The sequence below is a fragment of the Quercus lobata genome, chromosome 6 (genome assembly GCF_001633185.2).
Source record: "Quercus lobata isolate SW786 chromosome 6, ValleyOak3.0 Primary Assembly, whole genome shotgun sequence".
Lineage (NCBI taxonomy): Eukaryota > Viridiplantae > Streptophyta > Magnoliopsida > Fagales > Fagaceae > Quercus > Quercus lobata.
Genome location: NC_044909.1, coordinates 20528554 through 20600642, shown reverse-complemented (window position 1 = coordinate 20600642; position 72089 = coordinate 20528554). Strand labels below are relative to the sequence as shown.

At 38.5% G+C, this 72089-nt stretch overlaps 2 protein-coding genes across 9 annotated transcripts; one reads left to right on the top strand and one right to left on the bottom strand.

Moving 5' to 3' along the window:
- Positions 1 to 15319: 15319 nt before the first annotated feature.
- LOC115994345 (tuberculostearic acid methyltransferase UfaA1-like) lies at positions 15320 to 56489 on the bottom strand. 8 transcript variants are annotated; one of them, XM_031118442.1, is made up of 16 exons: positions 56167 to 56489; positions 55910 to 56058; positions 48497 to 48599; positions 48219 to 48314; positions 48045 to 48100; positions 47812 to 47935; positions 45762 to 45824; positions 45619 to 45678; positions 45361 to 45522; positions 44042 to 44115; positions 34317 to 34410; positions 34037 to 34173; positions 33886 to 33966; positions 17876 to 17944; positions 17216 to 17321; positions 15320 to 15588 (listed from the first exon to the last, which is right to left on the bottom strand). In XM_031118442.1, exons 1-16 carry the CDS (start codon positions 56167 to 56169, stop codon positions 15481 to 15483), a joined length of 1485 nt encoding a protein of 494 aa, XP_030974302.1. In that variant the 5' UTR covers positions 56170 to 56489; the 3' UTR covers positions 15320 to 15480. The 8 variants fall into 8 exon arrangements, 6 of the variants coding, with proteins under 6 accessions (XP_030974302.1, XP_030974303.1, XP_030974304.1 ...); XM_031118443.1 differs by lacking the exon at positions 17876 to 17944; XR_004093199.1 differs by lacking the exon at positions 15320 to 15588 and having other exon boundaries at positions 17268 to 17321; positions 17800 to 17944; positions 56167 to 56488.
- On the top strand, positions 38584 to 43847 carry LOC115993762 (probable fatty acid methyltransferase). Its single transcript, XM_031117736.1, has 9 exons — positions 38584 to 38860; positions 39043 to 39138; positions 39257 to 39312; positions 39422 to 39545; positions 41533 to 41595; positions 41679 to 41738; positions 41835 to 41996; positions 43237 to 43310; positions 43826 to 43847. The coding sequence occupies exons 1-9, from the start codon at positions 38816 to 38818 to the stop codon at positions 43845 to 43847; spliced, it is 702 nt and encodes a 233-aa protein (XP_030973596.1). The 5' UTR covers positions 38584 to 38815.
- Positions 56490 to 72089: the final 15600 nt, after the last annotated feature.

Sequence of the window (72089 nt, the reverse complement as noted above, 5' to 3'; positions counted from 1 at the left end):
TATGGGGAAACTAGTCACTCCAAAGGCCTAAGTGTTGGACAGAACCAAGGTCTTGCATGGTCCTTGGACTCAAACCTATGAGGAAACTAGACACTCTAACGGCTAAGTGCTAGACAGAACTAAGGTCTTGCATTGTCCTCAGACTTAAACCTATGAGGAAACTAAACACTCTAAGAGCCTAAGTGCTAGACAGAACCAAGGTCTTGCATAGTCCTCAGACTCAAACCTATGGGGAAACTAGACACTCTAACAGCCAAGTGCTAGACAGAACCAAGGTCTTGCATGGTCCTCGGACTCAAACCTATGGGGAAACTAGACACTCTAACAGCCAAGTGCTAGATAGAACCAGGGTCTTACATGGTCCTCGGACTCAAACCTATGGGGAAACTAGTCACTCCAAAGGCCTAAGTGTTGGACAGAACCAAGGTCTTGCATGGTCCTCGGACTCAAACCTATGGGGAAACTAAACACTCTAATAGTCAAGTGGTAGACAGAACCAAGGTCTTGTATGGTCATCGGACTCAAACCTATAGGGAAACTAAATACACCAAGAGCCCAAGTGCCAGATAGAACCAAGGTCTTGCATGGTCCTCGGACTCAAACCTATGGGGAAACTAAACACACCAAGAACCTAAGTGCCAGACAGAAATAAGGTCTTGCATGGTCCTTGGACTCAAATCTACGGGAAACTAGCAACTTCAGGAAAGGCCTAAGCCCTGGGCGGAATGAAGGTCTTGTATGGTCCTCAGCCCCCCGGCCTTATGGGAACTAACACACAATGGTGCCTTTCTAAGTGTTTAGACCAGGTACAGTCATGCTCCGGTCCTCGGACCAGACACCTTAAACAAGTTAAAGTTACGAATATCATCGAAAAAGAACCCTAGTACCCAATGACCCCCTCGGACAGTCTATTTTAGATTACCCTTCCTCACGCAGTCACCCCGTTCGCAATACAGAACGTGTAGCCGTTATCCCAGTTAGTCTTATATAGTTAACCGATTTAAAGTCAGCATTGTTGTGCCCGTGGGTTTTGATAAGTTCAAAGTAATAACTCCTTACCGACAAGAGCATCGGTTCTAAGTACGGTTCGAAAGAAAAGACACCAGCACATTCATTCACAAAATAATTATTGTAGAAAAGAAAGGATACATAAAATGCGATAAAATCATCTTTTATTAGATAAAGAGATAGTACAACATACATAAAAGGGCTTAGACAAGCCTATGTCATAAGCTAACTATAAAAAAAAAGGGGGGGGGGGGAATACATGGGAACGATAGATCCTTCAATTTTGCTCTAGCAGCGACTAAGCAAGCCTGGATGGCACCAGTGATGGAAGAGAGGAAGAAGTGAGGATGCCAAATCCCCATACTTGCTCTGGCAGCAATCGAGCAAGTGTCGTTCTAGCAGCAATCGAGCAAACACGGATGGTACTGGTGATGGGAAGTCCAAGCCTCACGTGCATAACACACAGCATTGGATGGAAGTCTAGATGCTGTCGCACCAAAAATCTGATGCGACCTCCACTTGCTTCGGATTTTGGCTGAAGGAAGAAGAGGCTCCTTTCTTGCCTTATCGAGGAGAAGAAATGTCTTGAGCCTTTGTCTCCCTTGCCCTGACCGGGCCATTCTAAATCTCGAAGATACCCAAGGCCTTTGAAGAGGGTGTGGCTTCTTCAACCTCACCCTAGCCTTGACCATTTCACCTCCTAAAGCTCAGTCACACTAGTAATGAGAACTTTGGGTACAATTGGAGAGTTAGGAATCTGAAAAGCTCAAAGGGTTTACAAATAAATGGAATGACCTCCGACCGTGCTTCTTATCTAGGAGGCAAACCTGGTGGCAATCAATTCACCAAAATCTCCAAAAAGGAATTACGGGCGAAATAAATCTCGCTTAACTTCCAAAGTGATTTTCAACCGTTGAATTTACGTCACCTCGTGAAGGGACCCTCATTAAAGCACGTCCCGTATACCGAAGCGACAGGGACGTGGCTTGGGTAGATTAAAAGAATGTCTCACAGCTGGAAATGCGCCTTAGGCAAACGAGGAGGCTTTGGCCTTTAGTGGAGGGCCTGACGTGGCAAGCCAGGACAGAGGCCCGATATCACCAAAACCCTCCTCTCTGCCTGAGGAGCCGGACAGTAGGATTTTGAGGCGCTATTGTGGGTGGTAAAAGACCAGTAGGCCCACGTCGATGTCTATATTGGGCCAAAGGCCAAGCCCAAGGGAAAAATCCCTCCTCGGTTGCGGGGAGGAAAAACCCTTCCTCGGCCACGGGGAGAGCCCTCCTCGGCACAGTGTAGTCGAGGATGGAGGAGGTAACCTGTCACCGGTAGTGACACTCTCTATCATCCCACGGAGCGGGAAAAGTACTAAAGCAGAAAAGGACAACGAAAGTGTTTAAAGGAAAGGCTGCCATTATTGCATTCAGTGCCTTGTGCCTGACATGACCATACTTTTCTGTCCTTACAACCACTTCCAATAACTGAAGGGAAGGGTTGATGGGACAAGTACCTACCCTAGGGACCCCATTCAGGAGGAAGAAAACTGCTATAAAAGGGGAGTAAAGAGAAAGGAAGAGGGCGGGGCGAAGACCCCCTAACACACAAGAGGGACCAGAGAGGGCTCCCGGAGCTGTACTGAGGACCAATTCTCCCAGATGAACTCAGTCTATCTCATCCTATCGAGTAAAACACCATGATAACTATTGTCCATACACCAAAGCCTAGCTCTTTGGCCCACTCTCTACAAATTCATTGTACCGAGCTCGCAGGTCTAAAGTCCCACGCATCCTGGGCTGGACCAGAAAAATCGAACCTTACAAAAGTCTAACAACTTGTTTAAATCAAATAAAACCACAAATTTTAACAAAAAAAACCATTTTAAACCCACATGTCTATGTATCATACGATTCACCGATACGATACGATTCATACGATACGCACCTATGTATCGGACGATTCATGAGCACTTACGATACAAAACTCTTTGTACACAATACAATTCATATCATATGATACGTATCGCGTATCGTACGATACAGACAACTATGATTAGCCGCTGCAAGAGCTGCATTATCTTAAGTAGATTTGGCAGCCTCCGGCTTTGTCCATCCAACTTCGACAGCATCCCACACACTCTCATCAATGGAGCACAAGAATGCATGCATACGCACTTTCCAAAACGCATAATTCCCATCAAAGAAGGGAGGTGCATTTAAGGATTGAGATCTATCCATCCTAGGGGTCAAGGATCACACTAAGGATATAGAAATATGTCAAAGTGTACCCGCTCTGATACCTATTGAATGTTTACTTGGTTTGTAAAACACTAGTGAATGTTTAGACTTCTGATTTCAAAAATACCAACACAAACTTATATTCAAACAATGTATGTGCGGAATGATAAATATAAGCTATACCTAAACAATCAAACTACTCTAAGCCATAACTTAATCACCACGCAACAATAATTAAATGCAAAGAGTAAAGAATAGAGAGAAGCAAATGCAAGATAACACTGACACGTGTTATCGAAGAGGAAACTGAAGAACTTGGCGAAAAACCTCTCCGCCACCCTCCAAGTGGTGAGTTGATCCACTAGAAAATTAGTTGAGATACATGAATAGCAATAGAACCTCCAAGCCTAATATACTCGATGCACCTAAGCCTTCCAAGCTTCTTGCTCTAACATGGTTAAGCCTAACTTTGTCTTCTCTAGCTTCCTGGATCCTGCAATAAGCCCATTGTATCAACCAAATGAATTGGTCTTCTCTGAATTACTTCCCAAGCACCAAATAACCTTCTCACTAATATGAATATGGTGAGGTAAGGATTTGGCAAAAGCTCCTTTCAAGGGTATGTCAATGGAGATAGTGAGAGTAGAGGAATATGGAGAATCAAAAGTATAAGAGTGTGGATGAATCAATCTTGTTGTTCTCTAGGGTTTATCTCTCAAAATTATCTCTGAAAACTCTCTGCATTTTGTGGGTATAAGGATATTTATTGTAGGGTATGAGAAGGAATGTGAAAAGACATTTTTCTGCAAAACAGGGGGCTTTGGCGAGTGACTCGCGACTGGGATAAGTCGCGAGTTCCAGTCGCCAACTAACCAGAAAGGCCAGACTGTACTTTTTGTCCTATACTGATCTGGCTATCATGACCCTTCAACTTCTTGCATGCTTCACACGTGTGACACTTCTGGCGAGTCACCACTCGCAAGTCAGTCGCGAGTTCCAGTTGCGAGAATGCTCTTGAATGCACACACTTGATCAATTCTTCACTCTCTCTCACACACAACCCTTATATTATTCCCACCTAAATACAGGGTTTCTAATTGCTGAATTACAAGTAAATTTGGCACGGAATAAAGTCAACACATGGTTGAATAAATTCAACCTTACAACATCCAATTAAAAAATATCGAGTGGTGTAACATTGCTTAGAGTTACAACATGTGTAACTCTAAGCAATGTTACACCTAGAAGTATCAAAATGTATAATAGTGCAAAATTTTGTTTGAAATTTTGAATCAATGCAATTCTTATTAGTACCCAAAATACTAATAAAACTAAACCACTAATTGATCATTTTAAGGTCATTTTTTCCCCCCTTGAGTTTCTCCTAATCCTTTAAGTAGTTATAAGTCCATAACATTCATAGAAATAAAATATAAGTATAAAATAAAGCTAGAATAAATTGCAAGAATAAATAATATTAATAGAAATTAAATATAACAAAATAATTGTTAGCAACCATAAAATAAATTAAATCTAAATTCAACCAAATTTGATTACTATAGTGAAAAAAATAAATTTAAGATCACTTTTGTACCTCTCAAATATATAGAAATTTAACTTAATAAGAAAACCATAAACCATAATCATAAGATTAGTTAATAAATATTGAACTACAATAGAAATGAAAAGGTAAAACAAAAATTATGTTCCTCTCAAAATTCACACAGCTTCATATTATAAAAACCTTTTGTTAAGGAAGATATTTGATGATGCACAAAATCGTCAATGAGTTGATCGTCTACATGTGTGGCGAGTGAGGAACCTGAAGAACAAAAAGAACAAAGAAACTACAGAGAGCACCGGTGGGGTGTCGGCCAAAGACCTTCCAAAGGTTAAGTCAGTGATCAAGGAATCTCCAATAACTCAAAAGTATAAGAGCTTGGAAATCTCACATACCCTTGAGAAGAGGAAGCTTGGTGTATATATAGTGGTGTAGAGTTGACTGCGATCCCATGAGCATAGGGTTTTTCCTTGTAAGGAAGATACGAAGTGAATATTCTGAGATCTTAGGACTTTATTTCCCATGTTTGGAGAATATGAACATGTAGAAGGATCTTTGAACGTGGTGTGTAAGTGCTTTTCACATAGGGATGCATGAGTGAAGAACAAGTAAATAGTGTGGGGCTAAGTGTAATCTATCATCATTCTTGTGCAACCCGACGGGTGCTTTCTCATATGATGGGTACATAAGTGGGGGACTTGGCCAATGTCGTGTAGTAATCAAACCCGAAGAAGACTTCCAACCTAAAGGATAAAGAGGGACAGAAGGGCAACTCAAACTTGAAGGGTAAAAGAGTTAGAAAATTCCTAGGCCAAAATATCCCTAATCAATATTTTTCTTTTCTTAGGATATGCTTTGTTAAGGAAGAGTTTAAATGAAGTGACATTGAAGAGAATGTGAGAGTACTTAAAGATAATAAGTTTTTGGGTGATTGGAAGGTAAAAGCTATAAAGTATTTTGATAAAAACTCAACTAAAGAAGCTAGTAAAAGTATGGGTGGCCGACATGTGGGGAGGGAGATAAGGAAAACTAATGGGTAAAAGATGAAAACATGAAAAAACTAAGAGGCAGAGACAAGTTGGGGGGAAATCTGTGCTGGGGTGGCCGGCTCATGATAAGACTAAATTGGGCATTAACTTTACCTACTTTGTAGCATTTAAAACAAATTTTGTGGGGCACACATAGTTCTGTCCCTGCCTAGAGCGCTGCTTAGGGCTCTCACAAAGGGAGTGGGCCCCACACATGGGTCCCACATGGGGTCCACCCACTTTGTGAGAACCCTAAGAAGTGCTCTGGGACCTTATTCCCCCCTTTTGGGGGCCTTTCTCTATTAGGGGGCCCTAGGCCACCATGGCCTAGGATCGGCCCTGATTCAACTAAGACGATTGACTTAGTTATCTGATTTTATTTATGATTTAGTTTATAAATTACATTAACTTATTTTATAAAGGTACAACTTTTTGAAGATTTATTTATAAAAATAAATTTATTTAGATAAGATTTGATGTCTACTCTATGATGAATGTTTTTATCATCCTGTTAAGATACTAATGGATTCCTTGTTTATGTAGGAAAGATTTGAACTTAGGTCATTTTTTTTGGCCAAAATGGGCATTTGCCCCTTTTGCAAAAATTTTCTAACAAAATGCCTCATGTCTGAAACTATTTAGAGAAATGCCCTTATTTTGAAACTTGATTTTCCAAAAATCGAGTTTCAATTTAAAACTCGATTTTTGGACAATTGAGTTATAGTGAACTAAAAATTTAAAAAAAAAAAAAAAAATCTGGAGCTCGAGTTCAGTTCCTTGAAAAAATTCAAGTGGAACTTGAGTTCCATGAACTCGAGTACTTTGCATGGAACTCAAGTTCCATAAAATTTTTTTTTTCTAAGTCCATGTTTGCTATAACTCAATTTTCCAAAAATCGAGTTTTACTTTTGAAACACTATTTTCTAAAAATCAAGTTTTAAAATAGGGGCATATCCCTAAATAGTTTCAGACATGGGACATTTTGCTAGAAAGTTTGTGAGAAAGGGGTAAAAACCCATTTTGGCCCCTTTTTTTTTACAACAAGAGAATTTACTAATTGAATAAATTGGAATCAACTAAACTCTCATTTTCTCTTAGGTACAAATTATTCTAACCAAGATCATTTTAATCTTACCAAAACAATTCTAGTGCCCTCGCATTCCCTATATGTGCAAGGAGGATGTTGTCAAAACCAAATCGCCTCTAGAAATTTGAAGCCATATAAAGCAAAAAGAGCTCTCCTTACCATTTTTTCTATAGTATTTTATTCTTAGATAATAAACAAGTGAAATAAAGTAAAGAAAGATGCCATATGAATGTTCAAATAATGTGTAAAACACCTTGAACGTTTAGACCCCCAAATTACAAATTACCAATTCAAGCTTATTATCAAACAATGTATGTGCAGAATATGACAATAAGCTAAAACAGAATTAATAAAACAGTCTAAACCAAATAAAATCACAATCACAACAGAAATTAAATGGAAAAAAATTAAGGGAAGAGAGATGCAAACACAAAGACAACATAGCGATGTGTTATCGAAGAGGAAACTGAAGTCCTCGGCATAAAACCTCTCTGCCGCCCTCCAAGTGATCAATAATCCACTAAAAAATGAAGTTGGGATACATGAACAGTAGAAGACCCTCCAAGCCTAATCTACCCAATGTACCTAAGCCCTCCAAACTTCTTGCTCCAACGAGGTTACGCTTAACCTTTGTCTTCTCTACTTTACCGGATTCCGCTATAGCCCATAGCATCAACCAATATCAATTGGTCCCTTCCTAACTGCTTCCCAAGCACTAAATAACCTTCTCACTGATATGGGTATGGTGAGACAAGAATTTGACTAAATGTACCTCTCAAGGATGTATCAATGGTGAGGGTGAGAGAAGATGAATTTGGAGAATCAAAAGATGAAGATTGTGGATGAGTTAATCTTCTTCTTTTTTTTTTTTTTTTTTTTTTTTTTTTTTTTTTTTTTTTTTTTTCTTGGGTTTCTCTCTCAAAATTCTTTCTAGAAGTTCTCTACAATACGTGGGTATAAGGGGTATTTATACTGGTGAGAGTTTGGAATGCGAAAGGTCAGTTTTTCCCAAACAGAGTGGTTTGACGACTTGACCTCGTGGCTTGACTGAGTCGTGAGTCTGAGTCACGAGCTAATTACCTGACCAGACTGGAAGTTTTGTCTTGTAGTGCTCCACCTGGCGTGACTCTTCAGCTTCTTTGTATGCTTCACACGTGTGTCTCCTTTGGCGACTTGCCAGTCGCGAGCTAGTCGCGAGATCCAGTCGCGAGGTCTTGCTGAGTTCACACTCTTAAACTTTTCTTCACATTCTCTCACACATTACCCTTACATGATTCCCACTTAAATATAGGGTTTCTAAATGCTGAATTATAAGCAAATTGACACGGAATAAAGCCAACAAAATGGTTGATTAAATTCAACCTTACAATCTCCCCCTTTGGCTATTTCGTGACAAAACCCTAAAACAAATTCTAGACTTAACATGTGAGTTGGGAACAGTTGAACAAAACTCACTCACACCTAACTCTAGAATCTGTGTAGCTCTTGAACCATAAAAACAAGTATCTCCTGAAAAACAACCACACAATATGATCATTGTATGCAGAAAACTTGTAATGCATATGGAGTAAGCACAATGCGATCAAGCAATATAGATTAAAGCAATAAAGCATGGTTTGATAAAAAATGAACAATCACTATAAATAGTGACCACAATGCTCATTCACAGAAGGAATGAACATCCGGACATGCAAGCTAATAAGCTTAATGCAAAGTATCATTTGCATGTTCAACACTCAACCGATACAAAAACTCAAAGTAATTGCATTAAGGATAAAAAATCCAACAAGGGCACAAGAGTGATGTATTTAAAGAAAATGCATAACATTTAACAACAAGTACTAGGCTACAAAGCATGGGTACAAAACAAAAGAAACTGGATATCATCTTATATATATAAACTAAAATACTGTAAACTAGACAAGCCAATCATAGGTTAGTCTATCCAAAAGTATGTATGTGAGTATGTATCAGCTTCCTCCTTTTAAGCAAACAACTTCCCTTGTCACTATGCACACTTCCTTTCTTGTGTTGCTCTCCCCCTTACTATATGCTCTCCCCTTTTTTGGCATGAATAGCTAAAGGCTCTCCTCTAGTTTTTGCTGAATAGCATCTAGTTGTGTCTCAATGGTCATGAAACACATTTGGACTTGATTGTTAGTGGAGTAGAGAACCTTTTCAAATCAGGCAATACGCATGTGCAAATTCTTAAACAAGACACCCAACCTGTCATCTTGATGGCTGGATTGTTTATGTTGAGTGCTAATCGTCTGTAGCTTAAGAGGAATGGGAGAAGTAGTCTCGGTATGCATAGGTGTAGCTGAGCCATGATCGGCTGAAGTGGCATGAAGGAAAGGTTCACTCTTAGGTGCTTTGGAAGAGTGACTTTTGCTGGCTTGAAGGGAAATCATGGATAGTGGTCGAAGATGTGTCAGTATTTTTCCATCTGTTGGGGGGAAGAACACCTTCAAGAACCATGATCTTCATGAGAAGACTACAAAAAGGAAGACATGTTCGGGTCGCCGTTCGAGTTGCTGTTTTCCCAATGGTCTGAAAAATGTGAGCACAAATATCAATCGGAACTCCGGTGATGAGATCATATAGAAATTGCGCTCTTCCAAGGTTGATGAATGCAATGTTCGAGAGTGGATAAAGGTTGAAGAACATGATCAATTTGAGAGTCGTCAATTCAGGTGCAAACTTTGCAGTGTCTATGGATATGCCTTTGCTTGAAACGTCATGATCAAGCCCGATAACTTGAAGAATGTCTTGTATCTGAAGCTGTCTATCATCATATGGAGTGAGGTCTACATTTGCCGGTCTAGTGATGCGAAGAACCTTTGCAATGTAGTCTAGATTGATGGAGAAATCTTTTCCTCGTACCCAACACTTCAACTCAACTTCGGTATGTCTAGCATTTGAATAGAATTCGTTAACCAATTCATCAATTAGGTCCTTGAAGTTCTTAAATAGATCAGCCCAATCTTTTTCTTCTAATATCCTAGGGATAAATGTTGTTCCCAAGGTATCAAATTTGACTACTCGTTGCACCACAGTAGGAGCACCTTCAAAGATGCTTGAGTAAGTCTGTGAATTAAGAGGAGTTCTGAATCTCTCATTGTTTAAAGCTTAAGACGAACGTCAAGTCCGTTTTGAAACAAGGGATGATGGAGCATCAATTACAAGCTCTTTTTCTCGAGAGGAATGACGAGACATCTGCAAAATAACATACACATAGTAAAGAACCAAGTGCAAAATCACAAGACACAAACATAAACTTGATTAGTTCCAAGTTAATCCATGAAATAAATACACATTGATATTAAGAAAGAGATATCACTCAACCACAGTGCAAGAACCAAATCAATAGTATATTGGCATAAGCAACTCTTATGCATGTGGTGTGCAAATGTGATGAATGTGTAGGGACAACTAAGTACAATGTTATCTATGAACACCACAGATACACAAGTAACTGTCATTGTGACATTTAACTATAAGCATGAAATGCACTGCACAGCACAGACATGATACACAAAAAAAAAAAAAAAAAAAAAATCAACCATGAAAGCATGTGTAACAATCATCATATTATCACAATCAACAAAACCCATTCAATCAAACTCAACAAAATGACCCCAACCCATATTTGAACACACATATCACAAAACTCAACAACAACTCAAAAATCCAAGAAATCAAGGCTATAATCATGAAATACTTAGAGAAAATACGAAAACCCATACCTTTTCTTGAAGATTGAAGTTGAGAAGATGATAAAAATGTTGGATTTTTGAGTGAAACATGGTGAGTATGTGAGAGAGTTGAATGAACAAGACAATGAACAGTAAAAAATGTTCGAGGGAAAACTAAAAAGTTTTAAAAACTGTCCTTGAAGCACAAAACACGCGTTTTTCGCGACTGAACCAAGTCGGGAATAAGTCGCCAAACACCTTAGAGACAAATTTTTTGAAAAATTTTTCTAAGTGTTTTTCGCGACTGGAAGGTCCACCCGCGAGGAAGTCACGAAGGGAGCTGCGAAAGTTTATGTATAACCCTCATGACTGGAGCTTCCACTTGTGAACAAGCCGCCAAACCGAGTCGCGACAACTCTAAAAACCTAGATTTTTGAAAAAATTTCTAAGTATTTTTCGATACTGGGACATTGACCCACCAGTGAGTTATGAAAACCTTTTGTGTAAGCTCGTGACTGGGGCATGCGACTGGCTTGACCTGCGATCAAGTCGCTAGAACAGGGCAACACAGTTTTTGAAATTTTTGATATTTTTGCAAAAACAAAAGACTTTCCAGAAACAATTAAACACTCAAAAATCTTTTTGTGTTTGATCAACAAAAATTGAGTATGTGAAGCACATTTAATCAAGTACAATCACACAAATGAATATGGCATTCATTGACCAAAACACGTGTGATGTGTGTGGGTACCAAAATTGAGATAGTCCTTAGTCTAATGTGAAGTTTCAATGATCAATTCAACCAAGTCATACACAATTAGCATGAGGAAAAGTGACCAATCTCAATTATAGAAATATGTATATATGACCTCCCACATAAACTTGATTACATAATATTGAAACTTTTCATTTGGCTCCATTCACATCATAACATTTGATCTTTTTGAATCAATACATCTCATTTTGAGATCGATGCCTGAAATTTTAATATTTCAATTTGATGAGCAAGCCTTTGGCTTTTTGGGCATCATACATTTTATTTTAAGTCGTTTTCCCTTTTTCCTAGTTAAATACTAGTATGTGCGACGGCTTTTGCAGCTCATTATCTCTTTTCATTTGGAGATTTACATTTGTTGAGCTCTTTAAGCAAAAACAATAAAATAAAAAATTGGGAAAATATATAGGCACAAATCTATGCATGTCTCAAGATCAACAAAACCATTGACTAATCATCCATGACAAGTTTGAAGATCTATTTACAACAATCACATAGATGTCAAGATTTCTCTCACAATGATATGAGTGCATAGAAGAACAAGTTACGCTTGTAAATGAACAAGGCCATTTGTACGAAGGTACAAGAAAAAATATGCTTGTGACAAAACACAATAATGTTGATCAAACTTTTTGGATTTTCTACTTTTTATGTGTTTTTGGATTTTTGACATAAAAGCAAGAAAAGATTGATCAAAAGCAACAATGTGAAAACATTTAAAACAAATGCAAACAAACAAACACAAACTTTTAAATCAAGCTAGCGTCACAACAAAAAGCACACAACCAAGCAAAGTCACAAAACATAGGAAGTATTAATGCATGAATATGTTGTAATGCTTATGCATGAGTACCCTTCTTCATCCACACGTCACATGTGTTTGGGGTGATATCTCTATAGGATTGGGTACGAGTGTTGTGGCTTTCAAACCTTCTACTAAAGCTTGCCAAATAGGTGGTGAATGCATCAATCATCTTCATCACATCCATCACTCTGGAATCATCATCTTCACCTCTTGATTGCTCAACAGCCCAATTCCTTTTGTCATTTCTTGGTCCTCTTGACCTCTGATCACTTGCATTCTTCAATGCTCTAAGCTTATGACAATTTGGCTTGGTGTGTCCTTGAAGTCTACAATGGTGGCAGAAATGTTTTGTTCTCGGACCTTTTTGTGATTTTAGAAGTGATTTCCTTTTGGCTTCAGACCTGACCACTGATTGTTTACGAGGCTTATTCAACACCCGTTGGTCAGCCACATTTCTATTCTTCTCCACCTTTACTTTCTCAACAGTAGTGGCAACTACTATCGGTTCTTTGGCTTTTACAAACTTTACTTGGAGATATTGATAGCTGAACTACTCTCTCCAGTATATCCTAATCCGGTTCTGTCAGAGAAAGGTTTTTGATGAGAAAGTACTTCATCAAGCTTCTTGGAGGAAACTCGCTCTACTTTAGTATTGACTTGAACCACTTCAAGCTTAAGAAATTTTATCTTTGAGTAGGCTTCGATCAGTTCTCCATTCATCGCACGAGAAGACTTCTATAATCCTTCTCTACCCTCTTCATCTTTTTAATTGCTGCCTTAGCCACTTTTGCATATTCACCGGTCTTCTCAAGGAGGGAATTGTAGGTCTCTTGCAATTCCTCTGTTCCTTCATCTTCCTCATCATCGGATTCCTCAACTATCCCAATTAACTCCAATTCAGTGTGCTCACCAAGCTTTTCCACTAGCACACCCAAATCATCTGAAGATTCCATAGGAGCAATGGTCATGAATGCAAAGAAGTTTCCCTCTCTATCACAACTTTCCTCTGAATTTGAATTTGAGGAGTCGGTGTCACTAAGAGTGGTGCCATACATAATTTTGCCCTTCACTCTTAAATAATTAGGACACTCTTTCTTGAGATGTCCTTGTCCATTGCACTTGAAGCACTTGACTTCTTGAGAGGATTAAGAGTCCTTCCCATCTTTCCTCTTAAAATCATTTTTCTCCTTTCCAAAATTTGGGAATTTTCCCTTCTCAGCAAACTTTCCATTTTTTTTTTTTTTTTAACTTCAAGAACTTTCGGAAATTCTTCACAAGTTATGCCACATCTTTATCGAAAACATCCTCATCCGATGAGTCGTGAGCATTTATCCTCTCATTAATTGTCTTAAGAGCAAGGGATTTGCTCTTCCTTTGTGATGGCAAAGACAACTCATAAGTTTGAAGTGAGCCAATTAGTTCTTGAACTTTGATATCATCAAGGTCCTTGCTCTCTTTAATTGCTGTAACCTTTGCACGGAAGCTCTTCGGCGATGATCGAAGGATTTTCCTCACTATCTTTGAGTCCTCCGTCTTCTCACCCAAGTTGAACTTGCCAATAACCTCTTCATTCAGCTTGTCATAGAATGAGTCGAATGACTCATCTTCACTCATTTTCAGCTTTTCAAACCGAGTGGTTAGCATCTGCAACTTAGTGTCTTTCACCTTCTTTGTTCCTTCATACGTGGTCTCCAATATTTGCCATGCCTTCTTGGCAATTGTGACGTGAGATATCCTGTGAAACTCGTTTGGAGAAACACCACAAAAAATTGCATTCAAAACTTTACTGTTAGTGTTAGTTGCCACAAGGGCTGCCTTATCCCATGTGGATTTAGTAGCTTTGGCCTAGTCCATCCAACATCCACCACATCCCAAACGGTTTCATCAATTGAACATAAAAATGCCCTCATTCGGAATTTCCAAAAGGCATAGTTGCTTCCATCAAAATATGGTGGAGCATTTAAAGATTAAGACCAGTCCATCTTAAATGGGGTCAAGGATCGCACTAAGGTAATTAAACCACAACTAGTGCACCCATTTTGATACCAATTGAATGTTCAAATAGTATGTAAAACACCTTGAACATTTAGACCCGCAAATTACAAATTACCAATTCAAGCTTATTATCAAACAATGTATGTGCGGAATATGACAATAAGCTAAAACAGAATTGATAAAACAATCTAAACCAAATAAAATTACAACCACAACAGAAATTAAATGGCAAAGATTAAGGGAAGAGAAAAGCAAACACAAAGACAACAAAGTGATGTATTATCGAATAGGAAACCGAAGTCCTCGGCATAAAACCTCTCTGCCGCCCTCCAAGCGGTCAATAATCCACTAGAGAATGAAGTTGGGATACATGAACAGTAAAAGACCCTCTAAGCCTAATCTACCCAGTGTACCTAAGCTCTCCAAGCTTCTTGCTCCAACAAGGTTACGTCGAACCTTTGTCTTCTTTAACTTACCGGATTCCGCTATAGCCCACAGCATCAACCAATATCAATTGGTCCCTTCCTAACTGCTTCACAAGCACTAAATAACGTTGTCACAAATATGGGTATGGTGAGAAAATGATTTGGCTAAATGTACCTCTCAAGGATGTATCAATGGGGAGGGTGAGAGTAGAGGAATTTGGAGAATCAAAGGATGAAGATTGTGGATGAGTCAATCTTGTTTTTCTCTAGGGTTTCTCTCTCAAAATTCTCTCTAGAAGCTCTCGACAATACTTAGGTATAAGGGGTATTTATACTGGTGTGTGTTTGGAATGCGAAAGGTCAGTTTTTCCCAAACAGAGTTTTCTGGCGATTTGACCTCGCGACTTGACTGAGTTGCGAATTTGAGTTGCGAGCTAACAGCCTGGCCAGACTGGAAGTTTTGTCCTATAGTGCTCTAGCTGGCGTGACTCTTCAGCTTCTCTACATGCTTCACACGTGTGCCTCTGGCGACTTGCCAGCCACGAGCCAGTCGCGAGATCCAGTCACGAGGCCCTGCTGAGTGCACACTTTTGAGCTTTTCTTCATACTCTCTCACACACTACCTTTACATGATTCCCACCTAAATATAGGGTTTCTAAATGCTAAATTACAAGCAAATTGGCACGGAATAAAGCCAACAAAATGGTTGATTAAATTCAACCTTACACCATATAATTTAAGTACAATCTCAAACCATTCTTAAGTATTTGACCCATGATTAAGTAAACATTGGAGAAGCAATCAATGAAATTAAAGTATTCTAATGAAAGCTAGAACATGAAAATGAACTACTTATAGGTTGGTTGGGCATTAATATGAAGGATTAATCTCTCTTTTGGGAATTGAATCAAGATTCTGATGGAAACTTTGATGTGGATTGTTGAGTGCAGCAACATTTCCAGGGCGTGAGAATACAACCTACATTGTAGATAGTAGCCAAATATTTTTGAGTTCTATGTCCAAGTATGTGCTACAGAGTATAATTTCAAGATAGATCAGCAAGTTTAAGAGTCGATGATATAGCAATTTGCTTTAGTGGGAGATGTGTCAGTTCATGAGTAATATAATTACCAATGGTAAGCGTCAATATAATTTTACAATTGTTAACAACTTAAACTCTTAAATAAAATTGTACCTAATGAAGATATGTGGTACTTTTTAATGACAAAATCTTCAAATCTAGTCTCTATCATTGAGATATCAAAAAAAAAAAAAAAAAAAATGTTAACAATCATGGGAAGATTCATAAAATGTCGGAGTCAATTTAGAATTCCATTTTGACGAATACAAATCTTATATTCCATTTTTTATGTTTCACTTTATACTCTATTAATAATAACTTGCCATATATTCTTTTTTACTTTCCTTATAAAATAATTGAAATTTAAAATGAAAAACATTAGACACATGGCATACCATAATCGGTGGAACATAAAGTGAAACACAAAACGTGGGGCATGAGATTTGTATTCCATTGTGAATTATTATTATGTTCAAGTTTATCAATAATCTTAGTTAATTGCAGATATACCATCCTACAATTAAAAGTTATAAAATAATCAATTGTATATATTTTGAAAAAAAAAAAAAAAAAGCTGTAGAAAGTGTTAAAAGTATGACAACATCTAAAAAGGTTTTCTATGAATCTTGATAGATTTTAAAAAAATTGTATAACATCCAATCAAAAAAGTAATTTATTTTTTCAAATTTATGTTTATGTGAGTTTATTTACATAAAATTAAGATCAACAGAATTGGTTTTGTGGGAGAGGAAGTATTTTTTTATTTTTTCCTTTTTAAGGGGAGGAGGCTAGGGCTAAATAAAGGAGGGTTTCTTGGGTGAGGTTTTTTTTTTTTTTTTTGGGGGGGGGGGGGGTGGGGGGCGGGGGTTGTCTCTCTCGAACCTCAGCTCAACCTATTATTATGGTGTCAGTAGTGGTGAGAGGAGTGAGGGGAGAGGGGGAGAGGTGGTGGTAGCAGTATATACAAGTGGGTGTTGGAGACGGTGCTATTGTTAGCAATGCAAAAGAGGGGATATGATAGTGGTGGTGGGAGAATGTCGGGGAGGAGGATATAGGTGTTGGGAAATTAGGTAAAAATTGATGGAAACACAAAACACTTGAAGTAGGCATAGAAGCACAAATTAACTTTTTAATGGGAGGTAGGTGGCAATGATGGCGGTGTGGAGTAAGTTGAGGGAAGTGATGGTGTTTGTGATGTGGTGGAGAAGGAGAGGGGGATGAGAAGGAGGCACATGCTTGGTTTAGAAAATAGTTAAGGCATAAAATATGAACCATTTTTTACAATCTTAATATAATTTCTTGTTGATCACGAAAATTAATTCTATCAACCATTTTAGCTTGTATCAAATATATTAACAAAAAAAAGTATGAAACATATTTTCTCAACAAATAATTTCGTAATGGGTACTTAATGGTAAAAGAAATAGCGGTCGTAGTGACATTTGATATGAATTTTTTAGCAACATCTTACATGAGTTTATATGTTCTTTTGTAGCATAATATTACTCTAGGTAAGAAATATACCTGATAATCTCCAAGTGTACGTGACTTAAAACCGGCTGCACAATAATCAAAGTAATATTCCCATGTCCGTATGAACTTTTCATCAAATCCAAGAGCAAGGATTTTGCTAAACATAAACATTAAAGCCCCGACATCAAAATGCCAAACTTTGTAATTAGCTTGATATCATAATCAGTTTCGAAATGTAGAATAATCATAATTTGCCAGACAATAGTTTCAATTACACATTCTCATAAAAAACTTGTTCTTTCTCATCTCTTCTATTCTACTATAAAGTAACAAAAACTTATACATGTCCTAGTCTTCATCAACCTGTAACGAAAATAAATTTTGAAATATATGTTACAAAAACTTGGTTATTAATTTATGTCTAACATTCATGGCAAGTTTCAAGGGTATCCAATTAAATGTTTAGTAAATCCTATAAACAACTAAAATTACTAGAGGAGCATCTTGCACATTCAAATTTGCATCGACATTTTTTTACTTTGTAGAAACTAATTGACAATGCGCTCTATGATGGCTTTGTTTCTTTAACCAATAAAAAATTCTAAGCAATTTTCAGTGGAGGGCTAATGCAGCACCTGCTGGGTTCGTTGCACCTAAAGGGTCTAGCCCACTTGCTTGTCACATTAGTCAAAGTTCAATTAATGTGCTTACTTCCTCAAGCTTCCAAAGTCAGCATGCCATTCCTTGGGCAGTGACTTAGGCGTGTGGGACACGTTGAAACTGCAAAGAAGAAAAGAAAGAAAACAGAAGCCATTCAGCCATGAGCAGTGAGCTGAAGCACAGAGAGCTGAAGTAAGAGAGCCATTCGGCCATTGTGAGAGATGTTAGAGATATATTATCCATTAGTATAGGCTCAAGTCTAATTCTATTTTGCGTGTAAGTCAAGTCTCTTACTTGTACTAGAAGTCTATTAGTTTAGGGTTTAGTCTACTATATATACACATGTTATGATTCATTGTAATACATGATTTATACTACACTATAATATATTATTGATGTAGCCCTTTAGGGTTTCCTCTAACCCTCGTGTATTTTTGTGTTTTATACTTTATACTTTTTCTTCCGCATCCATGCTAGCATATTCAATAAGGTATATCAATGCTATTATTTAATATGGTATCAGAGCCACCTTCATGTGGCCATGGTTTTCTGTCCTTACAGTATATTTAAGAGCAATCTTTGTCTTCCTCGGTGTTTTTTCGCTGCATTCATCTTCTTTGGCTTCCTACTGCTGCCGTCAAAACTCTCTGGTATAGTCAAACCACCGTTAGAAGTCGCATCAACACTGCAAGACCATTGCCTTCCTCAAACTATCGTTACAGAGCCAAACTTCATTTAAGGGATCTTCTCAACCTTATCAAATCTCAAGATTTCATCAAGTTTCCATCTTGAGTTTGAGATGGGGTGTTAGAGATATATTATCCATTAGTATAGGCCTAAGCCTAATTCTATTTTGTGTGCAAGCCAAGTCTCCTACTTGTACTAGAAGTCTATTAGTTTAGGGTTTAGTCTACTATATATACACATGTTATGATTCATTGTAATACAGGATTTATACTACACTATAATATATTATTGATGTAGTCCTTTAAGGTTTTCTCTAACTTTTGTGTGTTTTTGTATTTTATACTTTATGCTTTCGCTTCCGCATCCATACTAGTATATTTAACAAGGTGTATCAATGCTATTATTTAACAAGAGAAACACAAGAGGAGGTGCAGTCCGTGTGAAGAAATAGAGAGAAATATAGTGAGAGTGTGAGAGAGTGAAAAAGAAAAAGGAGACATTTTTCTTTGCTCAAATTATACACAAGGAAGATAAATTGGTGGAGTTCTCATGGAGTTTTTGAATACTACAACCATGGAGAGTTGGAGTATTCAGAGGAAGATTTTGCTACTGGCTTTGTGGTGAGATTGTATTTACTCATTGAGATTGTTGTATATCCAATTTATTGTGGGCTCAATTTTAGTATAAATTTGATATTTGTAATCTCTATTTCATAGTAGATATTTTTCGAAGCTGTCCCGTAGTTTTTCCCTTTACACAAGAAGGTTTTCCATGTAAGATTTGATGTTCTTGTGTGATTGTGTTTATGTGGTACTTGTTGGAATTTTTTTTGTTTCCATAATATTGCTATTGCTTGGTAGTTATATATTTTAATTCACACATAGACATAGAGGAGATTAGGATTTTTCCCCCAACAGCACCATGGTAACAATAATGGGTGTTGTTAAAAATATTAAGATCCCAAATCTCTTATATATCATAGTCCAAATTGATACAATTAGGATGTATTTTGTATTGCACATAATTTAGGCCAAAATTATTTACAGGACTTTCGATCTTCTCTAAAACGTCAAATATGAAATATCTACGTTGGATTGATTGGAATAAATTAAAACAGGTTTACTTTTATATATTCCAAAAGGATAAATTGTTGAGGGAAAAGATATATGATAACTCAACTTTCTTCTTATGGACCGACCACGACAAAATTCATTAGGGCCAAGAATTCCTTCCACAGTAATTTTGGAAACGAAGTGATTCCAAATAAACATCATTGTATGTCCTACATGTTTCACAATGTCATGTAAAATGGTGATAACCTACCCTACATTTTTAAGGATTTTGTTAGGTCTATAATTATAGGTTGGAAAACCATGAACAAAAGTTGGTCTAGAATGAGTTTTTGAAAGCTATTTGATGTACAAAACTTATGCTGGAATAGCTCAATACAACTGAAGTGTTTGGAGTCTCAAAACTTGGTTCAACACTTATTCGATTGATGGAGAATTGCGGGTCTATAATTCAAATCAGGCCATCAAGTAGTCCAAACTTTAGTATTTCGTGACCTAATTGCTAGAGTATAAATAAAGGACGACCAAATGGATTTTTGGAGAACTGCATATTGTGTGCCTAGGGTTTTTGTAATTGAGTTCTCTTACACCATGAACTGAAGAATAATATTTCAGGGTTGGTGATGAAGGTGAAGTTATTTGCACACATTCCATGTAGTTGTTGCCATGAAGAATGTTCCAAAGGATTCTTGAAGTTACAAACATGGTGTTCATGTGAACAAAGTCCACAGTAAAAAGTCCAAGGATTTGAAGTTACGTATGATCATATCAATAAGTACTACTTGGAGTAGTTGTAGAGTTAATGTTAATTCTACTGTAAAACTTCCCTTCTATTTAGTGGATTTGTTTTCTTGAGGAATGTTGGTTGTAAACCGTAGAAGAGTTTTTATGAGTCTTCTTTTTATAACCATATTGCCTATGTCATTTATTTTCCTTTGTGATTATATTTGTGATTTTGGTGTGTGCTTTGATTAACCATGGACTTATCTTGCAAGCATAATTGATTAATCAATCAAACTTGGCATAAAATTGGTTAACTTGCATTAATCGGGTTCTAAATTCCCAATAGAGATTTTATTGTAACATACATAGTGTAAGTCAAGAGTCTTATAATTCAGTGATATTTTCTCATTCTATGTAAGAATAGTAGCCTCCCCCACTAACTACAAATAGAAAGAGGAGGGGCTAAACCCCAGATAGTGTCCTCATGAATTTCACAAAAGATTGACATGGGTGCAACTAGGGGTAGAAAGATTGGACACAACCTCTGAACTCGATGCGACATGACATGAAATTAGTAGGTTATGGGTTAAGGCTTAATGGGTCCGTGTCATATTCGGGTTGACACGACTGATCCGTTTAATAAATAGGTTGGGTTAGTGTCCAACCCATGGGTCCCGTTTGACTCGTTTGATCCGTTTAATTAAATGATATATTACCAATATACCCTTTAAACCCTAGGTATATGAACTTATTAGTTGTTGTGATTTATTTTCTTTGACATATTGTGATTGACTATTTGTGATATTGAGATATGCTTTAGTTTTGAATGATTATTTGTGATGCAGTAACTCATTAGTTCAGAAAGTTATATAAAAAATATATATATTTTTTTGTTTTTCATAATTCATATCAATTTTGTTAATATTAAAAAAAAAAAATTTGTTTGTTTGTTTTTTTTGTTTTTTTTGATAAATCTTGATAAATAGGTTGACATGATTGACCCATTTAATAAATGGGTTGTGGTAGGGCTGAGGCATCTTGACTAGTTTAATAAACATGTCAAGTTAGTTTTAACTCAAATGGTCGGATATTCATAAGTTGACATGACTTGAATCTAATACACGAACACAAATTGCTATCCCTACTCATAAGAAGGTTGGTCTTGCGCTTGAGGGGCCCACATTAGGAGGCCTACTCAATAGAGTAGGAGATAACTTTTTAATTAAATACTAAAACAGGCAACAATTATCTAGTGGGAGCAGCGGACCTAATGGACCTCACATCTACGAGGAAGTATGCAGCTGCTCCATATGATACCACCTCCCAAACAAGCTAGCATTTAACCATCTTCAACTAAATTTTTGTCAAGAAATTCCTTTTAAATATGATACATTTTCACAATTTGAATATTTATTAAAATTGAATTTTATAATTATTAACTATTTTACTTGATGAGAAACTAAATTAAATTTCCAAAGTAGGAAAAAAAATTGCAATTTATCTTCAACTAATTTTTAGCCAAGAAATTCCTTTTAGATATGATACATTTTCACAATTTGGATATTTATTAAAATTGAAGTTTATAATTGTAAGGACTGAAATTGGATTGGACCCAAAATAAGATTGGGCTCAAACCCAAGCGGCCCAAACAATAAATTTGTAGAGCGTGGATGAAAGAACTAGATCTATTCCAGAAGAAAAACGATTAAATTTGGTATTTTAAGATTGTTAGACACAAGTAGGATTAGAAAATCTATCCTCGGCATAACTCGATGAGTTTATATTATATTGTCTTGTTAAACAATAAAATTATACAAGAGTGCACAGTCTCGTTCTAAAAAATCCTTGATTTTTTCCAATCCCCCCTTTTAGTACATCTTCCCATGTTATATACTACAATATTGGTGTCATCCTTACCACACACGTGTAGGTTAGATTCGAGGAACTCCTTCCTGTCCCATCCAGCACCTCCCAGAACCATCAACCAATAGCTGTAAGGCTGCTTGATCACTGTTCAGGCATCACTTCCACATTAATGCGGCCAGAGAGTTGGTTGAGAGGCATTTAATGTGGAGATAGCAGCTTTTGAAGATATTTGTTTACCTTTCTTTTCTTACCCTTGGTCTAATGTCCAACCCTTAGTTGTGATGTAACTTCAAAAAAGGTCCATGATGATATGGCAGCCTTACTGACCTCGAACACTTGTTACCAAGATGGCTTTTATCCTCAAACATTCGTTGGACTTATCTTTTATTATTTCTACTCTTCTCTTTACTTCGTTCCCCTTATAATTTCATCCGAACATCCTCGGATGGTCCAATGTCCTCAGATTGGGCCATAGGCCCAATTAGTACAGCCTTAACAGTACCTCCTAACTAAATGGCCCCCACAATAGCCTCTTAAAATCTTGTTTTTCGACTCCTCGAGAGGAAAGGATGATTTTGACGTTCTCAGCCCATCTTGTTTATGGTCCTATTCCGTATTCCTGACTTTCTATATGTCTTTTTACCTGCTCAAGGCACGCTCCTGACGCTTCGGCGTCCAGAGCGTGCCAGCATTAAATTTTGGCGATGCTCCTATCTCCCACGTTCAACGGTAAAATGTAAATCGAACGGTGGAGGGTTTTTCTTGTTTTACGAGCGGGAACTTTCTCGCTTGTAACTTTTGTGCCACTATAAATAGCTTTTCAAATTAATTCTTTTCCTTACTTTCTGCAATCACACAGTCCTAGAGCTCATACACTGAATCTGTCTCTCTCTTTCATCTTCCTGTGTGTCTACAAATACTAGAAACTTGTCCGAGGACCCCTTTTCAAACTTGTAAGTCTTCTTAAATCCCTTAGCTTTCATTTTAAACTTGTTAACTTTTCTTCGAAACCTTTTAGGAAAATGGGTAAGTTCAAATGTTTGGTCGAGTCTAAGGAAGGTGTGAGGAGTTTTAGGGCTAAGTATAGGATCCCACCAACAGTAGGTATGAGGTATGCTGCCTAGGGGGAATGGGTCGACACTAGGAAAACAGGAAAGGTGGTCATTCTCATGATTGCCTTCATAGAGGGTGGGATGACCATTCTCATGGGTACTATTACTAGGAATTACCTTAGATTTTTTAGGTTATCTCTCACACAGTGTGCCCCAAATATGTTTAGGGTCTTGGGGAGTATAGAAGTTTTAAACAAGAGAATGAACCTAAACTTGACCCACCACGATGTGAATTGGGTGTACAATTTGCACAATTTGAAGGGGCAGGGATATTATCTCAAGTCGAGGCATCCGAAGTAAGGCTAATCCAGTGCCTCCCCACTTCAAACAAAAATTTAAAGGAGGATTTCCTTATCTTTTCTAGGGAATGGCACGATGGCCTACCCTATCCAATGGAGGAGGGAGAACCAGGTGGGGGTATAGCCGTAGATTCATGAATTTTGGTTTACATTTCTTTTTCGTGTCTTAATCTTGTTTCTAATGAAACCTCATTCTAATTCAATGATTTTGCAGACAAGCGTGCTACCAAACCCAAGCTCAGCTTAGTTAACAAAGCAAGCTTGGATAGGATCTTGCAAGCCAAGGTGTATGTGAACGAAGCTGACGGTCAACTCCGAGTACCTCATTTGATCCTTGGATACACACCCCTCTCGTTCGCCTTCCAAGCCCCTAAGTATGCAATCAAAGCTCGCGACCCTCGGCTCACCGTATCAGTGTTGCCTACCAAGGGTTTGTTGTTCCAGAGGGCATTCCACTCCCTAAAGACACTTCTCGCACCCAACAACTTTTTGTTGCCACTCCTTCAGTAGGAGCATCCTCATCCCAGCTCGCTCTCGAGGAAGAAGAAAGAAATCCAGAGGAGGTTGTAGATTTGTCAGATTCGTCGGACGAATTCAAGGTTTTCAAGCAGATTCTACCCCCCGAGAACGTTTTTGACGAAATGGGTGTCCAGAGGAAGCCCCAGAGGAGTTTAATGGAGCTGATAGAAAATCAACCTAGAAAAGGTGCCTTAAGGAAATCCACACAGTCTCAGATTCCCCCTCCTCTTCCCAAATCTTCTCCTCCTGCTCCTCAACCACCTCAACCTATTAGACCTGAACTTGCTGATCCCAAAATGAAAAGGGAATAGAAAGGGAAAGAAGTGATTGAGACTGGGAGATCTCGTCCGATTCGTGAAAAAGAGGCTCAATGAGCTGCGAAGCAGCAAAAGGTCAGCCACGCATCACAACGGGGCTTGGAGAGGTCAGACACTCAGCCTCCAGAGCCATAAGCCTGGCTTTCGGCACCCATGCACGACGGGGAGCCCCTGAGGGATGATGCATCACTTAGGGACTTCAACGGAGGTATTGGGTGCCACGTTGCCTTAGCCGTGGAGGAGGCCTTGCTGCTTCCAAAAGACATGTCCGAGCTGTGGAGCATGAGGAAGAATGAGGTTTTTCTTAATTGTAAAAGATATCTGGGCAAGGTATAATGTTAACCCCCCCCCCCTTTTTTTACTTATAATTATTATTTATAGACATATACTTTCTGTTGGTTATGGTATTAATCCTTTTCTTTTAGGCTGTCCAAGCCACTTTCAGGCTTGAGGAAATTACCAATAACTACTACCAGCAGTTGGAAGATGAGAGGAAAAGATGAACAGCAGCTGTGCAAACACTTACCATTGCTGAAAATAGCAATGCTGACCTAAAGAAAAAGCTGGTCAAGGAGCAACAAGCTCGCCGCAGTGCTGACTTGGCCTTGGATTGAGGCCGAGAAGGCTAGGGACGAGGCCGAGCAGAAGGGTTACGATCTTGGAGTAGTTGAGACCGTAGAAACCCTTAGGGTAGAGGTCCCAGCTGTGTGTTGCATTTACTGCGCCCAAACTTAGGATGAAGCCCTTAACTGAGCTGGGGTTAAGGCTTCTTCTGAGTTGAGGAAACCAGAAAATGTGTTTTACCCTTCTACAATACGAGCCTCGAACCTTCCTTCTGCTCAAGATGAGGTGGCTTCTGCAGTTGTTGATCCAAATAAAGAAGCATAGCATTAGGATCCTCCTCTTCCCAGCCAGCAAGGGCCAACAAAAGAACCCGATGCTTCCTAAGAAGTACCGGTTGACAAGGTTGCAGTTGTTCCGGAGGTAGGAGCAGCTTCCCAGGGCTTTCAGCAAGACTTGGCTTCAACTGTCATGCCCGCTGAGGGAGCCTCCAAAGATAAAGAAGGAACAATTACCTCAGAGGCAGATAACCCAGCAAACAAAACTTCCAAGCTTCAGATCAAGTTGAAGAAATGAGCCTTGCCTTGTAATATAATTATGACTTTTGTAAGGGATTTTGTACCTTTTTTTTAGACATATTTTAATGAAGTATGCATTTTTAACCTCTTGAGTTCGTTTGAGTTATTATTCATTTCATTTTTATTTTATCTGTTTTGTTACTTTAGTTTTGAGTAGTTTTCATCTTGACTGCCCTTTGTTTGTACAAAAGAAAAAAGACATAGTTTACACATGCATTTAATTGGCAGTTAAAATGGATGATAACCATTGAATCTGTAACATTACATAGACATATTTTGAATACATATATATCTATTCTAACAAGTTTAACTTTAAGTAAACATCCAAACGTTTGATTAAATAAAGTTAAATTCGGAGCACCTCAGTATGCTCTAAATGATGCTCATAGGCTTATTGAGGTTTATATCTTTACTAGGTGATCACAAATCCTGTGATCCGAGAATGGAAATTAAGAGTTTACTCCCTTTAAGTGCTCAAGTTCGTGTTGAACTAGCATTTTAATAGTACGAGGGTCTATTAATTTCTATTGAACCTGTTTAGTACTTCAATAGATTTCATAGGGTATTAATTTCCACTAAGTTTGTGGTCCGAGGAACCTGACATAATTTAGTTTCTATTTAATACTTCAATAGATGTCATAGGCTATTAATTTCCACTAAGTTTGTGGTCCGAGGAACCTGGCATAACTTAGTTTCTGTTTAATACTTCAATAGATGTCATAGGATATTAATTTCCACTAAGTTTGTGGTCCGAGGAACCTGATATAACTTAGTTTCTGTTTAATACTTCAATAGATGTCATAGGCTATTAATTTCCACTAAGTTTGTGGTCCGAGGAACCTGGCATAACTTAGTTTCTGTTTAATACTTCAATAGATGTCATAGGATATTAATTTCCACTAAGTTTAGGATGACATTTCAATAGATGTCATAGGCCACTATTAGGATGACATAACTTAGTTTCTGTTTAATACTTCAATAGATGTCTAAGTTTGTGGTCCGAGGAACCTGGCATAACTTAGTTTCTGTTTAATACTTCAATAGATGTCATAGGATATTAATTTCCACTAAGTTTTTGGCCCGAGGAACCTGACATAACTTAGTTTCTGTTTAATACTTCAATAGATGTCATAGGGTATTAATTTCCACTAAGTTTGTGGTCCGAGGAACCTGACATAACTTAGTTTCTGCTTAATACTTCAATAGATGAGTAAACACATGACATATGATTGGAACAAATTAAAGGGAAACTAAACAGGACTATTTTTATTAATAATAATACATTTTTAGATTGTTTACATTCCAAGGGTGGAGTACAGCTTTTTCATCTAGATCTTCCAAATAGTAGGCACCTATTCCTACCACTGAAGTGATCTGGTATGGTCCTTCCCAATTAGGCCCCAATTTTCCCCAAGTTGGATTATGGTGGTTCCCAGAACTTTCCTCAGTACTAGATCTCCTACAGCCAACAGCATCAGCTTTACATTGGTATCATAACCTTGCTTGAGCTTATGTTGGTAGTAAGCTAGTTGGGCCATTGCATTCTCCCTTCGCTCTTCGATCAAATCCAGACTCCTTTTCAACAACCCATCATTACCGCCCGGGGTAAATGCACTAGTTCTCAACGTTGGGAAACTAGTTTCTAGAGGGATTACGGCCTCGGCTCCATATGTCATTGAGAAGGGGTCTCTCCTGTTGATCGTCGAGGTGTTGTTCGATACGTCCAAAGGACATGTGGTTACTCCTCCACCCATTTTCCATTTGCGTCGTCCAACCTCTTTTTAAGTCCATTCACTATAACCTTGTTGACAGCTTCAGCTTGCCCATTCCTTTGAGGATAGGCCGGAGTGGAATATCTATTCTTTATCCCCAGGTCAGAACAGTATTGCCTGAAGGCTTTGCTGTCGAATTGAAGGCCGTTATCCGAGATAAGAGTGTGGGGAACCCTAAATTGAGTAACGATATTCTTCCAGATAAACTGTTTAACATCTACATCTCTGATATTAGCCAACGGTTCAGTTTCGACCCATTTAGTGAAATAAACCGTGCTGACCAGCAGATACTTTTTGTTTCCTAGTGCTTTAGGAAAAAGACTTACAATATCTAAACCCCATTGAACAAAGGGCCAAGGGCTGGAAAGAGGATTAAGAACTCCTCCAGACTAGTGGATGTTTGGAGCAAATCTCTGACATTGGTCACATTTTCTAACATACTCTGGCGCTTCTTTCTACATATTTGGCCACCAGTATCCTTAAGTAATAGCTCGGTGAGATAGGGATCTTCCCCCCGTGTAACTTTCGCAAATTCCTTCATGTAGTTCCTCTAGGAGTGATTTTGATGTCTTAGGATGTGCACAAAGCAGATTTGGCCTAGAAAAAAACGTTTATACAACTTTCTGTCCTCGGACAACCAAAACCGAGGAGCTTTTCTTCGTATTTTCTCAGCTTCTGGTTTCTCCTCAGGTAATATATCTCTTTCGAGGAATAATAGTATAGGGTCCATCTAGCTTAGCCCCAAATTAACTTGATGGATCTGGAGCAAATCTTTCCTCATTGGGGTGGGAATGCACAAATCCTCGACAATTATCACTCGGGGCAAATTTCGTGCCGAGGAAGTGGCAAGGGTAGCCAATGAATCTGCGTGGGTATTTTCACCTCTGGGAATATGTGATAAGTCAAAGGATTCAAATTTTGTTTGCATACGCCTAACTTGACCCAAATATTCTTGCATCCTCGTATCTCAGGCTTCCAGTTCCCCTTTTACTTGACCTATGATCAGTCTTGAGTCTGAGAACATTTCCACTGCCTTTCCACCCATTTTCTGTACCATTGCCATTCCCATCAGCAAAGCTTCATATTCCAATTTGTTGTTTGTAGCCGAGAATCCCAACCTTAAGGACTTTTCAATAATGATTTTTTCAGGGGATATCAGAACTAGCCCCACTCCTGCTCCCCGCTTGTTTGCTGCTCCATCCACATATACTTTCTAGGATGGGGAGTCTTGTGTGGAGATTAGGTCAATCGATTTTTCATCCATACCATGTCGCTTCATCTTTGCTTCCTCTGGAAGCTCAGCGAACTCGGCTACTAGATCGGCGAGGACTTGACCTTTCACAGAGGTATGAAGCATATACTTGATGTCGAAAGCCCCTAGGATCATGCCCTATTTAGCAATCCTCCCAGTATAACCTGCACTCCGAAGTATGGACTTGAGCGGTAACTGAGTTAGAACTACTACGGTGTGCGCCTTGAATTAATGTGGGAGTTTTCGTGTAGCATGCACTACTGCGAAGATGGCCTTTTCCAGTGATAAGTACCGCACCTCGGCTTCATGAAGTGATTTATTTACGTAATAGACTGGTCTTTGGACGCCACTGTCTTCTCATATCAAAACAAAACTTACTGCATGAGAGGCCATCGCCAAGTAAGCAAACAGGACCTCGTCCACTTTAGGATTGGACATGATAGGCGCCCGAGATAGGTATTCTTTCAGCTACTGAAATGCTACAGCACATTCCTCGGTCCATTCAAATCCTTTCCATTTATGCAGTAAAAGGAAAAAGGGTCTACACCTATCAGCTGACCTAGAGATAAATCGGTTCAAAGCAACGGTCAACCCTGTCAGTTTCTGCACCTCCTTCGGATTTTGAGGTGCTTGTAAGCCATTAATGGCCTTAATTTGATCTGGGTTCACCTCAATTCCCCTGTGAATCACCATGTATCCCAAGAACTTTCCAGAGCCTACACCAAATGAACATTTTGAAGCATTCAGACGTAGCTTGTGCTTTCATAGAATTCCAAAAATGCTCGTAAGATCTCCCACATACTCGGACACCACTTTGCTCTTCACAACCATATCATCGATATAAACCTCAATGTTCCTGCCCAGTTGTGGTTCGAACATTTTAGTCATCATCCGTTGATAAGTAGACCTTGCATTTTTCAAGCCAAAAGACATCACTTTATAGTGATAGTTTCCAATAGGAGTGACAAAAGCTGTCCTCTCTTGATCGTCCAATGCTAACAGTATTTGGTGATATCCTTGGAAGGCATCCAAAAAGCTCATCCGAGGATGACCTACTGTTGCATCCACCAACTGGTCTATCCTAGGCATAGGGAAAGGGTCCTTGGGACAGGCTTTATTGAGATCCGTGAAATTCACGCACACACGCCATTTTCCAGTCTTCTTTTTTACCACCACCGTGTTGGCTAACCATTGTGGATAAAAAACTTCCTTGATAGCCCCTGCCTGCTTGAACTTAGCCACCTCATTTCTAACAGCCTCGGCATGCTCTTTTGACGGACGCCGAGGTGGCTGTCTCTTTGGAGTGATGGAGGGATTAACATTTAGATGATAATAGATGAAACTTGGGTCTATATCCGGGGCTTCATACGCACTTCATGCGAACACATCAACATTTTCTCTGAGGAATTCAACAAATTGCTCTCTCTCATGCAGAGGCAATTTAGCCCCAATCTGAGAGAACTTCTCCGGATCATCACCAACGATTACCTTTTTCAAATCTTCGCATCTCGCCTCGTCGGCCAGTCCGTTGTAGGGTAACGCCGGGGTTTCTAATTGCTATAAGCCATTATCAGCGGTGGCCGAGGTCTCTACCTCAAGCTGATGTTGGATAGCCGCTACCAGGCATTGCCAGGCTGCAGTTTGACTTCCTACTATCTCTAAAACCTGGTCTCCGGATGGATACTTCACCTTCTGGTGTAGAGTAAAGGAGACGGCCCCCAGGGTATGAAGCCAAGGTCTGCCCATAATAGTTGTGTAGGGAGAGAAAATGTCTACGACGACGAAGTCCACTTCCACCACATCCGTACCGGTCTACACAGGTAATCTGGTTTGACCTTTTGGGACGACCATTCTGCCCTCAAAACTCACTAGAGGAGAATTGTAGGCCATCAAGTTCTTAGGTTTCAAATTTAGCCCCCTATACAAGTCAAGGTACATTATGTCAGTAGCACTGCCCTGTCAATCATCACTCTTTTCACATCGTACCCACCAATTCTCAGCATGACCACAAGAGCATCATTATGGGACTGTATGGTTCCAACTTTGTCCTCATCTAAAAAACCCAACACTAACGGGATGCCCATTTTGGCTCTCTTAGGCATTAAGCTAGACTCTTCGGTTGGAGAACGGGACACTGACATTACCCTTGAAGGACAAGATCCAGTCCTCTCCGGGGCAGCAAAAATAACGTTTATTGTGTCAAGGGGAGTCTTGAAGAAGCATCTCCCTGAAGTTTTGAGCCCGCTTGGCTTAATTGACCACTGGAATGATGCAAGAGTTGCTTCAACTTCCCTTCTTAGACTAACTGGTCTAAATGGTCCCATAAATTTCTGCAATCCTCAATTGTGTGTCCATGATCCTGATGAAAGTGGCAATAAAGGTTCTAGTTGTGTCTCATAGGATCTCCTCCCATTTTGTTTGGCTATTTGAAGAACGACTCATTCTTAATCTTCTCTAGTACTTATTGCACTGGCTCTCGAAACACAGCGTTAATCGCCAGGGTGTTGGTAGATCCTAACTACCCAACAAAGTTTTTCCGAGGTCGGTTATTATTGTACCGGTCCGACCTGAAATCCCTCCTCTCCTGAGGGATCACCTTAACCTTTCCTTTTCCATGTAGTTGGTCTTCTTCTACTCTTCTGTACTTGTCAATCTGATCCATCAATTGGCGTATGCTAGTAACAGGTTTACCAGTTAGAGATTTCCTCAAATCATGCTCAGTTGGAAGACCAGCCTTGAAAGTGCTAATGGCCACATCATCATACTCTCCTTCTATTTCATTAAACATTTCCCAATATCTATCCGAATAAGTCTTCAGAGTCTCACCCTCCCGCATGGACATAGACAATAAGGATCCCAAAGGCCGAGGAACCCTGCTGTAATTAATAAGCGAGCACTAAAAGCCCGGGTGAGTTTCTTGAAGGAGTCTATAGAATTCACCCTCAAACCGTTGAACCACCTCATCGCCACCGGGCCCAAGCTAGATGGAAAGATCTTACACATCAAGGCCTTATCTTTGGAGTGAACAACCATCCTTTGACTGAAATGGCTAACATGTTCTACCGGGTCTGTCCGACCATTATAAATAGTGAATGTTGGTTGATGAAATCGCTGAGGAAGGCTCGCATCTTCTATGCTCCGTGTGATAGGTGATTTAGAAACTTGACTCAGCACCTTGTTAATGGCATCGTTCCCTAAGCCTTTGCAAGGTGAGCTTTTGTACCTACGTCTATGGTGGTGCTTCTCTTTATAGGAAAAGGTCTCGCTGGACGAAGTTCTGGATCTCCATCTATAACTAGTACCATCCGTCTCCTTAGAGGACGGTTCGGAGCTGGGCGGTGAACGTCTTTGCCGAGCATGAAACAACTCCCTCTTTAACTCGTCGATTTCACGTTGCATGTCTCTATCATTCTTTGCATGGGAAACATGACATTTCCCCTGAGATTGACCTTTACTGGTATGAGTTGTGTGCATACTTCCCTCACGGCCTCCTTTCCGTTCAAGGCTCCTACGCGGATTGCTATGCTGAGAGCCCCTTGATTCTACTTGAAGTAGATTAGCATCTACCTGGTGTGGTCTTGCCTCCTCCATCGTGAATGTTGCAATCGAATCTCCTTTAGGCTAGATTAAGCTCTTCCCACATACGACGCCAATTGTAAGGACTGAAATTGGATTGGACCTAAAATAGGATTGGGCTCAAACCCAAGCGGCCCAAACAATAAATTTGTAGAGCATGGATGAAAGGCGAGCTTTTGTACCTACGTCTATGGTGGTGCTTCTCTTCATAGGAAAAGGTCTCGCTGGACGAAGTTCTGGATCTCCGTCTATAACTAGCACCATCCGTCTCCTTAGAGGACGGTTCGGAGCTGGGCGGTGAACGTCTTTGCCGAGCATGAAACAACTCCCTCTTTAACTCGTCGATTTCACGTTGCATGTCTCTATCATTCTTTGCATGGGAAACATGACATTTCCCCTGAGATTGACCTTTACTGGTATGAGTTGTGTGCATACTTCCCTCACGGCCTCCTTTCCGTTCAAGGCTCCTACGCGGATTGCTATGCTGAGAGCCCCTTGATTCTACTTGAAGTAGATTAGCATCTACCTGGTGTGGTCTTGCCTCCTCCATCGTGAACGTTGCAACCGAATCTTCTTTAGACTAGATTAAGCTCTTCCCACAGACGACGCCAATTGTAAGGACTGAAATTGGATTGGACCTAAAATAGGATTGGGCTCAAACCCAAGCAGCCCAAACAATAAATTTGTAGAGCATGGATGAAAGAACTAGATCTATTCCAGAAGAAAACGATTAAATTTGGAAATTTAAGACTGTTAGACACAAGTAGGATTAGAAAATCTGTCCTCGGAATAACTCGAGGAGTTTATATTATATTGTCTTGTTGAACAATAAAATTATACAAGAGTGCACAGTCTCGTTCTCAAAAATCCTTGATTTTTTCCGATCCCCCCTTTTAGTACATCTTCCCATGTTATATACTACAATATTGGTGTCATCCTTACCACATACGTGTAGGTTAGATTCGAGGAACTCCTTTCTGTCCCATTCAGCACCTCCCAGAACCATCAACCAGTAGTTGTAAGGTTGCTTGATCACTCTTCAGGTATCACTTCCACATTAATGCGACCAGAGAGTTGGTTGAGAGACATTTAATTCGGAGGTAACAGCTTTTGAAGATATTTGTTTACCTTTCTTTTTTTACCCCTGATCCAATGTCCAACCCTTAGTTGTGATGTAACTTCAAAGAAGGTCCATGATGATATGGCAGCCTTACTGACCTCGGACACTTGTTACCGAGATAGCTTTTATCCTCGGACATTCGTTGGACTTATCTCTTATTATCTCTACTCTTCTCTTTACTTTGTTCCCCTTATAATTTCATTCGAACATCCTCGGATGGTCCAATGTCCTCGGATTGGGCCATAGGCCTAATTAGTACAGCCTTAACAGTACCTCCTAACTAAATGACCCCCACAATCATTATTAACTATTTTACTTGATGAGAAACTATATCAAATTTCCAAAGAAGAAAAAAAAATTGCAAAATTATTCATTTTGAACAGTTAAATTATGAGACATAAAAAGAAGAAGAGAAATTTTTTAATTTCGTAATGATGGTTCTACTCAAACTTAGTGATATAACGAATGGTTCTACTCAAATTTTAAGTTACAAAGTACGTTCATGTTTTATCCGATTCAAAATTTCAAAAAATGCTGTAAGGCATAAAAATGGAAAATGAAAAAAAAAAAAAAAAATGTAAATAGACATACCTAATTTATTTTTCTTACCTCTTGTTGTCCATTAAATTTTTTCTCCAACATCTGAGTGTTTGGTAGTAATGAATTCCTATGTTCTCCACGTGCTCAACGCTGCACTTACAAAACTTTGAATTAATTTTCAAGAGAAATAAATAGTAAAACCAATCAATGAATTTAATACCAGAGTCTGGATGCGTTAGCCATGGCTGATATTATCCTGCTCAGTGAAGGTAGGCATCCACCGGGAAATATATATTCCTTTATAAAATCCGAACTTCGCCTGTACTCGTCGTAACGTTCGTCTGGTATTGATATGAACTACGAAGAGGCAACCACAAACCAGCTTCAATGGTTAGAAGTATATTTAAATTAAACGCATAGAAGAGTTATAAAGACCAATACATTATAATAAAACTGGGAAAAAGATATATATATATATAGGACATCATTTGTTTAATTACCTGCAGAACAAAAAGCCCGTCTTCTGCTAATAATGATTCACAGCAACCAAAAAACTTTTCCATATATTCATGGCCGACATGCTCTATCATCTCACTGAAAAATGCTATCAAAATATCATTTTTTTTTCTTCTAATGACTAAGGCCAGAATATGTTGAAGTTGACTCGTATGGATGTAGCATAGTAGGGTAAGTGGAGTGGAACGTCACCAACGGATATAATATATAAACATTAATTTCGATTACCCCAATTTCTCATATAATCGATTAATTGCTTCTTACTCTTGTGGAAGTAGGTATATTACTGAACAACGATAAAATCTTTATGTTGTTTTTCTTTCTTTAATCTTACTTAAACCGATCATATTCATTATGGACTATTTAAAAGAGTTAGTGGCAAAGGGGTTAGCTTTTAGACCACTGAACAAACAGTATTTTTTAAGACCAATTTATTAATTAGGTCAATTATGCAAGCCTTAGGTTAAACAAACAATCAGGCATATCATGCATAATGGAAAAGTAAAAGATACAAGATATAATGACCTAAGAAACTTTATAAAACAACTTGTTCCAAAAGAAAAACCTAGAGACACCAATCCTAAAGAGACCAATCCACTATCAGATAGAGATTTATAGTTAGAATATTAATTCATAGTAAATCTAGTTAAAGTTAACAAACTTAACTTTAAATCCCACAGACTTCTCTAATATAAATTTGTTCCAACATAAATTTCCAGTTCACGCTTTAGAACTTGATTCTACCAGTACTAAGAGTATGTGTGTAATCTCTGTTAGAAGCTTGAAGGAGTACAAGGTACAGGACATCAGATAAAGAAGTTTACCCTTCTAGCCGGCTAGCTTTTTAGCTACTCTGTCCTCAACTTCAGCGAACACTTGTGACTTAGATTTCCCAATAATGGAGGGCAGCCCCAAATACCTGTTATGTCAGGAGTCTTGCATTGGACCAAGAATGTTGAGAGTGCTTTCCTTGAATTCTTGAGGGGTGTTCAGGCTAAAGAAAACTGAAGATTTGTCAATGTTGATTTTCTGCCCAGAAGCCTCTTTGTATTTGTTGAGAATAGTAACAAGTGTATGACATTCTTGCTCCTTTGCTTTGTAAAACAATAGGCTATCATCGGTGAAGAATAGATGAGTAATTAGAGGGCAGCCTCTACAAATGGAAATTCCATTAATTTGTTGATTCTTGGCAGCTTCATGAATAAGGGCTGAAAAATCTTCGGCACAAAGAAGGAAAAGGCAAGGAGAGAGCGAGTCCCCCTGTCTAATGCCCCTTGAAGGAGAAATGTTCCCACAAGCTTCCCCATTTATAAGCACTGAATAAGAAACAGAAGAGACACAATTCATAATGAGATCAATCCATTTTTCTACAAAGCCCAATTTCTCCATCACACCTTTAATAAAACTCCATTCTACCCTATCAAAGGCCTTGCTCATGTCCAATTTAATAGACATGTAATTTCCTTTTCCTTCACTTTTATGGTTGAGATAATGCATAAACTCGAAGGCAACAAGGACATTATCTGTGATTAGGCAGTTAGGGGTAAATGCAATTTGGTTTTCGGATATGATGTTTGGTATAATGGCCTTAAACCTATTGGCTAGGACCTTAGAAACGATTTTATAAGTGGTGTTAAAGAGACTAATGGGGCGGAATTCTGTCATTCTGGCTGGCTGGTTGGCTTTTGGGATGACAGAGATGTTGGTTTTATTTATCTCAGTCATGGGAAGATTTGAATTCAGCACCTTTAAAACCATGTTTGTAATACTAGGTCCAACAATATCCCAATATTTATGAAAAAAGATCACGGACATACCGTCGGGCCCGGGTGCTTTAGTGGGGTGGAGTTGTTGCAATGCCTTCAAGACTTCCTCTCTTGTGAAAGGTTTGGTGAGTTTAGTGTTCATTTCATCTGTGACACGCCTAGGAATTGCATTAGTTAAAAGGTTTGGTGAGTTCAGTGTTCATTTCATCTGTGACACGCCTAGGAATTGCATTAGTGACTTCATTGATTCCGGTGGGAAAGGATGTAGTGTAGATTTTCTCAAAATTGGATATTGCAGTGGCTGTAATACTTTCCTTGCTTTCACACCAGACACCATCCTCATTCCAAAGCCCAAAGATGGAATTCTTTTTCCTCCTTTCCGAAGCACGGGAAGGGAAAAATTTCGTATTTCTGTCCCCTTCCTTATACCAATGGATTTTGCTACGCTACCGCTAGATGGTCTCCTCACTATCCAGAAGGTCATTTATTTCATTTCTAAGTTGATTAATTTCTGCCCCTCTATTGCCTTGCTAATCAACAGTTGTAATGGAGTTAAGAGCTCTTCTTTTCTCCGCAATTTTTTTTGGAATGTTGCCTACTACATTATGATTCCAGCTTGCTAGCGCACTTGCACATCGTTGGAGATTAGAAGCCACCCCCTCAGGAGTGACAAAGAGAGTGCCTGAGTGCCATGCAGTCTCAATCACTTCACGACAATCCTCCCTTTTAACCCACATGGCCTCAAAGTGGAAGCGATGTTTACTTTTACAGGTTGGAGGAGGTGAGTCAGTGATTGCAAGAATACAATGGTCAGATGTGGAATTGACCAAATGGTGAACTGTTGGGTCCTTGAAATGTCCAAGCCATTCATTAGTAACAAAAGCTCTTTCAAGGCGAAGCGAAATCCTATTACTCCCTTCCTTCATATTACACCAAGTATAATCTGGGCCACAGTATCCTAGGTCCTTGAAGCCACAGTGATTTACAATTTGACGGAAACCATCCATCTGATTTTGGGAATGATGGGCACCACCTACTTTTTCAGACATTGAAAGAATTTCATTAAAATCACCACAGCAAAACCAAGGCAAATTAAATTGGCTATTAAGATATGAGAGGAGTTTCCAAGATTCTTCCCTGAGGTGGGTCTCTGGGTATCCATAAAACCCGGTAAATCTCCAAACAATACCATTGTCAGCCTCTGTGATTATTGCATCAATGTGATGGTTGGAGTAGCTCATAATTTCCAATTTTGTGTCACTAGACCAAAGTAGTGCAAGACCTCCACTTCGGCCCCTACTCGAAACACACAAACCATTTGAAAAACCAAGCTTGAATTTTATTCTATCCATACGCCTGCTCTTAGATTTAGTTTCCGAGAGGAAAACTAATTTGGGATTCCAGCGTCGCACATAATCGCAGAGTGCATAAACTGTCCGGGAGTTCCCAATTCCCCGGCAGTTCCATCATAAGGAATTCATCACAGGGAAGGAAGTTTCATTCTCTTCTGAGAAGTCAAGTCTATTAATTTTTAAGCCCGAAAGTCCCACTAAATTTTGGATGTCTGAGTTAATAGCTTGGTATTCCTTGAGCTCTAGCTATCCCTAAAGCTCTTATAATGAGAGCAAACAGCCCTTCTAAAACAGCAACCCACAACACAACCAATCCACTTGAAAATCAAATACCCACAGAACACAAAGCACGGAGGTCAAGAAACAGAGTTTTATCGAGGTAATGTGCAAAACAGCAATGCAAAAGAATTGTATATAGTTAGTTAGGCAACGTTTGTAACAATAAAGGAAAGTAGCATCTCGAGTTTCAGAAACTCGAGATCCATATTATAAAAAGCCCACATAGATCTCGAGTCTTTAAGACTCGAGTTTTATGCGAAAAACATTTCACCTATAGTGGCGTTTTTAAGCCTTTCAGTGACGTTTTAAAGCCCTATAGCGGCGTTTTCCTGGAAATTTTTTTTTCATAAGTACAGATTTATGGAGTCCTATAGTGGCGTTTTTAAGCCCTATAGTGACGTTTTATAGACCTACAGCGGTGTTTTTATTCAATTTATGGAAATCGAGTCTTTATAGATGACAATGATAACACCACCCACAAATCATCTAATTGACCCACTTGGGGGTAGAGCAATGACCCACGCCGGCCAAGAAAATGCCCACTGATAGGGTAGAGAAAGCCCACAATGGTAAGGGAAAACCCACTACTGGGTGGAACACCCAGGCTGCGCGTGACCCACTGCAAGGAGAAGTCCAGCCCACCAAGGAGGTAGAGAAGGCCACACTCCGGAGTAGAGCTCGCGAACGCGGCAGAAAACACTCAGGCGTACGATAGCAGAGGCCTTTCTAACGTGCACCGAGAGAGAACACTCCTACGAGGGAGAGAAAAGAAGATACGAGGAACGATTCTTATATCTATTCTCTCCGCTAGTTTTCTGACTTAACTAATAGAGCCTCCTTAGCCTCCCCATTTTTGGCTCCTTGGATGGCTTGAGATCTTCTTCTTTAACATGTGATTTGTTCGGTCGAAATTATGGTTGTAGCTGGGGTCCCATCGTGTCCCCTAAATTTTATCCACTCACAATTTCACACAAACTATACTTAAATTGCATCAATAAGATTGTTATACTATGCTTGTGGTATTGCAGTTTATTGGAGGAAGGGGACACAATATTGACCTTTGAAGGAGACAAGAGAAAGTGTTCTATGAAAATAGTTCTTAAAGTTCATAATCCCCAGTTTTATTGGAAGGTACTCTTAATCTATGTTGGAATCATTTTTATATGGATCACTTGCAACATACTATAACTATTTTTAAAATTAGCAAGAATTTTTTTTCAAAGTTAATTAATAGGTTGCGAATTATATTGTTATTTTATTATACCGCGGAATTTTCTCAACACCATTGATGAGCGCTAGATTGTTTTGATCAGATTATGACACGGGCTGATTTAGGCCTTGCTGATGCATATATTGATGGGGATATTTCTTTCACCGATGAAAATGAAGGTCTTCTAAACCTCTTTTTGGTAGGATTGATTAAAGTTTGAGTTAATTCCAAAACGGCACTGCTCTGAACCTAATACGTACAAAGCATGTTTATGGTATGTACCTCCTTAGAATTTACCTTGCTGATATGTTTTGCAGATTCTTATTGCCAGCAGAGAGTCAAAGTCCTCTATCTTGAAATTGAATAAGAGAAGGTATGTATTCCAACTGCCAGACTTTGCTTGAAGCTTGGATAATCATATTATAATTAATTATTTCCTTTTTTTGCTCAACTTTAACTTATTTATTTATTTATTACTTTAGGGGTTGGTGGACACCATTGATATTTACGGCTGCTATAGGATCTGCAAGCTATTTTTTGAAGCATTTTTCAAGGCAAAATACTCTTACACAGGCACGCAGGAACATCTCTCGTCATTATGAGCTGGTATAAGACTATGGCCTTTCAATTCCTTGTTTTTATTTGAGATCTTTTTTTTTTCAATTTGAGGAGGTGGTTTTCAAAAAAGAAAAAAAGAAAAGAAAAAAAAAAAAGGAGATATTATGGATGCCGCAACGTTGGATTAGGTGCTATTATGTGCCTTTGTTTTGCGTGAGGTGTGACATTGGCTTGGTTTTTAGTTTGAGTTACTGAGAAATCTCTTTGAGAGTGATATGCAGAAATTTTAGTGTAAAGAAGATTTACCCTTTGTTTCAGATGCAGCCCTAGTTTTGGTATTTGTGAAGGAAAGTTATTTGGGTGTATTAGAGTTTGGATTGTGTGAGAATGCATCTACACCATCTTTGTACTCTTCAAAGATAAATTCTTCATGCTCCCTCTATGTGTTTGTGCCTCTATTCTTCTCGGTTGTTTTTACTTAATTCCTACTTTTTATTTGGAGTTCTTTCTAAAACACGTAATATTTTTCGACCTAGTCTTGATATTTGGGTTGCTTTTACAACAAACTCGTATTAGAGGAAAGGTTCACTACCTAGTTGTTTGCAGTTGTTCTCTTGGGTGACTGTGCTTATTGGTTCATGGATCTAATTATTGGGAATAAAAATTTTCAGGTAAGTCCTCTACAAAACTTTTGGAAGTTAGGACAATGTTTCTATATCAAATAATACCGGTGTACTATTTCAAAATTAACGCTTATATATATATATATATATATATATATATATAATAACTATCTTCATTAACATTTAAACAAATAAATTTAGTAGTCTTTTAGTAATAATTTGGGACAATCAATACAATTTGTTAGATCATTAGCCCAAGCCCAAAAACCTTTTTCTTTTTTACTTTTTAAATTCCTTATTATTTCAAATTGACCAAATTTCTTAACTCTGATCTCTCTACTTAACTTTCTTACCTACTCTCTCTCTCTCTTTCTCACACACACAACGCATGCAACACAGACACGATTTTCATTTCAAATTAGAAAATGCTAAAACCACAACTTTTGTCACAACTTGCTCATGTGACAAGTTGTGAGTGGTGGGTCCACAACTCCACCACTCATGACTTGCCATGTGAGCAAGTTTTGGCAAAAGTTATGGAAGCATTACTCTTTCAAATTTCTCAACAACACTGCCCATAAATATGCTCTGCTCACTACTTCTCCTTCCACCTTATGGCCTAGTTGTCATCACCCTTCTCCTTTCTTCTTCTTTTTTTCTTTTTTCTTTTTTGGTAAAAAAATCTTGCAGAAGAAATCCAATCCAAAACAAATGTTTTGCTCGAAATAGCCCAAACTAGTTTGTCTTCGAAAATAGTATCTAACTCTTGTATTAAGATATGTATAACTTTGCATTGCTTGTTCGTTCTATCAAATTTCTCTACTTCAAATTTGTTATTAAAAATCATAGTCTCAAGTCTCTTGACTACCAAAGGTTTTAGAGGACTTTGCCGAAGGTATTGTATAGAACTCGCTTGACACCTTTGTACAGCAAAATTCCAAAGAGAACAATCCAAAGGTAAAGGTAGTGAACCTTGATTCTAATACCAATTTGTTGTGAGAAAGTGCATCCAGATAAAACTTACACAAGATCGATTGTGAAAATATTTAGAATGATCTCAAAAAATATAAGAGAAGTGAAGAAAGCCCAAAAGAAAAATATACAACCACACAAGAGTGAGAGAAAGAACACCAAAAGTTTACATAATTTAGCCTTTGACCTATGTCCTGAAAATTTCACTAACAAATATGAATAGATGAAAAATGGTGTAGAATGTAGAGGCGTGTGGCTTTGTGAGTTCAATTCACGTGCTGACATTTGAGACTATGTTTAGAATGATAATCTTCTTCGTTGAATGATAGTATACAAACCTAATTAGTGACATAAGTGATAGAATGATAGTATTCAAACATGATTAGTGACATAATTGATGTCAAGCATAAGCTTATTATTCGATTTGTTTGTGTTTCTAGAGTAATGAACTTTTTGCTCTGTTCCTGGACGAAACAATGACATACTCCACCGCTGTATTTAAGGTCAGGATCAAAATTAACCTTTTCACCTTCCTTTTTAAGCTTTAGCTTTAACTTAAATTAAACTTTATGACTATATTTCTTAGAAGGAAGATGAGGACTTAAAGGTTGCGCAGCTGAGAAAAATGTCTACTTTAATTGGAAAGGTGAGAAATTAATACTGGATTATGTCAAATTTTTAAAGATTTTCCTGCCCTTACCTAATCCTTTTTTTTTTTCTTTCTTTCTTTCAATTAACTTAGGCAAGAATTAATGAGAGGCATGAAGTTCTTGATATTGGGTGTGGCTGGGGAAGCTTTGCTATTGAAGTTGTCAATCGAACTGGATGCAAATACACTGGCATCACTTTGTCTAATGAGCAACTAAAACTTGCGGAAAAGAAAGTGAAAGATGCTGGCCTTCAGGTACTAATTTGATGAATGGCATTCACCATAAATGCATATATCATTAATATCAATACATATGGAATAAATTGGATGGTAAATTTTTTTTTTTTTTTCTGATTGAACATAGTATCATTTCAGTTGGTGTTATTGAGTAGTTAATAGCATATAGGGACGTCATCACTTAATCCAAAAGGCTTTAAGTCTTTGATTTTTGGTCAATTATGTTATAATAACCACTCACTCTTCTTATTATTATTCAATGTGGGGCTTTACTTATATATGTATACTCAATAATCTCCCGGCCTCTTACATGCGAGTCTATGCTTCCTCGTAGGCTTCAAGACCTCTTTGGGGTCATGAAAAAATCCTAATTGCATCCCCTTGCCTTATGGGTTTTTTCTTCATCAATGTGTCATTCATGGGCCTTACACCATCCATGTGAACCACGTGTCAACCTCTCACATTTATCAATGTGAACTCGGCTTGCACTTCCAAGTCTATGGGAACCTCATGCCATAGCTTTATCTAGCACCATTAGCAATATTCATTTGTTGGGTTTTTTTCCAAGATCATTTGTGTGACCTTCATGGGTTTGCTTTGTACGATAAAGTGTTCCCGCTTCAACGACGAAAGGGACGTTGATGACCTTGTCACCTCATCCAATTGAATAGTTAATATAACCTATAGAGATACCACTTGATCCAAGATGCTTAAGTCTTCGGGTCTAGGTCCAACTATATTATATTCTTTACTCACTCCTTTTATAATTATTCAATGTAAAACTTCACTCACACATGTATACCTAACAATTTCATCAATTTGCCTTTGTTATATGATAATAAATCTATTTTATGGTAAAAATATGATAATTAATAAATCTAAATATAAATGTAGTACTGCATCATTTAAAAAGAGTCATCACGCTTTATTTGGTGGAATTAAATTTTAATGATGTTGAACGATATATGTAATCTTAAATTCATGAAAACTAAAACTAAATCAAGGACCATTTTTTGTGATAAAAGAATAGAAACAAGATCGTTGTTTTGTTATGGTCACATTGACATACTTAACAAGCACATAGCAAAGAATTTGGAAGTCTGTTTTGCCTTGTTTAGGTTTACAATTTGCATATAATAATTGGTTCTTTTCCAAGCAAGAAACATCTGCTTAAGTATGGCACATCTTATGAAATTTTTCTTTTTCTTACGGTCAATTCACTTCAAAATTAACCTTAATTTATCAACTTTGCTCTCAGGACCGCATTAAGTTTCTTCTTTGTGATTACCGCCAATTGCCAGATTCCTACAAATATGACAGAATTATATCCTGGTGAGTTCCTTTTGTTAGGTTCTATATATGTATCTGTTAATTGGCAAACACATAAACACAAACTTGCCTAGATATAAGAACAAGGAAGCAATTGTTTAAAGTAATCTGTTTTCAGCAGTTTCAATCGGTCAAAACTGTTATTCAATCAATCGAAGTTCACATTTGCAGAATTTGTTTCGCAGCCCAATAGCCCATCAAACGTTTTGCATTTCAATCCTACTTCACAAAGTATAAAAAGAAAACACAAATACACGTTTTTCTAGACTTGTGATCTACTCTTTTAGATCTGATGTCCTGTACCTTGTACTCCTTCAAGCTTCTAACAGAGATTACACACATACTCTTAGTACTGGTAGAATCAAGTTCTAAAGCGTGAACTGGAAATTTATGTTGGAACAAATTTATATTAGAGAAGCTTGAAGGAGTACAAGGTACAGGACATCAGATCTAAAAGAGTAGATCACAAGTCTAGAAAAACGTGTATTTGTGTTTTCTTTTTATACTTTGTGAAGTAGGATTGAACTGCAAAACGTTTGATGGGCTATTGGGCTGCGAAACAAATTCTGCAAATGTGAACTTCGATTGATTGAATAACAGTTTTGACCGATTGAAACTGCTGAAAACAGATTACTTTAAACAATAGCTTCCTTGTTCTTATATCTAGGCAAGTTTGTGTTTATGTGTTTGCCAATTAATAGATACATATATAGAACCTAACAAAAGGAACTCACCAGGATATAATTCTGTCATATTTGTAGGAATCTGGCAATTGGCGGTAATCACAAAGAAGAAACTTAATGCGGTCCTGAGAGCAAAGTTGATAAATTAAGGTTAATTTTGAAGTGAATTGACCGTAAGAAAAAGAAAAATTTCATAAGATATGCCATACTTAAGCAGATGTTTCTTGCTTGGAAAAGAACCAATTATTATATGCAAATTGTAAACCTAAACAAGGCAAAACAGACTTCCAAATTCTTTGCTATGTGCTTGTTAAGTATGTCAATGTGACCATAACAAAACAACGATCTTGTTTCTATTCTTTTATCACAAAAAATGGTCCTTGATTTAGTTTTAGTTTTCATGAATTTAAGATTACATATATCGTTCAACATCATTAAAATTTAATTCCACCAAATAAAGCGTGATGACTCTTTTTAAATGATGCAGTACTACATTTATATTTAGATTTATTAATTATCATATTTTTACCATAAAATATATTTATTATCATATAACAAAGGCAAATTGATGAAATTGTTAGGTATACACGTGTGAGTGAAGTTTTACATTGAATAATTATAAAAGGAGTGAGTAAAGAATATAATATAGTTGGACCTAGACCTGAAGACTTAAGCATCTTGGATCAAGTGGTATCTCTATAGGTTATATTAACTATTCAATTGGATGAGGTGACAAGGTCATCAACGTCCCTTTCGTCGTTGAAGCAGGAACACTTTATCGTACAAAGCAAACCCATGAAGGTCACACAAATGATCTTGAAAAAAAACCCAACAAATGAATATTGCTAATGGTGCTAGATAAAGCTATGGCATGAGGTTCCCATGGACTTGGAAGTGCAAGCCGAGTTCACATTGATAAATGTGAGAGGTTGACACGTGGTTCACATGGATGGTGTAAGGCCCATGAATGACACATTGATGAAGAAAAAACCCATAAGGCAAGGGGATGCAATTAGGATTTTTTCATGACCCCAAAGAGGTCTTGAAGCCTGCGAGGAAGCATAGACTCGCATGTAAGAGGCCGGGAGATTATTGAGTATACATATATAAGTAAAGCCCCACATTGAATAATAATAAGAAGAGTGAGTGGTTATTATAACATAATTGACCAAAAATCAAAGACTTAAAGCCTTTTGGATTAAGTGATGACGTCCCATATGCTATTAACTACTCAATAACACCAACTGAAATGATACTATGTTCAATCAGAAAAAAAAAAAAAAAAAAAAATTTACCATCCAATTTATTCCATATGTATTGATATTAATGATATATGCATTTATGGTGAATGCCATTCATCAAATTAGTACCTGAAGGCCAGCATCTTTCACTTTCTTTTCCGCAAGTTTTAGTTGCTCATTAGACAAAGTGATGCCAGTGTATTTGCATCCAGTTCGATTGACAACTTCAATAGCAAAGCTTCCCCAGCCACACCCAATATCAAGAACTTCATGCCTCTCATTAATTCTTGCCTAAGTTAATTGAAAGAAAGAAAGAAAAAAAAAAAGGATTAGGTAAGGGCAGGAAAATCTTTAAAAATTTGACATAATCCAGTATTAATTTCTCACCTTTCCAATTAAAGTAGACATTTTTCTCAGCTGCGCAACCTTTAAGTCCTCATCTTCCTTCTAAGAAATATAGTCATAAAGTTTAATTTAAGTTAAAGCTAAAGCTTAAAAAGGAAGGTGAAAAGGTTAATTTTGATCCTGACCTTAAATACAGCGGTGGAGTATGTCATTGTTTCGTCCAGGAACAGAGCAAAAAGTTCATTACTCTAGAAACACAAACAAATCGAATAATAAGCTTATGCTTGACATCAATTATGTCACTAATCATGTTTGAATACTATCATTCTATCACTTATGTCACTAATTAGGTTTGTATACTATCATTCAACGAAGAAGATTATCATTCTAAACATAGTCTCAAATGTCAGCACGTGAATTGAACTCACAAAGCCACACGCCTCTACATTCTACACCATTTTTCATCTATTCATATTTGTTAGTGAAATTTTCAGGACATAGGTCAAAGGCTAAATTATGTAAACTTTTGGTGTTCTTTCTCTCACTCTTGTGTGGTTGTATATTTTTCTTTTGGGCTTTCTTCACTTCTCTTATATTTTTTGAGATCATTCTAAATATTTTCACAATCGATCTTGTGTAAGTTTTATCTGGATGCACTTTCTCACAACAAATTGGTATTAGAATCAAGGTTCACTACCTTTACCTTTGGATTGTTCTCTTTGGAATTTTGCTGTACAAAGGTGTCAAGCGAGTTCTATACAATACCTTCGGCAAAGTCCTCTAAAACCTTTGGTAGTCAAGAGACTCGAGACTATGATTTTTAATAACAAATTTGAAGTAGAGAAATTTGATAGAACGAACAAGCAATGCAAAGTTATACATATCTTAATACAAGAGTTAGATACTATTTTCGAAGACAAACTAGTTTGGGCTATTTCGAGCAAAACATTTGTTTTGGATTGGATTTCTTCTGCAAGATTTTTTTACCAAAAAAGAAAAAAGAAAAAAAGAAGAAGAAAGGAGAAGGGTGATGACAACTAGGCCATAAGGTGGAAGGAGAAGTAGTGAGCAGAGCATATTTATGGGCAGTGTTGTTGAGAAATTTGAAAGAGTAATGCTTCCATAACTTTTGCCAAAACTTGCTCACATGGCAAGTCATGAGTGGTGGAGTTGTGGACCCACCACTCACAACTTGTCACATGAGCAAGTTGTGACAAAAGTTGTGGTTTTAGCATTTTCTAATTTGAAATGAAAATCGTGTCTGTGTTGCATGCGTTGTGTGTGTGAGAAAGAGAGAGAGAGAGTAGGTAAGAAAGTTAAGTAGAGAGATCAGAGTTAAGAAATTTGGTCAATTTGAAATAATAAGGAATTTAAAAAGTAAAAAAGAAAAAGGTTTTTGGGCTTGGGCTAATGATCTAACAAATTGTATTGATTGTCCCAAATTATTACTAAAAGACTACTAAATTTATTTGTTTAAATGTTAATGAAGATAGTTATTATATATATATATATATATATATATATATATAAGCGTTAATTTTGAAATAGTACACCGGTATTATTTGATATAGAAACATTGTCCTAACTTCCAAAAGTTTTGTAGAGGACTTACCTGAAAATTTTTATTCCCAATAATTAGATCCATGAACCAATAAGCACAGTCACCCAAGAGAACAACTGCAAACAACTAGGTAGTGAACCTTTCCTCTAATACGAGTTTGTTGTAAAAGCAACCCAAATATCAAGACTAGGTCGAAAAATATTACGTGTTTTAGAAAGAACTCCAAATAAAAAGTAGGAATTAAGTAAAAACAACCGAGAAGAATAGAGGCACAAACACATAGAGGGAGCATGAAGAATTTATCTTTGAAGAGTACAAAGATGGTGTAGATGCATTCTCACACAATCCAAACTCTAATACACCCAAATAACTTTCCTTCACAAATACCAAAACTAGGGCTGCATCTGAAACAAAGGGTAAATCTTCTTTACACTAAAATTTCTGCATATCACTCTCAAAGAGATTTCTCAGTAACTCAAACTAAAAACCAAGCCAATGTCACACCTCACGCAAAACAAAGGCACATAATAGCACCTAATCCAACGTTGCGGCATCCATAATATCTCCTTTTTTTTTTTTCTTTTCTTTTTTTCTTTTTTGAAAACCACCTCCTCAAATTGAAAAAAAAAAGATCTCAAATAAAAACAAGGAATTGAAAGGCCATAGTCTTATACCAGCTCATAATGACGAGAGATGTTCCTGCGTGCCTGTGTAAGAGTATTTTGCCTTGAAAAATGCTTCAAAAAATAGCTTGCAGATCCTATAGCAGCCGTAAATATCAATGGTGTCCACCAACCCCTAAAGTAATAAATAAATAAATAAGTTAAAGTTGAGCAAAAAAAGGAAATAATTAATTATAATATGATTATCCAAGCTTCAAGCAAAGTCTGGCAGTTGGAATACATACCTTCTCTTATTCAATTTCAAGATAGAGGACTTTGACTCTCTGCTGGCAATAAGAATCTGCAAAACATATCAGCAAGGTAAATTCTAAGGAGGTACATACCATAAACATGCTTTGTACGTATTAGGTTCAGAGCAGTGCCGTTTTGGAATTAACTCAAACTTTAATCAATCCTACCAAAAAGAGGTTTAGAAGACCTTCATTTTCATCGGTGAAAGAAATATCCCCATCAATATATGCATCAGCAAGGCCTAAATCAGCCCGTGTCATAATCTGATCAAAACAATCTAGCGCTCATCAATGGTGTTGAGAAAATTCCGCGGTATAATAAAATAACAATATAATTCGCAACCTATTAATTAACTTTGAAAAAAAATTCTTGCTAATTTTAAAAATAGTTATAGTATGTTGCAAGTGATCCATATAAAAATGATTCCAACATAGATTAAGAGTACCTTCCAATAAAACTGGGGATTATGAACTTTAAGAACTATTTTCATAGAACACTTTCTCTTGTCTCCTTCAAAGGTCAATATTGTGTCCCCTTCCTCCAATAAACTGCAATACCACAAGCATAGTATAACAATCTTATTGATGCAATTTAAGTATAGTTTGTGTGAAATTGTGAGTGGATAAAATTTAGGGGACACGATGGGACCCCAGCTACAACCATAATTTCGACCGAACAAATCACATGTTAAAGAAGAAGATCTCAAGCCATCCAAGGAGCCAAAAATGGGGAGGCTAAGGAGGCTCTATTAGTTAAGTCAGAAAACTAGCGGAGAGAATAGATATAAGAATCGTTCCTCGTATCTTCTTTTCTCTCCCTCGTAGGAGTGTTCTCTCTCGGTGCACGTTAGAAAGGCCTCTGCTATCGTACGCCTGAGTGTTTTCTGCCGCGTTCGCGAGCTCTACTCCGGAGTGTGGCCTTCTCTACCTCCTTGGTGGGCTGGACTTCTCCTTGCAGTGGGTCACGCGCAGCCTGGGTGTTCCACCCAGTAGTGGGTTTTCCCTTACCATTGTGGGCTTTCTCTACCCTATCAGTGGGCATTTTCTTGGCCGGCGTGGGTCATTGCTCTACCCCCAAGTGGGTCAATTAGATGATTTGTGGGTGGTGTTATCATTGTCATCTATAAAGACTCGATTTCCATAAATTGAATAAAAACACCGCTGTAGGTCTATAAAACGTCACTATAGGGCTTAAAAACGCCACTATAGGACTCCATAAATCTGTACTTATGAAAAAAAAATTTCCAGGAAAACGCCGCTATAGGGCTTTAAAACGTCACTGAAAGGCTTAAAAACGCCACTATAGGTGAAATGTTTTTCGCATAAAACTCGAGTCTTAAAGACTCGAGATCTATGTGGGCTTTTTATAATATGGATCTCGAGTTTCTGAAACTCGAGATGCTACTTTCCTTTATTGTTACAAACGTTGCCTAACTAACTATATACAATTCTTTTGCATTGCTGTTTTGCACATTACCTCGATAAAACTCTGTTTCTTGACCTCCGTGCTTTGTGTTCTGTGGGTATTTGATTTTCAAGTGGATTGGTTGTGTTGTGGGTTGCTGTTTTAGAAGGGCTGTTTGCTCTCATTATAAGAGCTTTAGGGATAGCTAGAGCTCAAGGAATACCAAGCTATTAACTCAGACATCCAAAATTTAGTGGGACTTTCGGGCTTAAAAATTAATAGACTTGACTTCTCAGAAGAGAATGAAACTTCCTTCCCTGTGATGAATTCCTTATGATGGAACTGCCGGGGAATTGGGAACTCCCGGACAGTTTATGCACTCTGCGATTATGTGCGACGCTGGAATCCCAAATTAGTTTTCCTCTCGGAAACTAAATCTAAGAGCAGGCGTATGGATAGAATAAAATTCAAGCTTGGTTTTTCAAATGGTTTGTGTGTTTCGAGTAGGGGCCGAAGTGGAGGTCTTGCACTACTTTGGTCTAGTGACACAAAATTGGAAATTATGAGCTACTCCAACCATCACATTGATGCAATAATCACAGAGGCTGACAATGGTATTGTTTGGAGATTTACCGGGTTTTATGGATACCCAGAGACCCACCTCAGGGAAGAATCTTGGAAACTCCTCTCATATCTTAATAGCCAATTTAATTTGCCTTGGTTTTGCTGTGGTGATTTTAATGAAATTCTTTCAATGTCTGAAAAAGTAGGTGGTGCCCATCATTCCCAAAATCAGATGGATGGTTTCCGTCAAATTGTAAATCACTGTGGCTTCAAGGACCTAGGATACTGTGGCCCAGATTATACTTGGTGTAATATGAAGGAAGGGAGTAATAGGATTTCGCTTCGCCTTGAAAGAGCTTTTGTTACTAATGAATGGCTTGGACATTTCAAGGACCCAACAGTTCACCATTTGGTCAATTCCACATCTGACCATTGTATTCTTGCAATCACTGACTCACCTCCTCCAACCTGTAAAAGTAAACATCGCTTCCACTTTGAGGCCATGTGGGTTAAAAGGGAGGATTGTCGTGAAGTGATTGAGACTGCATGGCACTCAGGCACTCTCTTTGTCACTCCTGAGGGGGTGGCTTCTAATCTCCAACGATGTGCAAGTGCGCTAGCAAGCTGGAATCATAATGTAGTAGGCAACATTCCAAAAAAAATTGCGGAGAAAAGAAGAGCTCTTAACTCCATTACAACTGTTGATTAGCAAGGCAATAGAGGGGCAGAAATTAATCAACTTAGAAATGAAATAAATGACCTTCTGGATAGTGAGGAGACCATCTAGCGGTAGCGTAGCAAAATCCATTGGTATAAGGAAGGGGACAGAAATACGAAATTTTTCCCTTCCCGTGCTTCGGAAAGGAGGAAAAAGAATTCCATCTTTGGGCTTTGGAATGAGGATGGTGTCTGGTGTGAAAGCAAGGAAAGTATTACAGCCACTGCAATATCCAATTTTGAGAAAATCTACACTACATCCTTTCCCACCGGAATCAATGAAGTCACTAATGCAATTCCTAGGCGTGTCACAGATGAAATGAACACTGAACTCACCAAACCTTTTAACTAATGCAATTCCTAGGCGTGTCACAGATGAAATGAACACTAAACTCACCAAACCTTTCACAAGAGAGGAAGTCTTGAAGGCATTGCAACAACTCCACCCCACTAAAGCACCCGGGCCCGACGGTATGTCCGTGATCTTTTTTCATAAATATTGGGATATTGTTGGACCTAGTATTACAAACATGGTTTTAAAGGTGCTGAATTCAAATCTTCCCATGACTGAGATAAATAAAACCAACATCTCTGTCATCCCAAAAGCCAACCAGCCAGCCAGAATGACAGAATTCCGCCCCATTAGTCTCTTTAACACCACTTATAAAATCGTTTCTAAGGTCCTAGCCAATAGGTTTAAGGCCATTATACCAAACATCATATCCGAAAACCAAATTGCATTTACCCCTAACTGCCTAATCACAGATAATGTCCTTGTTGCCTTCGAGTTTATGCATTATCTCAACCATAAAAGTGAAGGAAAAGGAAATTACATGTCTATTAAATTGGACATGAGCAAGGCCTTTGATAGGGTAGAATGGAGTTTTATTAAAGGTGTGATGGAGAAATTGGGCTTTGTAGAAAAATGGATTGATCTCATTATGAATTGTGTCTCTTCTGTTTCTTATTCAGTGCTTATAAATGGGGAAGCTTGTGGGAACATTTCTCCTTCAAGGGGCATTAGACAGGGGGACTCGCTCTCTCCTTGCCTTTTCCTTCTTTGTGCCGAAGATTTTTCAGCCCTTATTCATGAAGCTGCCAAGAATCAACAAATTAATGGAATTTCCATTTGTAGAGGCTGCCCTCTAATTACTCATCTATTCTTCACCGATGATAGCCTATTGTTTTACAAAGCAAAGGAGCAAGAATGTCATACACTTGTTACTATTCTCAACAAATACAAAGAGGCTTCTGGGCAGAAAATCAACATTGACAAATCTTCAGTTTTCTTTAGCCTGAACACCCCTCAAGAATTCAAGGAAAGCACTCTCAACATTCTTGGTCCAATGCAAGACTCCTGACATAACAGGTATTTGGGGCTGCCCTCCATTATTGGGAAATCTAAGTCACAAGTGTTCGCTGAAGTTGAGGACAGAGTAGCTAAAAAGCTAGCCGGCTAGAAGGGTAAACTTCTTTCAATTGATGGGAGAGAGATCCTTATCAAAGCGGTGGCTCAAACAATGCCTACATACACCATGAGTTGTTTTCAACTCCCTAAGACTCTCTGCCAGGACTTAGAAAGTATGATAAGGAATTTTTGGTGGGGGCAAAAGGACAGTGAGAACAAGATTGTGTAGGTCTACTGGAGGAAGATGTGTCGGTTTAAACTCCAAGGAGGTATGGGTTTCAGAAACATACAAGCCTTTAACCTTGCCATGCTAGCTAAGCAAGGTTGGAGAATTCTCACTAATCCCGACTCCTTTATGGCTAGAGTTTTCAAAGAAAAATATTTTCCTTTTGATGATGTTCTCAATTCCAAAAAAGGGAGTAACCCCTCATATGCTTGGCGAAGCATCCACAATAGTCTTGAGGCTATCAGAAGGGGCATAAGGTGGAGGGTGGGAAAAGGTCGGCGAATCCATATTTGGGATGATAGATGGTTGCCAACACCAACAAACTACAAGGTGATTTCTCCCCAAGCTAACTATGGAGACTTTCCTATGGTGTCTTCCCTCATAGACAATGACACTAGATGGTGGAAAGTTGATGTAATTAATGCCACTTTTCTGCCTCATGAAGCCAGCACCATTCTTAAAATTCCTCTAAACTATAATCTGCCTGAAGATTGTCTTATCTGGATAGGCAACAAAAGAGATGAGTTAACAGTTAAAAGTGCATATCATATAGCTTCGAGTATTGTGGATTCAATTGAGGAAGGTGAAAGCACCTTTAGCAGCTCACGAACTCTTCTGTGGAAGCGGATATGGCAGCAGAAAGTTCCTCCAAAGCTCAAAATTTTCGTTTGGAGGATTTGTGTCAATGGTCTTCCAACTATACAAAATCTAAACCACAGAGGAATTCACTACTCAAGTTTCTGCCCGTTATGTGATAAAGCCATTGAAATCATTGCCTATGCTCTTCTCCATTGTGATCATGCTAAGATAACTTGGGCATTTTAGCACAATTGCCCTATGGACCTCTCTTCTCCCTCTTGTGACTTGGTGGATATTGCATTTGATTTTATTGTAAAAGGCTCCCCAAATGATCTGGAACTTTTCTTTGTTGTTGCTTGGTCTATATGGTGGAATCGCAATCAAGCAATTCATGAGGATTCGGACACCCCTCCAATTCATGCTTAGGAAATGGCAGGTAGTGTCTTAGCCGAATTCAAGGCTGCTTGTTCCTTTTCGGTATTACCTCAGTCACCTTCTTTGTCTAAGTGGAAATCTCCACCTACGGGCTTCTACAAGATTAATACTGATGTAGCAGCTTTTGATGATGGGGGAAACTCGTGCATTGGTGTAGTCATTCAAGACAACATGGGAAAAGTTTTGGCTGCTTCAAGCAAAGTCCTATCTGCGTCGTTCTCTGCTGAGGTTTCAGAAGCATTGGCCATGCAGGAAGGTGTGCTTCTCGCAGCGGAAATGGATGTTTCTCATTCTATTTTTGAGTTCAATGCCTTATCCATCATTCAAGCAATCAACGATGGGTTCCACAGTGGTGAGCTTAGGCACATCGTCCGGAACATTAGGGAAGTTTCTGCAGCGTTTATCTGGTGTTCTTTTCATCATCTGAAAAGGGATGGCAACAAAGTTACCCATGAACTTGCAAAGGTAGCTAGGAATTCTGGTGCTTCACAGGTTTAGAAAAGGTCTTTCCCAACCTTTGTTGAGCATCTTATTATTGAGGACAGTTGTTTGTAATGCTCTTACTTTCTCTCTCTATTGTTTCTCCTTTTCAGTTGTTTGAAATTACATATTTCTCATCAAAAAAAAAAAAAAAAAAGTAAAAAGAATAGATATAAGAATCACAAAGCTCCGTATGGTGCATATGGAGCTTGCCTTAATTTCTTTTTTTTTTTTTTTTTTGGCTAAGTGAATAAGTATTTATAGTGCATCGGCTAGGGAGAGGATTTTGGCCGGAAGTGACATATGAAGGCCTAATTAATTTGTGTTGGGGTGGCAACATAATTGACGTGCTAGCTGGTTATTCTGACAAGTCAATAGGCTCAAATAGCATCACATGCAACAATTGGTTGTTAGAGCATTCACATCTCAAAATTCTATCTCATCCTATTTTACTATTAAAAAAAAATACTTTATCAATTATACCATACCATTTTATAATACTCTCAGCATCCCAAATTTTATTTTACAATACAATTCATTAAAATAATATTTCTACACAATAAAATAATATATCCCAAAACCCGGTGAGAGAGAGAGGAACTGATAAAGTTACACAATAAAATATTAGTTTAAAAAAAAAAAACAAAAGAATTGAGCTATAGTGTAATTCCACCTTTAGAATTGCACTGTAACACTATTGCAAATTTTTTTGCAATAGTTGGTGATCAAATACAAGTCCGGCTGTGGGTTGCTTTTGGGCTAAATTGTAAATTAGAGCTTACATTTGGCATATCCAAGTTCTAGTGCAAATTCTCTTAGGACGTTGTAAATGCTAATGTGAGGAGGGTCAGTGGACACTTCGATCTAGGTAAATTCTGGTTGGAGGCCAACCAAAGTAGATGTTGGATGACCTACATAGTTGACCTCAATTGAAACATACAGACCTTTGTGACTGATCTAAATCAAAGCTAGTTGATGTACGAGCTACTTAGATGTCGGTAGACCTACGTGGTTAACTTAAGTAGACGTTGGCCAACTTATGTATGTGATTGCCTTAAATAGATGGTCAACTTAAAGGTGTGTTTGGATATCGCTTATTTTGCTGAAACTGAAAAATTATTGCTAAAAGTACTATAAATAAAGATAAAAGTTAATTGAAATAGTACAATGAGGCCTATGAATAATGACAAAAAGTGCAGTGGGACCTATGAATAGTAACAAAATAAGCTGAATAGTAAAATAATTTTAATTTTTCATTACAATGCAAACAAACACTAAGTAGAAGTTGGCCGACCTACATGATCCAACTAAATCAAAATAGAATTGGGTTGACCTAAATACCGGACCTTTAGATGTTGGTCGACTTTCTGTGGGTCTTTGAGGTCCGGCCACCTAAAATTTGATTGTTGAGACAGTGGGCATTGAAAGTATTTTTCTGAGACGGTAGCAGCAGTTGATATTAAAGACGTGTATGTAGGACGATGGTAGTCAAGTAGTGTTTCTCTTTGGTAGCTACAATCAACAAATAGTGGCAGTTGGTGGCGTGCCAAATATAAATAACTGGGTGGTGGCAGCATAGTTGGAAAACTGGGTGTTGCAATTGGTGTCATGGAAATTAAAAACAATCTGGATTGTAATTCGTTGGACAAAATTTTGAAAGCCATATGTTGGATATAAATTTTAATGATCCTATTGGCTATGAACCTATGGTGTCCGCACAAAGAATAATATCCATTGTAATTCATTATTGGGGTAAATTCAAATTAAAGCCCCATGGTTACAAAATCCCCTGCAGGCCTACATAATCAAGTCGCCAAAACTTTATCCAAAAGATTCCAGATAAATTAACCTTTAACACCTCCTCAGTGACTGAACAAAAATATCCCCAGAATTATAATATTGAAACTTCCAAACTAGCTCTTCAATGATGATACATTTTCAATGTCCCCAGATCATCATAAACTACCTATATACAATACTGATTTTCAGAGTGCATATATAGAACGAATATATAAAGAGGATATCTATGTAAAGGGCAAACTCACATTAAACATCCAGCTGAGATATAAGTTCCAAGGAACCTAGTGACAAAAAGACGAGCCCCTGCTTCTATGAGAGATGGTTTCATGTGATTTGGCTTGCTTAGAAGAGCATTGGTTTCTCCAATCAAACTATGTGCCGCCGCCATGCCAGCCTACCAACAAGTATATCCAGTTAGATATCTTTACTTCAAACTAAAGATTTTCTTGAATGAAATGTATAGAACTTAGAAAAGACAAACAAAAAGTTATAGATTGGACACCATTTTGTCGGTGGTTGAATTAGACACAAATTTCCTTGAAGGCCTGGCTCTAATTTTCTACAAAGAGAGAAGTTGTGAGTAACAAAGTGTTTATGAAACTTAGTCCTGATCAATACAAGGGAAATGACCAAGAACATCTGGAATGTATAAGTTGTGAGTAACAAACTATTTATTTCCCCTTTTCGTAAACATCAATTGTTTTTTTCCCCCACAACTTTAACCATGCAAATGGAAGACAATATGATGGCTTGTTTTGGTACCGTAAGTCCAAAAAACTTTTATTTATGATGGCTTTCTCATCCGGTTCAATGAGTTTAGACTCCCTCTCGAATGGTTTGGTTTCCACTTTCCATATGGCGTTTTCTCAGAGACTTCTAATTCAATTTTACTTCCTCCTTTTCTCTCAGAGAGAGAGAGAGAGGCGTTTTCTCAAAGACTTCTAATTCAATTTTACTTCCTACTTTTCTCTCAGAGAGAGAGAGAGAGAGAGAGAGAGAGAGAGAGAGAGAGAGAGAGAGAGAGAGAGAAGAGAGAGAGAGAGAGAGAGAAGAAGAGAGAGAGAGAGAGAGAGAGCTTCAGAATTTTTTTAGAGGGTTAATGAGAAGATGTATCTTTGGATATGAGATATATCTTGCGGTCTACATGGTTTCCTTATTCAAATTTGTACATAGTATTAGTAAGAGAATAAAAGATAAACTGTAAGTTCTTTAGGTATATTGTTTTTGATTCTCAAAAAAAAAAAAAAAAAGGTATATTGTTTCTTAATATAATGAACATACTAATTATTGCTTCTAAGATTAAATATTGGAAATCATTCATTCTTTCTAAATACAATATATATGTTAAGTATTGTCGTTTAGTGAACTTTAATTACTCTTTAACATTTCCCTTATTAGTTTATGTCTATACTTTTACAATTATTCTATTTAACACAATTCAACTTCACTCTGATAACAATTGGTCTTTGTAATTGTATTAAGGAAATTTTTGTTGTGTTAACATTTGTTTTTATCTTCACCCAATCAATCTCCTATCCCACACCCCTAGTCTAATTTTTTTATTTTTTTATTTTAAGAATCACCATCTATCTAATTGTTTAATTCTCTTTAAGTGTTAAATTTGTTACCTACTAACTGATTGACCCACGCCTCAAGTCCCCACTCAAGAAATAGCAAATTCAAAGTACATTCAAATTCAACCACTCTAATGTGGGTTCCAGTTAGCTCAGCTGGTAAAGTCTCTGATGGTTGTATAAGAGATCTGGTGTTCAATTCCCACCTACACCAAAAATTGATTGGTGTCTTGGTCTGATAATAAATAGCTATTATCAGAAGCGGACGTCATAAGTTGAAACTTTCTCAAAAAATTCAGCCACTCTAATCACATATTTGGTCAAAAGTATAAATTACTTGAGAATTGTTATGTTCACAATATTTTCAAAATAAATCCTAGGTACTAAGTTGTTACTAATTCTAATTTGAAACTATCACTGAAATTACTTTTTGACCCAATAATAATAGCCAGCAACAACCTGTCACTTAAATATTTTTTGTAAAAGTGCTGTGAAAATGTTGTGACTATAGAATTTCTCAAATTAATTATAACATTATTTGCAAGAATAGATTGTTAATATGTTCATCTTCAACCTTATATCAGTTGAGCCTAAAAGAAATTAGAGTCAGGGTGTTCAAAATTTTATTTTAGGAAGTCAAAAGTCACTCAAAACAAAATAATAATAATAATAATAAATAAAAATAAAAATAATTCAAAAATATTATATTAAAAAAAAATTTGGCCATCTTAGGGGGTTCATTTGAACCCCTGAATTAAAGGTGGTGCTGCCCTTGGAAGTCAATCTGAACTATGAACCCCCTGAATTAAAGGTGGCGCTGCCCCTGGAAGTCAATCTGAACTTGACTAGCTTTTAATTTTTTTTTTGATGTGAATAACTTGACTTTATTAAGGAAACAGAAAATTACAATCTGTCTTGAGCACACACGTGCTCAACCACACTAGGGCATTCCTCCACCCAGACTAAATAATCCTCAACATTCTTGGCATGTTGGGCTAAGACATGAGCAGGGACATTTCCCTGTCTTTTGGTGTGAGTAAACTTCCACTTTCTGAAAAAAGAGGCTTGCTTCAGAATTCCGGTTACCACATTCACAACCGATGGCGGCAGAGCTGAGTGGCCTCGCAGTGCATTAAATATCTCCAACGAATCGGTCTCAACTTACGCATCTCGGATTCCCACGTCATGAGCAAAGGTGATACCGACTTCCACAGCTTTCGCTTCCGCTTCTATAGCACCCAAAGGATAATTCCATTTCTTGCTTAAGGCAGCAACAACTTCCCCAGCTCCATCCCTGATGATGACCCCTGCCCCTGCTTGTTTTCTGTTTGAGAAGACCGCCCCATCCGTGTTGACTTTATAACATCCATCGCTTGGAGGTTGCCATGAAACCGTTGGTGCAACGGCAGCCACTGGTTCATCTTTTGGTTCATTGGCCGAGCAAAACTCGTCCACCAAGTTCATGGCTATTCTCAAAATAGTCCTGCCCGTCTTCCCTTTCCCCCCGGTCCGAAGCTCATTCCTGTTCTTCCAAATGCCCCAGCAGATTGCAATGACGCGCTCTAGAAGATTAGGCCAAGTTTCTTCGCACCGCTTCAGTTGTTCCACCACGTCCAAGAAGCTCCAGTTTTTAGCAATCTCAAAAGGTAAAACCAATTTGCTTGCGGTCCATACCTCTGTAGCATGACTATAAAACCAGAGCAAGTGTGTCACCGTCTCCTCTTCTTGTCCACAAAAATCACAAACTCCGTTCGGTACGATTTTTCTCCTTGCCAAGCTCATTTTTGTGGCGAGAATGTCACGACTCGCTTTCCATGCAAAGTGTTTCAGTTTCTGAGGCAGCTTTAATTGCCAAATAGTCTTCCAAAGCTTCCATCGAATCGAACCATTGGAGCAATCCACCAAGCCGAGACGACTCTGTTCCTCAAGTGCCAGAGCATAGGCGCTTTTAACCGTGAACTTGCCACTTCTGTTTTCAGCCCAAATTAGTCTATCACAGACCTCATTTGCACTCAACGGGATGCTCATTATAGCCTCTCTATCTTCGGGTAAGAACCACTCCTGCAACTTGTCCGTGTTCCACTCATGAGTTGCTCTGTTAATGAGTTCGCAAACCAGAGCATTCTCTGAGTTTAACTTCTCTGGTGTTACCAATCTATACGTGCTTGGCCTTGGGATCCATTTATCTTGCCACACTCTGATTTTACTTCCGTTTCCCACCTGCCACCTCATGCCTCTCCGGACAACTCCCTGTGCCACCATTAAGCTTCGCCACGCATATGAAGGATGCGAACCCAACTTTGCCTCAACAAAATTGCACTGTAGGAAGTATTTAGCCTTATATACACGACTAAATAGTGAGGTAGGATTGGTTTGAAGCCGCCACCCCTGTTTCGTCAAAAGAGCCAAGTTGAAGCATGTTAGGTCTCTGAAACCCAATCCCCCTCTTTCCTTCGGCAAACACATTTTGTCCCAGCTTAACCACGCATGCTTCTTTTCGTTCTTCACCTGTCCCCACCAGAACTGCCTGATCATACCCGTAAGCTCCTCACATAATTTCTTAGGTAATAGGAAACAACTCATTGTATAGGATGGCACGGCTTGGGCTACGGATTTAATTAATATCTCCTTTCCTGCAGGTGTGAGTAATTTTTCTTTCCAACCCGAGACTTTGTTTGCCACTTTCTGCTTGAGCTGAGCGAAGGTATTATTTTTTGATCTTCCTACAAGAGACGGCAATCTGAGGTAGGACTCGTGTGGCTATATTACTTGGGCGCCGAACATGTTTTTCACCCTTTCCTTTGTTCCATCATCCGTATTTGGGCTGAAAAAGAGGGAAGTTTTGGAGCAATTCAGTTGTTGTCCAGAGGAGAGTTCATAGACTTTTAGAATCCTCTGGATTTCTGTGGCTTCACTCACTGATGCCCTTCCAAACACTAAACTATCATCGGCGAAAAAAAGATGGGATATTCTAGGACCTTTAGCTGATGCAGCCACTCCCTTAATGGCACTTCTTTGGGCAGCACGGTGAAGAAGAGCTGACAACCCCTCTGCGCAAATAAGGAAGAGATAAGGCGACAGGGGGTCACCTTGCCTCAACCCTCGAGTTGGCCGGATTTGCCCGCAAGGTTGACCATTAATACGTACTACATACTTCACCGACGTCACACACCTCATCACAATACCAATCCACTTCTCATGAAAGCCAAGCTTTCGCATCATCTGTTGCAAACATTCCCATTCGACTCGGTCGTATGCCTTACTCATGTCCAACTTTATAGCCATCTCTCCACCTTTACCCCTTTTCTTCCTACTGATATGATTCATCAACTCATGTGCCACCAGTATATTGTCTGTGATAAGGCGTTCCGCCACAAAAGCACTTTGGTTCTCCCCTATTATATCCTGCATCACCACTTTCAACCTGTTCGCCACCACTTTGGAAGCAATTTTATAAGCCACATTACATAAAGAAATAGGTCTATAATCAGTGACTTTCTCCGGGTTCTTAATTTTGGGGATAAGCACAATGTGTGTATCATGAAATTTTGGGGGAGCTATGCCATTATTTAAAAAGGTAAGAACAGTTTGAATAACAATGGATTTTACAGTTGGCCAAAAATGTTGATAGAATAAGGGGGGCATACCGTCCGGTCCTAGCGCCGTTAAAGGATGCATTTGTTTTAGTGCTTTTTCCACCTCCATGGCATGGAACTCTTGGGAAAGAGTAGAGTTCATCCTATCTGTGACTTTAGGGTGCACTGCCTCAATCATCTCTTGGTCTACAATTGGCTGTGAGGAAGTGAATAAATGTTCAAAATAGTTGATAAAAATCTGCCCAATCTGGTTTGCCTCTTTGTACCAAACATTATTAGAGTCCAAGATTTTACTAATAGTATTTTTTTGGTACCGGTTTGAAGCTTTGGTATGGAAAAAGGTTGTATTTTTGTCTCCAGCCTTTAACCAATTGTTGCGACTTCTTTGGTGCCACATCTCTTCTTCAATTCCCAGCCACTTATTGAGCTCCATTTTCAATGCATGAAGTGAGTCTAAGTCAATACCATTACAGTTCATTGACTCTAGCCCTTGGATTTTATTCTGAAGATCAACAATCTGCTTTCCAACATTGCCAAAAGTATGCTTATTCCATGACTGAAGTGAGCTTTGGCATTCCTCCAAACAAGATTCTAAAGTCCACCGTGAAAGACTATGTTGCCCTCTCTCCCAAGCAACCTCTACCACCTCGTTGCATCTCCTGTCCTCAAGCCACATGGATTCAAAACGAAAAAGCTTTGATCGTTTCCGTTGCCACCGAGGTACCCGAGCTTCCTCGAGAACAAGAATACAATGATCTGAGACTGAGTTGGATAGATGATAAAGTTTCACCGATGGGAACATCTCTGCCCAATCCGTTGACACCAAAGCTCTATCCAACCGTTCACGCACCCAACCACGACTTCCTAGTCTTCTACTCCATGTGTAATCCGACCCCACATAACCCAAGTCCCTCAATCGGCTTCTATTGATTGCTTCTCGAAAATTTCGCATTTGGCCTTCAGGTCTCACCCCACCACCCTCTTTTTCTCTGGCATACATAACCTCATTATAATCTCCCATACATATCCATGGCAAATTGCTTCTATTGCTAAGACTCTCCAACAACTTCCAAGACTCCTCTCTTTTCCCTGTCTCCGGATGTCCGTAGAAACCGATAAAGCGCCATTTTCTTGTCCCCTGTTCTTCAAAGTTTACTACGTCAATGTGTCTAGAGGAGTAAGTCAACACATCAACTTTCACTGTTCTTTTCCATAGAAGAGCCAAGCCTCCTCCATGGTTAACACTTGGAACCACCAATCCTTCCTATCTTTCTATTTTTCTTTTAATCCCGTCCATCTCACTGACTTTAAACTTAGTTTCCATTAGGAAAACTAAGGTGGGGTCTTTTTCCAAAACTACCTTTTGGAGTGCTTGAACTGTTAGGGGGTTCCCAAGCCCCCTAACGTTCCAACTGATGGCACTCATTGTATCCAGCGGGGCTGGTTGCCAGCCTCCGCCGATCCCAAATGGTGAGCTAACATTTTTCCAAACTCCCTGACTTCTCCCTCCAGTTTTGCTCTTTTTCCAGAAACATCAAGATTCTCCACTTCATGCGATGGTGATCGTACTCTCCTCTTTAATCCCATCTCTGTTTGATCGACTTCCATGGACCTCTCAATACCACTATCAACTCCTTGACGTTGCATGCACTCCCTGTCCAAAACCTTCTTTGTTTCCACGCCGCCTCTGTTTCCTTTATTTTTCTTTTGGCCACCTTCCATGGCTTTCTTTAGTTTCAGAGATTTTGTTGATTTTGGAGAAGTAGGCCCCAGTTTAAAACTAATACTAGCTGGATGTAAGCCCAAATCCACACCCGGTCTGTCATTCATCTCCATAAGTTGCTCCTGAGGCCCAATAACTCCTTTTGGCTGTGGGCCTTGGTGATTTGGCCCATTTGTACAGTTCCGGCCCTTACTGTCCAGCCTGGAATCCTTCTGAGTCAACGTGATCTCCTCCCTTCCCATTATTAAATCCTTTATTGGCTCATCCTTTACTGCTGAAACGTCTCCCATAATCGCGGCATCAATGGCCTGGATTCCTGTTTCAAAATTTGAACGTAGCGAGATATTCGGGATTTTGATCTTCAGCTAATCTGGAGTGTTGTCCACGTTCACCACGTCTGCCCGGACCTCCACCGTACGCTCTGCCTTACCCAAACCGTCAATTCTGGTAGTCACGCCTTCCTTTGTAGGTTCTGCATTCCATCTTCGAGCCATTGTTGCAGGTTTGACTTCCCCGTTTCTGCTTTCTCCATACTTTCCGGCAGTGATTAGTACAGTTTTTTGATGTTTGTCCGGGTTCGCACGCAGCCATGGACCAAATTGCTTCTCCTCTGGCCTTGGCGTTTCCTTGCTTCGAAAGCCCTGCAGACAATCTCTTTCATCATGATCAATCATCCCACACAAGTAGCAGAAAATCGGAAGCCTCTCGTACTTGAATTCTACCCATTTCATCCCATGTTCGCCCAGCCTAACCTTCCGACCACGACACAGCGGCTTAGTAATATCCAGTTGCACCCTTATTCGCAGAAAACTTCCCAGGCAGAATCCATTCCCATTTGCATCCACCTTTTCCACTTCCCCTAGAGTAGCTCCGATACTCATTCCCACTGTCTTTGTTTGACACATTGTAGGCAGCCCATGTATTTGGATCCAAAACGAAGTCCTGTCAAACTTGATATCCGGCACCGCCTCACCACACGCCAGTTTATGAAGGACTAATAGGTATTTGTCAAAAGACCACGGGCTAAGGAACAGTACTTTATCCATATCATCCTTCTTTTGAAAAAGAAACATGACCTTATTCTCACCTAGATCACTGACCTCGAAAGTAGCCTCAGTTTTCCACACCAATTTCAGCACCCTTGCAACAGACTCTAAGTTAACTCTCCTCTTTGTATAGAACTTCCCTAGAAGGACTAAGCCCTCCTCTGGAACTGGTTCTTGGATTATAACTTTAGCATCTTCCTTCAATGACAGATGTAGACCTGCACATCTCTCTGTAATCTCCTCCATCGTTCGAGCTTTTGGAAGAAACGTAAACCAATTCTACCGCTTACGCAGAGAGAAAATATGCCTGACGGCAACCCTACTGCTATTACTAGCGACTTTTTTCACCTCTAGGGTTTCCAGAGGAAACTAGAGAGAAAACGATAGTTTTTTTCTAGCTTTTAATTAATACACCTAATGGTGCAACAAACAGCTTAATTGTCAAATGTTATATGTAAACTAAGGAAAATTTTATAATAATTATATAATTAAAATAGATAGTAAACTCATAAAAATAAAAATTGCTTTTAAGTTAGATTATTCATGAACATCACGTACGATCATATATATATATATATATATATATATATATTTAAATTATAAAAAGCCAAATACTATAATGGGTTATAAATTTTTTAAAAATAAATGAAGAAACTCATTTTAAATGTATTAAAAATTTCAATAACTGAGTTTTAGTCAAAGTAATATTTTATTTATCTTTTAATTTATGGTAATGAAATTTCACTTAAAATAAAATATATTAGGTATCAAATTAAATAATAATAAAAACAAAACAAAATAAAAAAACAAGCTTTTTTCTGTGGAATGCTGCCTTAAGGAGATGTGCCCGCCTATTTCAATTAAAATATAAATAAATAATAGTATAAAAAATTTGAAGTATTTTAAGAATTATAATAAATTACATCGTATAAATATACCTTACAACTCTAGAGATACTCAACTTTTAATACATGATGTTAGGTTCTAAGACTTTAGGAACTAAATGTATTAGAACTTCAATTTGTAATGTGTTGGCAAACCATGATCAAAATTTAGAGTCTAGATTTAAGTTGCTCAAAATGTGTTTATTTGTAAAGTTGGAATTGAGTGATTGTAGGATTTATTGTACTAAATTTGCAAAGCTCGATCAATCGAAAATTAGACTCGATCAATCGAACCTCGTGCAGATTATTTTTTCTGCAGAATTTTCAACTCAGTCCAAGCTTGGTTTGACGTGTAGGGTTTTATGTTTTACTCCAAGTATAAAAGGAAAAACCCTAGCTACGTTTTAGATGTCTTTGATGTACTGTGTGTTGAATCTTTTGTGAGATCTAAAGGTGTTTACCTACATACACACTTAGGGTTATCAAGATCAAGATTCATGTCAAGAACTTGGTGATCATTTCAGTTGATGCATAAAGAATTTAAAGAAGAACTGAAACCTTTGAGTGGAGTCTCAAAGTCACAAGTGGGAGTACTTGTTGTTGCAGTGGATCAAGGAAAGAAGAAGTCCGTGGACTCAAAGTTGTCATGTGGTCGTGGTAGTAAGTTTTCTACATGAGGTAGCAATAGGATGTTAGTGGTCTAAATTCTATTGTAAAAACTTCAATTATTTCATAGTGGATTTGTTTTATCTCGAGAATAGCTAGGTTAAATCTTCCCCAAGTTTTTTACCAGTTTGGTTTTCCTAGGTTATGATATCGTGTGTTCTTTATATTTCTGCATTACTTACATGATATGATTTGATTGTGTTAACCTAGATCTGAATAATTTATCTAAGTAATCACCTGGCTAAATAACTAGGTTAAACAACTTGTGTTTTAAGGGGTCTAAAAACGTACACATGACTTGGAAAATTCACTTGTCATATAGCAACAAATAAAATGATATATTATTAAAAATATAAAAAGAAATAATGAGGCTTTTTAAAATTTTCATAAACTTTTGATAGTATAATTTTAATTGGGATAGTTTAGTTTTAAAACTTTTGAAATTTGAGTATAGATTTTGACTTATAATAACTAGGGGTGTTCATAAACCAATTGGAGCAGACACCTCGAGACGTGGTTGATAGAGCCGCACCGTTACCCATGCCAACCTACTGAGTTGTAATTGGTGATTGTAGAAGACCATTCTTTCCAAGGTCAATTTGATGTGATTGTCGGTTGTGGTTCATGGAATTTGACATCCACCAAACCCCCACCCCCCCCCTGCGCACACACACACACACAGATACATATATAAGAGGTACTTTCTCAAGTAGGGTGGACAACCCCTTGTGTGGGGAGACTACTCTTTGGAAAAAAAATATATGAGATTTCCTTTGAGGCTAGTCCGAAGAGCACAAAGGCAAGGACTCACACCCCTACAAAGCAAATGAAATCATGGAGGTTAGAGAGAAACTTAACCCAATCCTCTATTAAAGAAGAAAGCCCTGGCCAGGAAGCAACTTGTCGAGCAAGTAGCACACTTAAGGGAGACCCCTTATTCACTTGGAAAAAGTAGCAACCTCGGGGTAGATAAAGACTTGAGTAGTACTAATTAAAAGACAATAGCCACTAATCGACTACTAATCACGAGTATCACCCTCTAAATAGATATTTAACACTTATGCAGTCATCCTTTACTCACATAGGGCCCACTTATCAACTCATGCAACAAAGTCAAGGCTCGCTTACTTCCATCATTATCTTTGAATCCAAATTGACGAGTCAGAAATTTATGGTTGTCACTATGCGAAGATCGTCATTTACCTAGAGAAACGTAACGGACGGAGCAACGGTCACAGAATGAGCCTTGAATTTCAGATAAAGATTTTGTAATGCACTAACCGTTGAGCATAAATGCAGTGATTCATTGCCCATTGATTAGGGACTCAACTATAAAAGAGAAAGCACCAAAAACCCATGGTACGCCTAATTACACACAAATACTATACAAAAATCACTCTCTAGTCTGTTTCTCTCAAAAAATCATTCTCCCTTACTAACTTAAGCATCAGAGGCGGTTTGGCTAATGACACACCGGTGTGTTACTCTTCCACCCAGTTCATTTTGTAAGTTTTCTTCCAACAAAGACGACCCTAATAACATCTTCGTCCATCCGCTACGACGAGAAGCTTAATTGCTGATTTTTTGCATCATCAGTTTGGCATCATCTGTGGGGAACGCTAATCATTCAAGCCATCTTTCCCAGCGACCTCGAAGTACGAGATGAAAACAGAGATTACACCACAGCTAGACGTTGTGCAACAACAAAAAATCCAAGCCCTCTTGGCTAATGTGGAAGACCTGACTCACCAGAACGAAGAACTGTGAAAGACAAGGGAATCCCAAAATATAGAACGTTGGTGAACAGGTGAAAACCAAAATGAAGAAGAATCAAACTCTCAAGCCAATAGGTGAGACATGACCTCAGGAGAAGATTCCATTAGGGTGGAAAATGAGCTTCGCAATATGAGGAAGGAGATGGACAGACTGAAAAGTGCTATGAAGGACAAAGGCGAAGAGAATCTGGATGGGATGATTTGAAGGATGGAATCACCATTCACTACTGAAGTACTGAACTGTCCCCTCCCACCAAAATTCTGTCTCCCACAATTCGAGTCATATAGCGGTTCCAAGGATCCCTTAGACCACATCGAATCATGCAAGATGCTAATACTATTGCAGATGACCCCAGACGAGGTGATGTGTAGGGCATTCCTAACAATACTGAACGGAACAGCCAGGGTATGGTTCAGCAAGATACCCCCCGGAACTATTGCAGATTTTGAACAACTTAGCAAGGGTTTTGTTCGTCATTTCATTAGGGGGCAAAGACACAAAAAGCCAACTGGCCATCTTCTCAACATTCAACAAGCAGAAGGAGAATCACTAAGACAAAATGTCACCTAATTCAATAAGGAGCTACTGCAGGTAGATGAAGCTAAAGATCAAGTTATCTTAACAACCTTCCAAGCAAGGTTGCTGCCAGGAGACTTTTTTTTCTTAATCACTAAAAGTCCACCAAAAACAATCGTGGAGTTGCTCCGTAAAGCTTAGAAGTACATGAATGCAGAAGATGTAGTGCTCGCTAAAGAAATGAAAGGAAAAAGGAAGAGAGACGAAGGAACAAGCAGCAATTGCGATAAGAAGAAGAAGACACGAAGTGTTGGGCAGACCACAGGGAAAAGAATGAAACTTCCAGATAGGAAACTCAAGTTCACTAACTTCACTCCTCTAATAATGCCAATTGAGCAGGTCCTTATGCAGATAAGAGATGATCCCTCTCTGTGATGGTTGAAGCCAATTAGCATTCCAGTAGAAGGAAGAGACAAGAGCAAGTATTATAGGTTCCACAAGGACCACGGGCGTTGTACTGAGGAGTGTAAGCATTTGAAAGACCAGGTGGAGACTTTAATCCAATAAGGGAAGTTACAGAAGTATGTTAGAAAGATGAAGACCCACAGATACCAACGGAAGGACGACTAGGGTAGAACTCTGGAGGTAGGGGATAGCAAACTCCCTGCAGGAGAAATAAAGACGATCTCAGGAGGACTAATGGCAAGCAGAATGCTGAAGTCCCTGAAAAAGGCACAGGGGAGAGAAATAAATAGCATCCATTCATGGCTCCCTCTAATGAAGATGCCAAAGAATGACGAGCCTGATATTGTCTTCTCAAATAGAGATAGCCGTGGCATCAGGTAGCCCCATGACGATCTATTAGTAATCATGCTCAAAGTAGAAGAGTTCAACATCCATCGAGTGCTCATTGACAACGGAAGCTCGGCAGATATCATCTACTTGCTCGTGTTTCTACAGATGAAGCTAGATAAGAAAAGGATCAAGCCTTTCACCTCACCTTTGGTAAGCTTCACAAGGGATAGAATCGTCCCTAGAGGCATTGTCACTCTGACTGTAACTGTAGGAACTTACCCAACACAATTCACCAAGGAAATTAATTTCCTCATAGTTGATTGCCCTTCAACATACAACATCATCTTTAGAAGACCTGCACTCAATAGACTAAGAGCAGCAACATCAATATATTACTTGGAGGTGAAGTTTCCAATAGCCTATGGAGTAGGAGAAATCCGAGGAGACCAAGTTTTGGCGAAAGAGTGCTATCAAGCTACTTTAGCATCGAGATAGAACCACACGTGAGTGATCAATGAACCAAAGCCCATCCTCGAACCATTAGAAACAACACAAGAAGTTGAGATCGTCCCAGGAGATTCGACGAAGGTATTGAAGATAGGAACTGCACTCCCAACTTCAGAGAAGGAGGAAATGATTTTTTCCTTAAGGGCAAACCAAGATGTTTTCGCCTAGAAACCCGAGGATATGCTTGGAATTGATAGGAAGATCATACAACATCATTTCAACGTCAATCCAGAATGCAAACCTATGCAGCAGAAACGGAGAATATTTGCACCAGAACACAACAAATCTGTAACTAAAGAAGTAGAGAAGCTATTAGAAGTTGATTTCATTAGAGAAGTCTTTTATCCAAATTGGCTAGCAAACATGGTAATGGTAAAGAAGAGCAATGGAAAATGGAGAATGTGTGTTAACTTTACAGACTTGAACAAAGCTTGCCTAAAAGATAGCTTCCCCTTGCCAAGGATTAATCAATTGGTAGACTCAACTGCTGTACACAAGCTCTTGAGTTTCATGGACGCATTTTCTAGATACAACCAGATTCTTATGGATGAAGATGATCAAGAGAAGACCTTGTTCGTTACCAGCCAAGGGTTGTATTGCTACAATGTTATGCCCTTTGGACTAGAGAACGCAGGAGCCACCTACCAAAGATTGGTGAATCGTATGTTCTTTCACCAGATTGGAAGGAATGTGGAGGTGTTTGTAGATGATATGCTGGTGAAAAGTAAGGATGAAGCCAACCACTTGGAAGATCTAAAAGAAACCTTCAGCACACTATGTAAGTACAATATGAAATTAAACCTTGCAAAGTGTGTGTTTGCTATTGCTTCAGGAAAGTTCTTGGGATTCATGGTGTCCCAACGAGGTATAGAGGAAAATCCAGATAAATTTAAGGCAATAATTGAGGTCAAGTCACCAAAAACAATGAAGGAGGTGTAAAGCTTGTTAGGAAAGGTTGCAGCCCTAAATAGATTCGTCTCTAGGGCAACAAACAAGTGTATGCCATTCTTCAAGGTATTGAAAAAAGTCTTTCAGTGGACTAACGAATGCGAGGAAGCCTTGCCAAATTAAAGGAGTACTTGACGAAGCCACCTCTGTCAAGCCCCTTGGTGATGGGAGAAAAGTTGTACCTCTACTTAACAGTATCCGACATTGCAGTAAGTTCGGCACTGATCAGAGAAGAAGGGAACATTCAAAAGCCAGTTTATTATACCAACTAGGCATTCCAAGGAGCAGAGGCAAGTTACCCAAGGATGGAGAAGATAGCTTTCACATTATTGGTCGCCTCCAGAAAGTTTCGTCCTTATTTCTAAGCACACCCCATCGTCATCATGACAAACCGACCCATAAGAAAGACGATGAACAAGATAGATGCAATAAGACGACTCATTCAATGGGCAATTGAATTAGGCCAATTTGACATCGAATATCAACCTCGAGTAGCAATCAAAGCCCAAGTGCTAGCAGATTTCATTGCAGAATTCACTTACTCCTATAAGGAAGAAGAACCCCCCATGGAAATATGGACGGTACAAATGAATAGGTCAGCCACGAAGAAAGTAGGAGGAGCAAGAGTAGTTCTTATATCTTTAGAAGGAGAAACATTGAAATATGCAGTCAGATTGTAATTCCCAGCAACAAATAACGAGGCAGAATACAAAGCACTGCTAACAAGGCTAAGTCTAGCAAAAACTCTAAGAGCAAAGAGTCTTATCGTCCAAGCTGATTCTCAGCTAATAGTTGGGCAAGTGAAGGGAGATTATGAAGCCAAAGAAGAAAGAATGCACAAGTACTTGAAGATTGTCCAACGATTATCACAGCATTTTGACAACCTAGACTTTGTGCAAATCCCCCGAGCCAAAAATGCAAAGCTGACTTCCTAGCAAGATTGGCCTTGTCAGATGACTACAATGCGACCTCCGAACTATGTATAGAGATAAGGGGGCAACCAAGCACAAAAGGCGAGCAGGTTCTGAAGATAAAAGAACAAGACTAGTGGATGACTCCCATCGTTCGTTACTTGAAAGAAGGATGGCTCCCTGGAGATAAGGCAGAGGCAAGAAAGATACAGATTAGGGCAATTCGCTTTGTTATCATTGATGACATCTATATAAACGAGGATATTCACTCCCCTATCTAAGATGTGCTAGCTCAGAAAAAGTGGATTTTGTGCTCCACGAGATACACGAGGGAATTTATGGAAATCACGCTGGAGAAAAATTTTTAGTAGGATATTACTGGCCAACTTTACAGAAGGACACATACGACATCATCAGAGCATGCGATAAGTGTCATTGCTTTGCAAATGTCCAGACAAGACCGGTAGAGACGATGACACCCATATCTTCACCATGGCCCTTCGCCCAATGGGGAATTGACATTATGGGCCTATTCCCTCTAGGGAAGAAGCAACTCAAATTTCTGATCGTCACAATTGATTTCTTCACAAAATGAGTAGAAGCAGAACTAGTGACGACGATAATGAAGGCTAAAGTCACAAGCTTTGTATGGAAAAAAAATCATCTACAGGTTTGGAATCCCACATGTCATAATATCAAACAATGGAAAGCAGTTTGACAATCCCAATTTTCGAAAATTTTGTCAAGACTTAGGAGTCAAGAACCACTATTCTTCTCCAAGACACCCTCAGGCCAACGGCCAAGCAGAAGTAACGAACAGAAGCTTACTTAAAATTATCAAAACTCGGCTTGAGGGGGCAAAGGGGGCATGACTTGAGGAACACCATTCAGACTGACATTTGGTATTAAAACTGTCATACCAGTGGAAGTGGGACTGACGAGCTTCCGAGTCAAAACTTATGAAGACCAAAAGAACCAGTAGGAGCTCAACGACAACCTAGACCTAATTGATGAAGTCAGAGAAGAAGTTATGAAACGAATGGCCAAACACAAGGAAGTAATGGCCAAATACTACAACAGAAAGGTTAAGATAAAAAGGTTCAACATAGAATACCTCGTCCTTAGGAAGGTATCATAGGCAACAAATGATCCATCCCAAGGAAAACTAGGACCATCCTGGGAAGGCCCTTACGAAGTAATCTGTCACTCTAGAGAAGGCTCTACTACATAAAGTCTTTAGACGGCCAGGAATTGCCTCGACCATGGAACATAGAACACTTGAAGAAATACTACCCGTAAGGAATGCTTTACTTTTTATTTTAAGTTACCTACTCTTTATATCAATATATGCGACAGTTCTTACTTTCGTCATTCATAAGACCAATAACACATGAAAGCATTATCCATGCATATTTATCATTGATTATCCATGAGTTATTTATCAGTGAAAATGTATACAATACCTAGGAGTTATCCTTGGGAG

Excerpts from the sequence above, each read along its gene's own strand:
- LOC115993762 (XM_031117736.1), top strand. The coding sequence starts at position 38,816 with ATGAAAATAGTTCTTAAAGTTCATAATCCCCAGTTTTATTGGAAG. Across the intron at positions 39,546-41,532 it reads TCTCTCGTCATTATGAGCTG|AGTAATGAACTTTTTGCTCT; the intron begins GTATAAGACTAT and ends TTGTGTTTCTAG. Across the intron at positions 41,596-41,678 it reads ACTCCACCGCTGTATTTAAG|AAGGAAGATGAGGACTTAAA; the intron begins GTCAGGATCAAA and ends TATATTTCTTAG.
- LOC115994345 (XM_031118442.1), bottom strand. Across the intron at positions 34,411-44,041 it reads TATGACAGAATTATATCCTG|TGAGATGATAGAGCATGTCG; the intron begins GTGAGTTCCTTT and ends AGCATTTTTCAG. Across the intron at positions 17,945-33,885 it reads AATTTAATGGACAACAAGAG|TTTCAACGTGTCCCACACGC; the intron begins GTAAGAAAAATA and ends TCTTCTTTGCAG.